Raw genomic sequence first — 72089 nt, 5'->3', positions numbered from 1 at the left:
TAAAATTTCTCAGTAATACAATGAAAAATGATAAGAGAATGAAAGTGTAAAAATTATATTGTGTTCTTTGATATCACTTCTTACATTTCATATCAATAATGAATTGATTTCAGCTTGCATGATGTTGTCTGTCAGTCTCTTTGCTAGAATCCAAGGTTACTAACTGAATCCAGATAGCCAAAAAAAACCTATTTAATACAGTAGAACTAGATGCTGAATGCAAGTACTAAGAGAAGGGTTGCTAGAAGAGATCATAAAATTATCGGATTCTGTTATATAAGAAGGGACTACTTATACCAACAAATTACCATCACATATTCCTAATACCTTCCACTCAGCCTTCAAATAGCCCAAGAAAAGCATTTCAAACAAATGAATGGTAAAGGAACCACTGCAGAGACATCCATACAATTGATTATTTTGCCACACATACACACACATGCTTGATGTCTTTGACCAGAGGCTATGAGCCACAAAGACAGAATCCAACTCACTGTGAACTATGTACTTCCTTGCAGCCCAAGCTGAAAATGGAGCTCATTGCTATGGTCCCTACCTAACCCCATGTTCTTCCTTTATGCTTGCAGTTTGTCAACCAAGCTATTTTTAGACACGGTTTAGTGCTAGTTCAGAAGAACATTTGATCTGTGAGAAACTGCTTGACTTGAAAATCACAACAATTGAGTACAAGCATCTTACCTATTACAAGCATCTACCTACACTTATTAAGTCCCACTCCACTCCATGTAAGAAAGAGTTATTAGTGGCTGATTTCCCTTCAACGGATGATCTTCAGAGAGAATCCAATGATCACTTTCATTAACTTGTCCCAAATAACAGGATAGCACCAGTTGCTGGACCTGTTACCATAGCACAGTATGGTTTGGTAAAGCAGATAGTAATTTTTATGTTTGACATTCTTTTTGCTGCCTAAAGAATTGGGGGGAGGTACTTTGATGTAGCCATTTGGTGATACCATCGAGAAGAGCAAGCAAGCAAAAAGAAATAGCAACTTCACCCTGGTTCTAATTTGCTTTAGTTCTCATCCAGAATATGGGGAGAATGAGAAACATCTAACACCTCTTCTTGTTCACTTCCTCATTTGTGGTATACCCATTATCTCATAAACCTGTTTAGAAGCAACCAACCTATAATCTTACTAAGACAATGCTCATTATATGGGCAAATGATTCTGTAGCCCAAGTAAAAATGACCATGTCAGACTCTTATAATGGCATCCACAGGAAGGATCAATATCAACAAGATGGAGTATCACATTGTAAGCTGAGACACACATTCAAAAGGTGTAGGGCTCACATCATAACTGTCCATCTCCTGCAGACATTGCTGTGTATTTCCCAGAGACTGGAGAGAAGAGTGCATGCTAACAGCAGCCTAAACTGGCCCATACGAGCTGGACAAATCTGACTCCTGATGGCAACAGCAAGGAGATTAGGAATAAAACTTGCCAGATCATATCCACAAACATGAGAACAGGAAAAAATAATTTTAAACTGCTATGGGTTGGGACTGAGACAAAGACAATGTCATTGGGACATTGCATTAAAAAAAACCCCAATTGCTGAGGCATGTAGTGATGCGCTTGATAGTCCCCTGTCACATGTCTTCAGTGAATTTGTTATCTCTGCCATGTTACTGCAAGGGTAGGGGTCTTCAACCTTGGCCCTTTTATGACTTATGGACTTCAACTCCCAGAATTCCTCAGCCAGCATGCCTGGCTGAGGAATTCTGGGAGTTGAAATCCACAAGTCATAAAAGGGCCAAGGTTGAATACCCCTGCTCAAGGGTAGTAAAGGTGAAATAAGAACATTGCCCACTTTTATATTTTCATATCTTTTTTCCTTCCCTTGATCTCTGTGCTATGATGGACAGAGCTGAGCAAGTATTTGTTAGTAGGAGTGGTTGATGCTACTTTTGCCTGTCCAATATCTCCCTCTCTGGCAAGTTCTACTCTATCTGCTCATTCAGGTAGAACTGAATCAAGGAAGATTACCTAGAGCAGGGGTAGGGAACCTTGGCTCTTTTATGACTTGTGGACTTCAGTATCCAGAATTCCTGAACCAGCCGTGCTGACTCAGGAATTCTGGGAGTTGAAGTCCATAAGTCATAAAAGAGCCAAGGTTCCCTACTCCTGACATAGAGCAAAGAAATGCAAACCATGATTGCTTTATCTCAGCATGATGAATAATGCTTCTTCCTTTCCAGTTTCTCTTTTTGGAAGGACAGATGAGAGAATTGGATTTGCAGCTACTGTCCAGGGAAACTGCTCATTGCATAAAATTGTTGTGCACCTGCTTATTCTTGCTACCAGGATAGGATTTGGGGAAAAACCCCTCTAGGGCCACTAGAGAGATCAAAGTGGCAGCTGGCACACTCTTCATTTCAAACAAGCTGCTGCTGAACTTTCTGTTCTTAGAGAGATAGAATTTCTATTCTAACTTGTCTACTAGTTTGCTTACTCCTCTCTTGCTTGAGATGGTTGGGCTACTCACCCTTTCTCTTACTTGGACTGACTTGGAAGTAACATCTCACTAAGATATATTTCAGGAATTCCCTCAATGTGGAATTGTCTGTAAGATACTACACCAGCTTTCCTCTTTGTATCAAAGAGTTACAAATCAACCATTGGCTGTTAACATACAAATAATTCTGTTGTGAGAAGGATTGATCTAGGCTCCTCTATCCAGATAAAAGATACTGTGCCCAAAAAATCTTTGATCAGGATTGTTGCACTGATTGGAGATGTTGTCCAATTTATCTGGAGGCTGTACTGCCTTCAGTCTCAAGCAGCGTTTCTCGTGACAGCTTGAAGATGAGTGGATTACAGCTCCCAGAATTCCCAAGCCAGCATATTGTTGTTCCACATATTGTTGTTCCATATATCTTCAATTTGCCAAGTTTCGGAAATACTCACTTAGAGGGTACCTGTAAAAGCCCACCCTGTCTGCAAGGTTTTTCAATAAAAGCTTTCCTTACCTCATTTCAGTGATGGGATTCAGCCAGTTCGCACCAATTCAGCAGAACCAGTAGCTACTTTTTTGTTGCCCAGGCCCAGAATGGACTTCCAGAAGTGGCATCCACACAAAGAACGGGCATCCATATTTGAATCCCATCACTGCCTCATTTCTTGGAGGATAATACTTTCTCAGCCTGCTCTCCACTGTTCCTTTCCTATATTAATCCCCACTCACCTGTTTCTCTTAGAGATGTTTATATTGTTAGTATTATTACTGATTTAATCTTCAATTCAATTCACAGTCTGGGACTGGTAAAAATTTAACAGTTCAAATCCTCACCAAGGACCTAAGAACTATTAAGGTAGCAACTGAGTATATAGGCAGTTCCAAGTAAGGTGGGGGTTTTTGCAAAATTAGGATATTCAGGACTAATAAGTTCAAAATTTCCAGGTATCCACAACAGCCCTTTGGGTATTGTTGCTAGGGCTCCTATTAGTATTGGTACAATCATTGATTTCTTCCTCCACAATCACTCAACTTCAATTTGCAAATCACAGTCTTTTGTTGTTGTTTTTTCAGTCTGTTTCTCTTTAAATCATGTATCCCCTGATATTGCAATATCAATGAACCAGATTTTTTCTTTTCCACAATAGTGATGTCAGGCGTGATGTCTGTTTGGATTCAAAAGTCCCACAGGATCTTGACTTGCTCATTTTCAAGAAGTTTGTCAATTTGGTGTTCCCAAATTGCATTCGAACCCTAATTTCTGGCAAAGCTTCCAAATATAATTTTGGCAACTTGATCATGACATTGCAGATAATCAATCTGTGAGATTTTGCTGGAGTCACTGATAAGAAGATCCACTGTTTCATCTTTCTTGTTGCATAAGCAACATTTGCTGTTGTTGCTGATATGTTGAATTTTTGCTTTCATGGAATTGGTCTGCAAGTGTTGTTCTTGGGCAGCCAAAATGAAGCCTTCAGTTTCTTTTTTTCAGACAGCTCCATGTTACCTCTGAATCTACCTTTCCTTCAATGCTCTTCAGGTATTCTTTTTCCAGTTAAAAACCCAATGCTTAATTGTTTCCATTCTATATTCTGCTTTCAAACTTATTGATTTCAAGAGGTTTCTCTTGCTCACCTGATTCAGTAGAGGCTATTTTGCTTTTTTAATGTATTCATTTAAGCCGTGTTCCTCCTCTTCCACAGTTTATTTCACCTGTAAGAGTCCTCTGCCAATCTGAAATCTTGGCAAATACAATCGATCAATTTTTGGATGCAGAGCATGGTGCATTGTCATTAGTTTTCTTGTCTTTCAATCCAAGCTATCAAGTTCTAGCTGAGTCCAATCAATTATTCCAGCTGAGTATCATATTACAGGCACTGCCCAGGTGTTAATTACCTTTATGATATTTCGTCCAGTCAGCTTTGATCTCAAGATTTTCTGGAATTGCTTTATGTATTTAGTTGAAGTAGCTTCCTTGACTTGATCGTGCAACAGGTCAGAAGCTCCTAAGTACTTGTACCCCTCTTCTGGTGTTACTGCTTTTACAGCTCTTCCTTATCAAGTCTGAATCCATCATCTTCAACAATTTTTCCTACCTTAACAGCAATTGTTGCACATTTGTCAATGATAAATTGGATTTCAGTGTCTCTGCTAAACTCCTCAGTGCTTTTCAGTAGTGAGCTCAATTCAGCTTTTGTTTTTCCAAACAGCTTTAAATCATCCATATAGAGCAAATGGGAAAATTTCAACCCTTTCTTAGCCAATTCATAGCCACAGTTTGTTTTGTTCGAAATGCTTGTTCATGGTGCCATCAAAAGTATAAACAACAGAGGTGACAGTGAGTCACCTTGGAAGATACCTCATTTGATTTCAACTTTATCAGGTTCTTCTCCATAGGCCATCAGCTTAGTTTGCCATAACTTCATGGAAGTTTTCAGGAATTTCTGGGTGTTGCTGCTAATTCCAAAAATGTCTAAGCATTCCCATTGTGCTTCTTGTTGTTTTCCCACAAGTTCTTCCAAAATTTCAGAGTATTTTTTTTCCTTAGGTTTTTCACTTGTGGTAGCACCATGTCCACTTTCAAGAAATGGTGCTGGTTCTTTCAAAATTGTGAATTTTGCTGAAACTGCATTATTTGTTTATCATATCGCTTATTTTTTCTGCAATAGCTATAATTCTTTGTTTCAGCTCTTCAACCACAGCTGCAATTTCCTTGTTTTCCAGATCATATCTTGTTGTCAGGCTAATTCTGATTTTTTTTTTATTCTTCAGATTTCCTTGTCTCAAATTCTTCAACTTACTTAAATGCAATTGAATTTTCTTTATTTTTAACTCCAGTTGGATTTTCTACTTCGGTTTTCCCTTCTTAATTGCTTTATTCTTTTCCATTTTCAAGCCCAATTCTTTAGTAGTAACATAAGCTGCTGCATACATTAGCTGGTTTGTTTGAATTAATGTTTCTGTTGGAATAGTCTGGACAGCTTCATTCACATTCTTCAATACTTTAGACAAGCTTCTCTTACTAGAATAGAATAGAGCTGAAAGGGAGATTGGAGGTCTTCTAGTACAGCCCCCTGCTTAAACAGGAGAACCTATACTGTCTCAGACAGCTGAACATCTAGTCTTTTCTTTAAAATCTCCAGTGATGGAGCACCCACAATTTCTGGAGGCAAGGTGTTCCACTGGTTGATTGTCCTCACTGTCAGGAAGTTTCTCCTTAATTCCAGGTTGCTTTTCTCTTTGATCAGTTTCCAACCATTGTTTCTCATCCTTCCCTCTAGTGCTTTGGTGAACAACCTGGCCCCCTCTGCCTTGTGGCAGCCCCTCAGGTACTGGAACACTGCTATCATGTCTCCCCTATTTCTTCTTTTCTTTAGACTAGCCAAACCCAAGTCCTGTTGTATGTTTTAGTCTCCAGGCCTTTTATCATCTTAGTTGCTCTTCTCTGAATTTTTTCCAAACACTCAACATCTTTTTTGTGATATGGTGACCAAAATTGGCTGCAGTATTTCAGGTATGGTTTTACTAGGGTTTTATAAAGCGGTACTAATACTTTGCGTGATCTTGATTCTATGCCTCTGTTTATACAACCCAGGATTGTATTAGCTTTTTTGGTTGCTGCTGCACACTTCTGGCTCATAGTCAAGTGATCGTCCACTAGGACTCCAAGGTCCCTCTCACAGTTTTTAAGCCAGGTCTCACCCAATCTGTATTTGTACCTTTGGTTTTTCCTGCCTAGATGTAACACTTTGCTTTTCTCCACACTGAAACTCATTTTGTTGCATAGGGCCCATTGTTCAAGTTTGTCAAGATCTTTTTGGGTCCTGAGTTTGTCTTCTGGGGTGTTGGCTACTCCTGTCAGTTTGGTGTCATCTGCATATTTAATGAGTTCCCCTTCAATTTCCTCATCTAAATCATTTATGAAGATATTGAAGAGTACTGGGCCTAAGATGGAACTTTGTCATACCCTTGTGGTACTAGCTTGATTCAGTTTAGGCAATCAAATTCTTTCCATTTTTCCCATCTGAGTCTTAATCTTCTACTTAATTTGGCACAGTTGTTGGTTCTTCAACATCTAATCCAGTTTTTGCTCCTCATCTGCTTCTCTGATTTCCTTCCTTTTTTCCACTATATGTTGCTCCACTTCTAAATTATCTCTATTATTAGTCACAAGCCTTGATCTTGCGCTGCTCTCCTTGGAATCTCTTGCTATTCTGCATTAGTGAATAGCTTGTGCTTCAAAATAACATGCCTCTGGCCCATAAGTCTTTGGTCTTTGATTTCTATATCCAGGTGATTCTTCAAATCTTGAACATGCATTTTTGAAATCCACGTTTTGTTAGTTCAGATCAATATAAGCTTCCATAATTGAGTAATTATCTTCCTTTGTTCAGTTTTTTTGCTTTTTTCATTCGTCTTCCAGTCTCCTGTCAACTCCATGCCCTGGTTGCCTAGCAGAAGGAGCTGAGCTCTGTAGCATATTTTTCACTGAACACCCAGTATTTACCGTGAGTCTTGTTCATCCAGGCAACACTCAATCTGGCATAGAATTCACTTGACTTGTTTTCACCATAGTTAAATGGGTTGGGAGCAAGTTTAGTCAGAGCACACAAGCCCCACCACCACGACAAGATAAAGCTCCTTAGGGTTGTTGTTGTTGATTTAATCTTCAATTCAATTCACAGTCTGAGACTGGTAAAAATTTAACAGTTCAAATCCTCACCAAGGACCTAAGAGCTATTAAGTTAGCATCTGAGTATACAGGCAGTTCCAAATAGGGTGGCTTTTTGCAAAATCAGGATATTTAGGACCAATAAGTTCAAAATTTCCATGTATCCATGCAGCCCTTTGGATATTGTTGCAAGGGCTCCTATTAGTATTGATACAACCACCTGATTTCTTCCTCCACAATTGCTCAACTTCAATTTGCAAATCACAATATTTTGTTATTTTTTTCTAGCTGTTTCTCTTCAAATCATGCATCCCCTGCTATTGCAAAATCAATGAACCAGATTATTTTTTTTACAAATTTTATTGATTTTCTAATATTACATTCACATATTTTCAATCACATAGAAAATAACTTTCTTACATATATCCATAGTTTTTAGTTTACACATATTCGAGTTGTTTTAACATACAATCTTTTAGACAATCAATGACCTAATAGATTTTTCAATTTTAATTTCCACTAACATTTAGATTTAATGTTTGATATTTATCATTCCCAAGATTTTTAGTATACTCCCAATTCATCTATCACTATTCCTCACAAAATCTAATATTCAAAATACACATCCCATTTACTTTTCTCGCCCTCTATGTCAACAAATTAAGGATACAATATATCCTTCCTTTTTGCTAATTTTTAGTTGCTTTTAAGTAGTAATCAAAATTTCTTTTTATTTCAATACTTCCTCTCTTCCTCTTTGTATCTGCTATCTCTTGCTTAAACTGATAATTTTCATTTTTAACACTCCATATAGACCTATTTATTACTTTCAACCATAGGTTTTTAGCTTGTCTACATTATTCACCTTTACATGACCATTATGCACAAATCAATATTCAAATTAGCTATTAATATTTATACTGCTAAATTTTAATGGCCAAAAATTTTTCTTTATCTCAGTTCATAACAATGTCTTGTGTTCAACATACACATCTTATCTATTTAAGTACATTATGTTTCAGATTTCAGTAAGATGGTTGAAACTCCATTCTTCTTGAGTCTTATTCTGGCTTTCTTCCTTTGCCAAATCATCTTCCATGTCCTTGTTTTTGGGTCATCGAACCAATCTCCTTGTAATATCATGGATATTAATTGATATTGGCAAAACCATCCGATCGCCATTTTTTTAGAGGACTTGTAGGTCCAGTGGGTTGTCTCTTTGTTCTTCCATATCAACATAGTTGTTCTGAATTGTTTGTCTTCTCATTCAACTGTTCTTTTTCTAGATCCTTTAGTTCCTTCTGAGTTGTATAAGAAACCTTTTCCTTTTTCCAAGTTGTCAATGTCTTTTCTGGATTTTCAAATATCAATATTTGTTTAATAGTAGATTCTTCTATCATCGTACTTGAATCTTTCATTTTTTTTCTATTGTATTTTATATAGATGATTCTCTAGTTGTGGTCAAAGTTTGGTCTTTCATATCTGGGCTGTCTTCTTGTTCCTTCACATAGCCTCTTAGTATTTCATTGGTTGTGGTAAGAATTTGGATTAGTGTTTCCAACATAGCGAGAGTTTGTTGATCTTCATCCATAAATAAATTTTGTTCCTGGTCTTCTTCCATATTGGTATTTTAAGCTAAAGGCTTTACACTTAGAAAATCCAAAAGACAGAATTTTTTTTCTAGGTAGGGAACACAAAGCCTTTCACAGCTATTGTTTCAAAGTTCCCAAGTTTATGTATCTTATCTATTTCTCTGGGCAGTCAGCCAGGCCCCTGTTAAAGTTTCCCTGAGTTCCAAAGTTGTCTTAATCTTTTCAGTTTTTCTTTTTTCTTTTAATAAGAAAGAATCCAGATTTCCAACAGAAGTAGACAATGAAAAATAGGAAATAAAAAATCTTTCAATCCATATGCTTTGAGAAATAAAGTTCCAATTGGGATTCAGTTACTTTTTCAACGTTTAAAACGCTCCTGGGTATTTAGTTGCAGCTCTTTCTGGAGGGAGGGCAAAAGTCCCCCTTCCTTCACCACAGGGGGGAAAATACTTAGCAGCTTAAGGAGATACAGAAAGTAATTAGGGTGTAAAAGAGGTAGATCTCACCCAGTCTCTTCCGCGCTGCTTTAAGAGTTGCATGGTGGAAAATGTGACTTTGGCTGTTCACAGCCTAAGGACAAGCCATAATGGCCGGTCCTTTCATCCGCTGGTTTGGAGGGATCGCCAGGTCTAACGGGAGAGTTGCAGCTCTCCCGCAATCCAGCAAGCGCCCCTCCTTGCTGGTCGCCTCTTCGGGGCAACTTTCGGCCCTTTTCAGGACCCCCAGCAATGCGAAACTGGACGGGGGAGAGAGAGCAAGTCTCCCAGCTGTCCATAGCAGCTGCGTGACAAACCGGAAGCTTGAACCAGATTTTTTTCTTTTCCACAACAGTGATGTCAGGTGTGGTGTCTGTTTGGATCCAAAAGTCCCACAGGATCTTGACTTGCTCATTTTCAAGAAGTTTGTCAATTTGGTGTTCCCAGTAATTTTTGCGGCATTCAAAATAAATAAAAACAAAAATAAAAGTAAAAATAAAAATAATACAGACAAAAATGTGAAATCACAGCTACAAGTTCTTTAGCTGGTGTTTGCCTTCACGCACACTGAGTTCTTCTCCAGAACCTGGAATGTCACAATTTTTCTTTTCAACTAGTTTTTATTATTATGGTTCATTGCAGAATCAGCCAGATGTTTAGATTTAGCATTTTTATCCACCTATTGGTCCTTTCCCAAGGACATGGGATATTGTTGTTTGGTGGTGGTGTTGGTGGTAGTAGTAGTAGTAGTAGTAGTAGTAGTAGTAGTAGTACTTGTTTAATAATTCTTAAGCCCCCGTTTCTACTGCATTGCTTTTGGACCCCTGCACGCGCAAAAGCGCCCATCTACACAAAGACTGCCATTCTCCGTCCGCATGGTAGCACCTTTTTGGTTGGAGGAAAAGGGGGGGAGATTTTAGGCAAGCTCCGGGCAAACGGTTAAGGGCACCGGCTTCTGTGCGGCGTCACCTTGTTAATGGGCATGTGCAAAGTATTCGCACATGCCCATTTAGGCAAGAGATTGAGCAGTTTTCGCTCTCCCACCAGCAAGACCGCTGAAGCCGCGTCGCACCGAGAGAGCCAGGCAGACAGAATCAGTGCGAAAAGAGGAAGGGGGGTGGGGGTGGGAAGCAGCAGACACACAGACGGAGCGAGCGAGAGAAGCAAGTGGGAGGGAAGTCAGGAAGGGGAAATCGTGGAATCGCCGAGACGTTTCTGATCCCCGGCATTTGAACCGCCGGATCCTGACTATGCGTTGACAAAGGAAGAGCAATCGCTTGAAACCAATGAAATACACAAAACTGTATCTCTGCGCTGCTCCGGTCGGGAAACAATGGGAGCCACGTTCGCCTGCGTACGGATAAGTCCATCTCTCTCAAACGGGCTTCTTCGGGGACTCCTGCAAAGGTGAGACTCGAAAACTTTGCCATGCCTTAGGAATCGGTTGAGTGTTCGCTCTCCTCTTTTCCTGGGTGATCTTCCGACACTGATGGGCAGCAGCTATTTCGCTTGGATGGGACGTGCTGGCGGCGCTGACATGGATCTCACCTGAAGAAGGATCTGGTCGTTTTTTTTAAGTAATAACAATTATAGCCATCCCAGTTGCGGGATAGGTTCCTTGAAACTGCAACGCCGAGCGAACAAGAAGCTCCGATTTAGGGATTTGGGCATTAGCCATCGGTAATTGGCAGTCAACAACCGGGACTTCCAGCTAAGTTGCTCACATTGTGGAAGGGGGTGGGGTGGGTGGGGTTGTCTTGTCTTATTTAATATTAATTCGGTGCGACCCTCTAGATCACATCTAGAGGCTGGGAAAATGGGGCGAGAAGGCTTTCCTTCGCCTAGTCGCCTGTTCTGAGCCACCTGGGCATCGACAGGTCAACAACTGTCATGAGAAAGCCGGCAAAGAAACTGCCCCTGAACTCCGGCGGCAGCCTTAGCGGCGACGAGGGCTTTAAAAAGGCGAACCTCTTACCACTTTCGGGGTTTTGACTGAGGAAGAAGCGAGTCTCTTTCCTGGCCTCAATTAGAGGCGCGGGTGGGGGAGGAAAACCATTCATTCAGTTCTGCGGGTCTGTAGTCAGCCGTAGCCCCCTTGTCTCCTCGGGAGCTTGCAAGCCAGCGACGGCCACCGAAATCGCCAGCCTCCGAAAGACCCGGGCTCCCAAAGCTTAATTCTATGGGTGGCATTTTTAAAATAACATTGGCATTTTTATCCCCTCCCCATCTCTACCCCTTAACGCTCCGTTCTGTGCGGGCTGCTTAACTGAGTTAGTCAGCAAGTGTGTCTATCGACACTCCCCCCCCCGCGCGCCTACACACACACACACTTCTGTATTCCCCCATATCTTTCCTGGGTAAACAATTCTCACCCACCCACTTGCTTTGGCAGAAAGAGCTGCCACCATAAAAAGCGGAGAAAAGAAATAGGGGTTGCCATCACTAAGATCTTGGCTTCCTCGCTGGCCAATCCTCTTTTCTTTCCCCCCCCCTCCCCCGCCCCCTGCGCGCGATTTTTTTTTTTTTTGCTCCCGCCGTCTCCCTTTCGGAATCTCTTGTTGTTGTTTAAAGTCAGACAATGAGGCGCCGGGAAACTCCCTTCGGCAGCCTGGAGGTAGGCAAAGAGCTTTAGCACCCACCGCGCAGAAAGGGGGGGGGGAGGGTGGGTTGCCTACTCGGTCAATTTCAGCCCGCAGGGGAAGCTGCTCCCGCCTGCCTGGGCTCCCCGATGGTTTTGCCTGGGCTCTGGGAGAGCTTCAGATTCCGTCGTGCGCACCTCGCCCTCCTGAGCTGCTTCTGCACTAGAATGTTGCGGCAGGTCTTGCACAGGGGGCTGAGAACGTCTTTCGCTAGACTCGGCCACTTCGTCGCCAGCCACCCGGTCTTCTTTGCCTCTGCGCCCGTGCTCATCTCCATCTTGCTGGGGGCCAGTTTCAGCAAGTACCAGATCGAGGAGAGCGTGGAGCACCTGCTGGCCCCCAAACACAGCCTGGCCAAGATCGAGAGGAACCTGGTCAATAGCCTCTTCCCGGTGAACCGGTCCAAGCACCGGCTCTATTCCGCCCTGCAGACCCCAGGGAGATACGGCAGAGTCATCATCACATCCTTTGTCAAGGCGAACATGCTGGACCAACATCACACCGATTTGATCTTAAAGGTAAGGATTAGCCATTCCTGATGAGTCACCCCCTTCTCTCCACCCCGTTGCTGAAATCCTTTCTTGCCTCCCTGCATGGATTCTTAAAAATGTGTAGAGGTATCTCGTTAGTGGAGTAGCAGTCATGTATGCCTGTTCGTGTAACCTCTGCTCTGGTCTGCAGTTCATAGTTCTGCAACAGTTGGGCTAACTATGGTTTGCAGAGGAGAATACCTGCACAGATTCCCTCTCCTTTTCAGAGGTGATAAGGGGGGCCCGATTGTGAATGAAAGAATGGCACTTTTCTCTCTCTCTCTCTCTCTCTCTCTCTCTCTCTCTCTCTCTCTCTCTCTCTCTCTCTCCCTCTCTCTCTCTCTCTCTGCCTCTCTCTCTCTGCCTCTTGTCCCTCCTGTACAAATTGAGTTAGTGACAACCACTTTTGCTAATTTGGAGTTCAACCTAAACTTCAACATTGATGGATAACACTTGTAGGTTACTCTTACCTTACTCAAGACCATCCTTTGATTACAGTGGCTATGCAAGTTAATTGAAAATTAAATACAGGGGCCGTTTTATTTCCAAAATATTTCTTTCATCAGCATTCTAGTCATTTTAAAAATTGCTGCATGCTACTTTCACATACACAAATAAAAGATTTGAAATCAGAAGAAATTGATTGTTTTTATAGTTTCTTTGTGTAGATATTTAGTGTGTAATGTAATGCAGCAAATTTTACTCAGTTGTTCCTGAACTGTATAAAAGGTCCTCCCTATTGCAATATTTTTTGTCAATATTTAGTTTGTTGTCTATTTTACAACTGTGTCATACTTTTCAGTACAGGTTTGAGATAAAAACATGAAAAAATGCGTGGATGGAATCAAGATGAATGAAGTTGATGAAAAGGAATTCTTTTGAGTGTGTTTGTGTGTGTAATATACATATATACACATATAAATACATACATACACATACACACAGAGAGAGAGATGGCTTTGAGCCTCCATATTTACTTTTTAGCATTAAATAACATTTTGATAAACTTTGGTGACATACTGCAAAGTAATCACAAACGTTTGGACCTTTAGTATCTCTTGCAATGAGAAAATACATATTCATAGAGTCCTGCCAGTTCCACTAAAAGAACTTGCAATGGAATCCATGATATCAGCTTTTACTGATCTCTCTCTTTCACACACACAGAAACACACTGATGTAGCAGTTATAGCCAATGTTTTCACATGGAAATAAATTGTCAACTAGGAAAACCCTCAGAAATATCAGTGCTTATATTTACTCTGAAAGATACTGCAAACAGATGTAGTAATGATTGATTTTTTGGGGGGTGTGCTATCTCTAGAAACCATAACTACAATTGTAGCAATAACTATCTTTTTTCAAATAAACAAAATATAATTAAAAACAAAATCGTAATAACATTAATTATTGAAAAGAAAATTGATTAGTTGAGCCTAGTATAATATTCAACTTAATCTAAAATAGCTGTTGTTACTAAAATAACAGTCAACTATGCACCATTATTATTTCAATACCATCACCTCTTATACATTGAAGCCATCAGGTACATTAAATGTTATCTCTTGTTCTGTAGTCTTAATTGTCCAAAAGATTGGTTTAATTGCTCCTTTACTGGATTAGCGCCATGTTCTGCCAAATGTATGGCCTAAGTCTTTGAAAGATGCTGTAGATTGGACTTAAGCAAGCAGAGACAGAAAAAAATACTGTTCTTGATAAGTTGTAACAGTATGATACTGAATTGTGCAGTAAAAGAACATAGCAAAGAAAGATATGAACTAAAATTATAATAACTAATGCTAATAACTGGAGAGTAAGCCATGTAGAACAAAGTAGAATTTACTTCCAAATAACACGCATAGGGTTGTGCTACACTTGTAGCGATTCACATTATTTTTTTAGCACATCAGTGAAAAAAGATTCCTTCAGAAAAGATGGTCCAAATAGAAATTTATTGACTATAATATTAAGTTTAAATATAGCTGTCCACTCTATATTTAATATATTTATATTTAGTATATATTCCAATAATCAACAGCCGTTTTCCCCTTTTTATCAATTTTCATGTCAAAAGAATTGACATTGGCACCAATGGTAGTGTAACCAAAATATTTGAATGTATCTGGAATATCTAAATTGTAAAAGGTGGAAAAAAGGTGGTAAATTTAGTTTACCAAAACCTGAAGTTACTAATGTTTCGCTCCCTCCCCCACTCTCCCCAGTATTTTAAATTTCAGAAGGAAAACTTCATCTCCCCACTTTTTAGATGTCAAGCCATTGTGTTTTCATCCGATTGACAAATTGTGCTATTGGTCCTATAGTTTTGCTTCAGGTCTGTTTCCTGTCAATGGATGTTAGTCTTGGGACATAAGAAAGAACTATTTTTGAAGTAATGAATCAGACTTGGCAGAGAAGTGAAAATGCATGAAAACAACAGCTAGACTATATCAGCCATTGAAAGCTCTCCCAGATAAAGGTAGATCTCAGATACTAAATGTTACACCTGCTGCTTATCCTCCAGTGTCAAATAAAAGGCAGTTCTGGAACTGTGGTTGTTAATTTTTGACTTCATTTTAAGTATTTCCAAGTACCAATTGCCAATTGTTTGAAGATGCAAGAGTAAAGAAATTCTTTTGCATTTATTTTGGTTTTGGGTATAAGTTAATGTAATTAATTTTTAAATGTTCATACAGCAATATAATATTGAGATACATTTTACACCTCCACTTGCAGATGTTTTGGGGCAACTTCTTGGTAGCTGATTCCATTTTTTGTCAGGCAAAATGCTAAAAAAAAGACACTGATTTTTGGGCAAATCTATCAAGTTACCATTTCTCCTGACAGAGCATTGTTCTAATACCATAGTTAAAACAATTGAGTTTGTTAATGAACGACCATATTTCTTATTACAGATAGTCCTTGACTTATGACTATTTAACCATTTTTTGAAGTTTCAGAAAAAGTGACTTACGACCTTTCCTCGAACTTATGACCATTGAACTCCCCTCACAGTCATGTGATCATAATTCAGGCATTTGGCAACCAATTCACACAGTGGTTGCGGCATCTTGCAGTCATGTGATTGCGATTTACAAACTTCTGACAAGCAAAGTCGATTGCAGAAAACAATTACTTAATGTCTGTTGATTCACTTAACAACCATGGGAAAAATGGTTGTAAAATCAATGCCGGTCATATAAGTTTCATTCACAATTGTTTACATAAGTCTGCTACCATTGTATGCATACTTACTCAGAGGTCTCATTGTGTTAAGCAGAATCTATTCCTTACTTATTAATTAGGGTGTACAATAATATATTTATTTTAAAAAATGGAATCTCAATAGAATTTATGAGCAGTAGCTTCCCAATGGAACCAAACAAGTTAGAAGGAAACTTTTTGTTGTTTTTGTTAGATGCAACTATTGTATGCTCAATAAGGGTGAGGGGGCAGTTTTGTTTGTTTCTTGTTTGAAATGCATTTTAGGGTATTAGCATAACAACAAAGCATAAAAGGAAGTATAATCACCCCAAACTATAAGAGATATAATTTGACAACAGTACTTTGAAAGTAATTACCTTGTGTACCATCTGTCTGTCTGTCTATCAGGTTTATAATGTTTATTTTGCTTTTCTATGGATCTAAAAGCAAATAAATATTTTCACCCTTAAAAAAACCTAGATGAAGTTTGTTCTACCAGGTGGTCTGCAGATATGTTGAATATCAGTTTCCATTATTAGCCTTCCAGCATTAACAAGAGTCACCTGCCATTAGGATCCCTTTGTTGGATTAGAAATCTTTATCAAAAGATGAAAGCAAACATATTGTCTATGGGAGGTGTATTAAATCTGTTCAATTGATTGTGCTGATTTTGGATCTTCTATCAAAGGTTAAAACCAAAATTAAAACAAGAACCCAATATTTACGGTAAGACTGAGCAGTTTAGTATCAATTATAGGGTGGATTCTTTACAACCCACAACAGTAAATTCACTTTTCAAAGCAGTGTTTTGTTTTCCTTTGCTTATTTACACACTTGTGTATTACTACCATGATTCATTTTAGCTGCTATTAAGAAGGGTATCGCAACCTTAATATTTTTAGACAGTCCATTAGACAATACAATATTCAAACATGACACAAAACCAAACTAATTTAATTTTTGCTTATTCAGCAATCTTTAAGTATGGTGAAATGGGTATAACTTAAGTATTTGAGTAAAATATCACCACAATTTATGATTAAGAGAATCATGGATTATCAAGTCCAAACTGAAATGCTATGGTTTGTTATTGAATGGCAAGAGAGCATATTCCTGCAATATGTTGTTATAAATAATTTGATTCAAGTGAGTAAACACGTATATAACAACTGGGTCTTTTTTTTGGGGGGGGGGAAATATTGCTAGACCAGAGTGAATAAACTGATGCTCAGTCTAGACAAGAGACAATTATTGGACTGTGCTGAAAAGAAAGTAGATTTTTTTTCCCCCATGAATGAAGACATACACTTCCTGTCTCAAAACAACACTTTTGCACTTTGAGTTATCTTCCTCATCTCCAACTTTATTATGAAACCAACAGTTCAGAATACAAAAGCCTTGGTGGAGCAGTGGGCTAATGCCTCCTTAAGTAACACCAGCTGCCTGCAATTAGTGCAGGTTCGAGTCCCACCAGTCTCAAGGTTGACTCAGCCTTCCATCCTTCCGAGGTAGGTAAAATGAGGACCCAGATTGTTGGGGGCAATAAACTAAGCTAAGCTGACTTTGTAAAAATGCTGCTTGGGGGGGGGGTGAAAGCCCTAATAAGCAGGCATATACATAGAATGAAGGCTATTGCTAAGCACATTGATTTGTGCTTCTTAGATTGTAAGCCGCCCTGAGTCTTCGGAGAAGGGCAAGATATAAATGGGATTTTTTTTTAAAAAAAAAGTTAGGGCATTACGACCTGTTTCTTAGTGTATCCCAGATAATGCACAATGAACATGCTAAATACAAAGCATCTTTTTATTACAAGGAAGAGTATAGGATCTCCACTTTAATTCAAAAGGTATTGGAGAACTGCAGCAAATGTGAATAGGCAGAGAATATTATATTCCCATGGTCTTTTCATCATAAAAGTACAGTCCAAATTTCTGGATGCTGGAATAAATGTTTAGTCGCAGTGGGCAAATTAAAATTAAATTTATAAGTTATAGCAATGATAAGCATGTTGGAGAAAGGGAAAATTACTCTGAGGAATATTGGGAAATCCCTATTTGTCACTCAGGTCAAGGTAATGTAGGAAATAAATGGAGACACCTGAGATAAAACAAAGTGAAAAAGGAGCTTCTTGGATGTTTTCTCCTATCAGTAAGCAAGCCCCATCCTGCTGCAAGATCTTTGGGAGTCAGAGGTGTTTCACTTGATCTACTCTAGCCTGTGTATAAAAAAAAATGTGGTACCTCATGACTGGCATATTCTCCTGTTGACCAAAGATGGATGGTGATGTTCAGTCTAAATTCTCAACCTATAATCCTCAGAATACCACCCTGAGATCTGCTGCAGGATGCTGTTCTGGCATTTATGAATGGTCCAAGATATTTTGCTGCCCAGGAGAGGAGAGCTGAATTCCACTCAAATCAAGATGGCAGTGAAGTTATTTTGGCACATGAACAGATAATTCCACAAGTACCTCTGGCAGTAAAAATAAATAAATCAATTAACTTGTTTTTGTCATTACAAGATGTTCATCTAAGATGGTTGATTCCATTAATCATCTTCCTCAGAGTAACCTTTTTATACCTAGAATTCATCTTTAATCCAAGCATTTCTGAACATTTTTTTCATATTCATATTTATCACATATTTACTAGAATTGGATCCCAATCTACTTGCTATAGGCCAGAAATTTTAAAGAAAACAGCTTGGCAATACTGTACTTCCTGTGTTTTTGGCAACATATATATGTTTCAGTTTCAAATATATATATATATATACAGAATTATTAACCACCTGAATTTGAAGACCCATTTTTCATGCACTCAAGTGGGTCTGGGTAACAGCCTTTGCTGGCGTATAAATATGTGATGCAAATCTTTTTTCACACTTAATTGACATGAATGAATTGCACTTCACCCATGGAGACTTCACAATATAAAACAGATTTCTTGAGATATTATGTAGCCAACGAACCTTTGCTGAGAGAAAAATGTCTAAAAGATTTCTTGGGAATTATGCGTCCTCTTTCTTTTCATTATTATTAGCATTAATATTAAAATCTCAGTCCTGCTGTTCCTGAAGCCAGATCATTTATACATCATTTATACAACTGATTAACAAAAATAATTTTATGATTGTTCACAGGAACCTTTTAAAACAGTCAATATAATACATGGAAGAGAATAAAATGGTACAATAGATAACATTAAAATACTAACTTCATCTTAGACATTTAAATCATGTAAAGGAAATGTTAAAACCTTAATCAGTTATGAAAAACCTTCTAAACTGTGTTGTGCGCACTCCACAATTGGATTCTAAAAACTAAAATTTCTGTTTAGTAGCCTTCACCTTTACTGAATTAATGGAAACACCCATAGAATAATTTCTGTGGATCTTAAGTTTTGAATAAAAATTTGTATAAATTTAGATCTTAAATGTCTACAGGAAGTGACAACCATCAGATAACCTGGTATTACGTTTTTATGAGTTAGGAGGCCATGTAAATATGATACATAAATAAATAAATAAAATCAGTTAAGAATGGAAATTGGTGACTAGCAGATGTTACTCAACTACTGTCAGCAGCTCCAATCATTAAGGACTTTGGCAATTGTAGTTTTATCAACATCTCAGTGACAGGTTCCTCATCCTACTAAGGTTTAAAACAGGTTTTGTGACCTGGAATGCACTTTTTCTTATATATTTAATAGCTGTAATAGCTATTAGGATATCAGCAAATATGACAGTATCATGCCAACATAAGGGACTTCTTTGCCTTTTCATCTTGTCTTTTGAAGCAGTGCTTATTTTATTTGTTTTCCCCATTGAAAATTGTTGAATGCAGAAGATCTAAGGTCCAATTTTCAGTATCTTTGCAAAAGGGATTGAAACTCAGTCAGTGTTAACTATACTGTGCTTTAGTGGCCAATAATATGACATAATGTAAAGCTCCAGGCAATGTGATTAATGGCCATGTTTGATGAGGATAATGGATGTTTGATTTTGTAACTAATCATATTTGGAAAGTACTAACCAATATAACAAAGCACTCTGAAATTTAGGATTATAAATGCCTAAAATCATTTTTACACTGTGCTCTAAAAGAACTACAAAAACCATCAAGCGATGCATATCCATATTTATACATATACAATATATTTAATGTATTGGAACATTTAATATATACTATACTGTAGATTGTGCCACATTTGGCAAGTGTCAGCATGAAAGTTTTGACAAACCTAAATGAATTTTGCGAATCATCACAAGTCTAGGCTATCACATTTAGGTAATACCATAGTCATTGCTTACCAATAGCTATGAATTTTCAAATATTCACAACATAGGGTTCCCCCGCACATACATGCTAGTCGTTTCCGACTCTAGGGGCCGGTGCTCATCTCCGTTTCAAAGCCGAAGAGCCAGCGCTTGTCCGAGGACGTCTCCGTGGTCATGTGGCCGGCATGACTAGACGCCAAAGGCGCACGGAACACTGTTACCTTCCCACCGCAGTGGTCCCTATTTTTCTACTTGCATTTTTACGTGCTTTCGAACTGCTAGGTTGACAGAAGCTGGGACGAGTAACAGGCGCTCACTCTACTACACGGCACTCGGGATTCGACCCGCCAAACTGCCGACCTTCAGATCGACAAGCTCAGCGTCCTAACCCACTGAGCCACCGCGTCCCTATTCACAACATAATTTATGCTTATCCAGACTTTTAAACATTTAAAGTAACTATTAGATGGTGATGCACCTAACAGGAGCAAACGTGGCCATCCAAAAATAGGACTGTAATATCTACATATTCAGAACAATACAGCTGTGTATATCCTTCTAGTTTGTAGTTTAGAAGGAGCAGATTTAAAAAAAACTGTAAGGGTCCAAGATATATGGATGTAGAGGTAAACTCTACAGATTAAAGAAAGAAAGAAAATGCACCTTTATTTCAGTTTTTCCACTTTCCAAATATACATTCACTCCATTAGAGCTGAAAATGTTCAGATTATGAACTACTAGTCATTAACCCTTCTGTTATGCTTATCATAGCAGGAAAAAACTTCAGGAAGTAGCACGGCGAAACAAGTCCTTTTCATCTTTTTTTTTACTAAGACTTTTTTTTCTACTCCACACATAAGTACATAGCTGAATAGAATTGTACTTCATTTCCAGATTGTCTGTAATTTTGCAATGGATTCTTTGATTGTAGCATTGGAGTAGATTTTTTTAATATATTGCAGGTACTAGATATCCATACAGAATCAGATTTGTGCAAAGTCACTATTACAATAATCAGTGGATTTGTTGAACTGTAACACACTCCCTGTAAAATTGAAGCAATCAATCTATAATATATTCTCGTCATCTTATCAGTCACTTTTTGCATTCAGGTGTTTGCAAACCACCAGGGCAGAATCGGAAAAATAGATTTGTTTTGAAACAACCTCTTAAATTTTGCTTCTGGGACTTGTGCCATTGACATTTGCAACATTTTCCCCCTCAAAGCCCTGAGGAGATAATTTTTCTGTTTAATGAGAGAACCTAAAGTCTTTCGGTAACAATTCTCATATAATGACATGGCTCCAGGGGGCTCCGGCTTCATGAAGAAAAATGTGTTCCATCATGAGAGTTTTTAACCCTGCCCACATAGAGCATCCTCTTTAGTTCTTCTAAGCACAGGTTGCTCTTTGTCCTTGGCCTCAAAGTCAGTCTGTAAACAACTAGAGGCAAAATTTATAGTTCCACAGGACTGTCACAAGTGTCAGGCTGTCATATCGGCAATGTTTTTCTATTCTTGTCAGATTACTCACACTGCTGGAGCTAAATAAATCCATCACCCCTAATTTTATATAGTGATCTATTTATTGCCACATGTCTAATGACACAGCATAATTTAGAGTAACAATGTACCATATTTCCCTGCAAAATGTTTTACACAAAGGACCTCAAAGCAAAAGCAAAAATGAACATACTTAAATCTCAAGTACAGATAAACTAAAAGAATGAGGACTGACAAGCTGTTTTTGAAATACAGAAAATATTTCCCATTCTACACTATTAGTGAAATTACCATAGAATAGTTCTATATTCATCATTAATAGCAGCTTTAATCATAACTGGGTCTTAATCCCAGACTTCTTAATTCTATACTTTAAATTTGGGAATTAGGATATAGCTTTAACTGTGCAATTAGTCTAGAACTATAAGATATGTGTTTCCTGTCCTCTGTTAAGTTTCCAGATTTTTGGAAACACTTCAATGGACCTTGTTTCTTCTTTTCTTCTCATCGAACCTTTAGACCTAACTCAGTCACTGTCTTGGTGTTTTCAGAGAGAAAACATAAATAGAAACTTTTTTTTGCTTTTTCACTCTTTGTTTCTTTATAGCCAGTCAGATGAACACATGGTAATAGTAAGATGAACAATACATTTGATAAGCTGATGCTTTAATGCTTGTAAAGTAGATGGCATCATGAGCTAATTTACAGCTTCCCATAACTGGCAGATTCACATGCGCTTTGCCACCTATAAAGCATTTCTGTTTTGCCTTTTATTAAAACATACACTTTAGTACTCTGAAATTCCATGGCACAGTTTTAATTAAGCTCCCAAACAATGCTTAGGGTTTTTTAAAAGTCTGACAGCCTTGGATTCCAAAATAAATCCTGGATTTAATCCAGAAGAACCATAATAATCTGCTTTGAGAACAAAGATACAGCTTGACATTACTATTGAAAAGAAACTTTCTGGATGAACAAAATCAGCATAAATAGGGGAAGTATTTATCCCCAAGGCACTGTCTTTCCTATTTTAAACAGGTATAACTACCTGCAGATCATGCATACTGTTCCCTTGCCCAACCCAGAAGAATTGGTCCTCTGTATTCAGCCTTTTCTGTTCTGTGGCTTTAACCTCCAAAGCAAGTCCTCATCTTGAAGCCTTCTGTGCAGGGCTGTTACTTCAATCTCGATCACCCTTCAGGGACATCTTTGCTTGCTGCTGTTGATGATTCTGGCTCATCAGTTTTTTTCCAACCAGGTTGTCTTTCAATTCAGCATCCTTTCAGGCACAGATCCATTCCCAGTGTTGCCAACATTAACTAATTAATAGTATGAACTGTCACACCATTTCTCATTTCAAATTTCTGGCCAGATATGTTCTTTATAGGCTTCTAACTCACAGTTCAAATATACTGGTGTTTGATCGATCCAAGTGGTACTTACTCTCTCTAGTAAATGTTTAAATCTTCTTTGCATTATCGATGCAAACAAGGTAAGGTTGTTATCTCATGTATAATACAAGAATCAGCTCTAAACTTCTATCCTGCTTATGTGTACTCATAATTCTGGATCTCAGGATTCTGGTGCAGAGGGCAGATACTTGATCATAAGAAGTGACACAGTGTTTTAAGAAGTTGCAGACAGGGTCCTTCTTTTAATTTGAAGTGCTACACAGCCCTATTATGCACAATAAATATGCATATTTTCTTTAGTGCCTGGGACTATACTGGAGGTTCTCTTCTTCAACTTGCCAGCCTTTGTGTTAAGAATACCAAATGAAACTCTTCTGTTAGCAATGTTGATTATTTGTAGGTATAGCTCTCAGATTCTTCCTCAGGCAGAGTGATGCCTGTGCCAGCCCAAGCAATTTACCACCAGTGAGACTGTCATCCATAATGGATAACAGGGTCATTGACAACAGTCTTTGCTACCTTCTCCATGCTATTGTTTGTTCTTTCTGTACTGCTCATTCTACTATGGCAAGGGTCTTCAAACTGGCTGAGGAATTCTGGGAGTTGAAGTCCATGAGTCATAAAAGGGCTGAGTTTGAAGACCCCTGTACTATGGTTTCAGGGGGTCTCAAGAAATCTCGTACAATATAATTATAGACCTAGGAAGTATTTCTATGTAATATCCTTAAGCACGTTCTGTACTATAATTTATCCTTTTTGCGGGGGGGGGGGGGGCAGGATTCAATCTGAGTCAGTCACCAGCGACCGACCCAGATTGGATCCTGCAACATTATCCTGGGACACATTAATTCACCTTTTTTTGTTGTTGTTCAGATCCTTCTCTCATTTTTTGCATGATATATTATTACAAATTGATGATGATCTTTATTTAGGCCCCTAGTATACTAAATAAACAGGTACAATGCCTTTTCATGCAGAAGAATTTCATAATAAGAATGGACATGATTTTGCATTTGAGGGCATTCGGGTAAAAAAAATATTTTGTGAGAAATGGGAAGAATTTGTGAGCAAAAGGAAACTGCTCACAAAAAGTATTTAGATCACAACTTGTTCAGGTTCATGAATGCTTTTCATTCTATCGTAAAACTCCTCACAGACAATCTGCAAGCAGCTTTCTTTTTCACCTATCTTCTCCCTGCTAAGACTTCGTTTTCCCAGCCTTCCATCCTTCCGAGGTAGGTAAAATGAGGCCCCAGAATGTTGGGGGCGATAAGCTGACTTTGTAATAATGCCGCTTGGGGGGGGCGCGAAAGCCCTAATAAGCAGGCATATACATAGAATGAAGGCTATTGCTAAGCACATTGGTTTGTGCTTAAATTGTAAGCCACCCTGAGTCTTCGGAGAAGGGCAGGATATAAATGGGATTAAAATAAAAAAATAAAAAATAAATTGATTGTAACTGATGGCTTGGCTTTATCACTGACATGTTCTTTTTCATTGGCTCTGTTCCTGAAAGAGGTCTACAATATGTCTCCCTCTTTCTTTCCAACCTTCCTAAATAGGATTTAACCCTTTTCAATATTATAAATTAGAAATGTACAGAACACTATAAATCAATCTGCTTTACAGTCTTAGATTCTTTACAGTGTATCAAGAAGCATTCTGCCCTGGTATATCCTTTCCATATTCTGTAATTTCCCCAATATAGACAGTTATTATATAAACATAATTTAAAGGGAAATTTATGTAATGGAGAATGGAAACAATACAATGTGCAGTGAAGTAAGAGTCTTTTGCTATTATTATAGTCCTACTCTTGTCGTTCATTTCTCAGGGGTCATTGTTCCATTCCCAAGACTGACATTCAGTATTGGGAGTATCATCCAAAGCTTAACCTGCCCAGGTACTTTCTAAGGACCATCATTCCAGTATCGGGCCTATCATCATCATTTCAGGTCTAGGTCTATTGATTTCTCAGCAGCCATGGGATAAGGGAATGGACTGACAAAGCCAGAAGCCCATACACTAGGAAAATGAAATAGCTAATGAAGGATTAGAAGGATAAACAGCACACTTTAAAACCAGATAAATCTCAATTATTATACCGTATCCATTAGTTACATTAGTATTACTTTACCACATCCTTAGTAATTTTATTTTAAACACAATTATTTTGTATTCGCTATTGTGCTTAATTTGCTTTTGTATTTAAGAAATCCCTTAGTACCATTTTCTTACTAACACCAAAAGGCTAAAATATTATTACAGGTGAAACTCGAAAAATTAGAATATCGTGCAAATGTTCATTTATATCAGTAATGCAACTTAAAGGGGGAAACTAATATATGAGATAGACTCATTACATGTAAAGCAAGATAGTTCAAGCCGTGATTTGTCATAATTGTGATGATTATGGCTTACAGCTCATGAAAACCCCAAATCCACAATCTCAGAAAATTAGAATATTACATGCAATCAATAAAACAAGGAGTGTACATAGAACAATATCGGACCTCTGAAAAGTACTGTATAAGCATGCATATGTACTCAGTACTTGGTTTGGGCCCCTTTTGTAGCAATTACTGCCTCAATGCGGCGTGGCATGGAAGCTATCAGCCTGTGGCACTGCTGAGGTGTTATGGAAGACCAGGATGCTTCAATAGCGGCCTTCAGCTCTTCTGCATTGTTCGGTCTCATGTCTCTCATTTTTCTCTTGGCAAAGCCCCATAGATTCTCTATGGGGTTCAGGTCAGGCGGGTTTGCTGGCCAATCAAGCACAGTAATCCCACGGTCATTGAACCAGGTTTTGGTGCTTTTGGCAGTGTGGGCAGGTGCCAGGTCCTGCTGGAAAATGAAGTCAGCATCCCCATAAAGCTCATCTGCGGAAGGAAGCGTGAAGTGCTCCAAAATCTCCTGGTAGACGGCTGCGTTGACCCTGGACTTAATGAAGCACAGTGGACAAACACCAGCAGATGACATGGCTCTCCAAATCAACACAGACTGTGGAAACTTCACACTGGACTTCAAGCATCTTGCAGTATGTGCCTCTCCATTCTTCCTCCAGACTCTGAGTCCTTGGTTTCCAAATGAGATGCAAAAGTTGCTCTCATCAGAAAAGAGGACTTTGGACCACTGAGCAACAGACCAGGTCTATTTTTCTTTAGCCCAGGTAAGACGCTTCTGACGTTGTTTGTTGTTCAGGAGCGGCTTGACAAGAGGAATACGACATTTGAAGCCCATGTCCAGGATCCGTCTGTGTATGGTGGCTCTTGATGCACTGACCTCAGCCTCAGTCCACTCCTTGTGAAAATCCCCAACACTTTTGAATGGCCTTTTCCTGACAATCCTCTCCAGGCTGCGGTCATCCCTGCTGCTTGTGCACCTTTTTCTTCCACACTTTTCACTTCCACATAACTTTCTATTAATGTGCTTTGATACAGCACTTTGGGAACATCCAACTTCTTTTGCAATTACCTTTTGAGGCTTTCCCTCCTTATGGAGGGTGTCAGTGATGGTTTTCTGCACAACTGTCAGATCAGCAGTCTTCCCCATGATTGTGATTCCTACTGAACCAGAGTGAGAGACCATTTAAAGGCTCAGGAACCCTTTGCAGGTGTTATGGCTTAATTAACTGATTAGAGTGGGACACTTTGAGCCTAGAATATTGCACCTTTACACAATATTCTAATTTTCTGAGATTGTGGATTTGGAGTTTTCATAAGCTGTAAGCCATAATCATCACAATTATGACAAATCATGGCTTGAACTATCTTGCTTTGCATGTAATGAGTCTATCTCATATATTAGTTTCCCCTTTTAAGTTGCATTACTGAAATAAATGAACTTTTGCACGATATTCTAATTTTTCGAGTTTCACCTGTATAATGTTTTCCATTGCTACAGAGAATACAGTTGAATTGGTCCAGGCCCTGTTTATCTCCCACTGGTCCATCTATTTACCTCACAATTTGCAATGGAACATTTCTTAATTAACTGATCATTCTGGAAAGGCATTGCTGGATATATCCAGGCTGACCATTTAAAAGGGAAAAGTCCTCTGCATTTGGTTCAAAGATGATAACACGTAACAAATATCTTTAAAATTTTATTTATTTGTGGGGCAAATAAACAACCGAGTTTGAACAATACACAACTCCCCAGTATGTAATTGAGATTAAAAGATAAATCAGATTAAAAGCAGCACCATATGCTATAATTATAGAAAACTGGTCACTCAGAGAAGATCGGCCATAGATACTTGATAGTCCATAGCGAAGGTAGTCTGTAGATACTGAACTTTAATTAGCTTTAAAGATGACAACCAGCACCTTGCATTTCACCCAGTAGCCAACAGGCAACCAATGCAGCTCTTGAAGTGAAAATCATGATTGTCTTAAGCTACAGTTATAACTACTTTAGCCATTGTAGACCAGCTGTGGCTTCCAAGTGCTTTTCAGTTACAACCCACAAACCGCACGTTGCAGTAATCCAAATGAGAATGATTGTACCATATACAGTACAGTTTACGTCTTTTTAACAGTGAAGTGAAAAACCAGCATTTAGATAAGAATGAAAGGAGGAGCCTCATAGAAATAACTTCATCCACATCAGGAAGTCTGAGAAATAAAGTTTGTGAACGGAGCAGATTGCATACTTACTTATGTTCTTTTCCATATAGGGGCGTCAGCACTTATTGCCAAGGCTTATATTTTTCAGGAATTCTGTCCTGGGGTTACAGATCAGGTATTTTAATCTGTCTAGCCTTCAAATTATCCATAATGTTCATGGCACAAGCTGCTATCATTCATTTAAACCAGACATGTCAAACACAAGGCCCGGGGGCCGGATGCGGCCCGCAAAGTGGTTTCATGTGGCCTGCGAAGCCATCCTGGAAACAGTGAGGGAACGGCCCCCACTGCCTTGGCCCTGGCCCAGAGACCCTCCTTCTGCCAGAGACCCTCAGATCTGTCCCACTCCTGCCCAGGCCCCCATAGGCACCCTTGATGCAAACGATGTGGAGCTGGCCACGCCCACCCAGTAGGCCATACGCACTCTAGCTATGCCCACCCAGTAGGCCACGCCCACCCTGGCCACACCCACCCGGCCCCCTGAGGGCAACCGCAATGCTGATGCGGCCCTCAATGAAATTGAGTTTGACACCCCTGATTTAAACAATGCAAAACCCAGTCAGATAAGCCTGGCAGGGCCACTGATATGTGTGGGTAGAACCACTGTTTTCCAGGACCTCTTTGAAAAACAGATGTTTGAAAAGACTGGAAAAGCATGAACTGAAGGATGGGGGGGGGAAATACCTGTGGCAATGGGAAAATGAGAAAACTGAAGCATTGACATAAGAGCTCCCTTGTGAAAGAAAATAAAGCTTTTATAGATTTCTATCAAGTTACTATTAACACAACTCAGTGATTTCATGGGAGGTATCTTTCTCTTGCAAGTCCTCCCCACTCCCTCCCTCATTACCGATACTTGGTGGCATTTCAGCCAACCCACCTCCACTCTTTTTTAGATCAGGGATAAAGAGGATTAAGAAGAAATATCTATTGTGAGCAAACTTGTACAGCATCTTGGCAGACCATATTCAGGTATCAGACTTAATTTCTTCTGCTCATAGAATAAAAAGAATGAAATAAGGAAGTATATGATACTTCAGTAATTGGACTTATAAATGCATTAACTTCCTTATAGCAAATAATCTCATCCATACAAGCTTACATAGATATGGTGTGTATGTGAAGGAGAGAATAGGCGTATTTGATTTTGATAGTAATGGAGGCATGCTTCAGCAAGTTGGCAGCATTTTTTAAAGAACAAACAAATTTTATTATTTAGTTTCATTTAGCTCACTTAGTGACTGTTCAAAGTTACAATGGCACTGAAAAAAGTAATTTATGACCTTTTTTCACATTTACAACCATTGCAGCATCCCTATGGTCATATTATCAAAATTCGAATACTTAGCATCTGACTCATATTTATGACGGTTGCACTGTCCCAGGATCATGTGATCACCTTTTGCAACTCTGACAAGCAAAGTCAGTGGGGAAGCCAAATTCATTTAAGAACCATGTTGCTAAGTTAACAACTGCAATGATTCACTTAACAACTGTGGCAAGAAAGGTCATAAAATGGGGCAAAACTCATTTAACAAATGTCTAACTCAGCAATATAAATTTTGGGCTCAAGTCAAGGACTACCTGTACTTGGCATGCTTTGACATTACCCACTCTTGCTTTCTTTTCTACCCGGCTTACCACACTCAGTAACACCCAGTAGACATATTTCCTCTCTTTATAACATTTTGTAATGCTCCCAGCCTATCCAGTTTCAGAAATACCATGAAAAAATAAAAAAGTGAACCAGGTGGAACTTGTTATGGTTGTTACAACTGCAGGCAGATAAATCTGCCAGAAGCCAATAAAAAGGAAGCCTTAGAAATCTTAAAAGGCTGGGCTCAGCCTTTGGATCAACAGTCTTAACGGCAGCCTAAAAAGAGAGTACGAAGGGAATGATGTTAAGGGAAGAAGTCCCACACTGTGATTATTAGTGCAAATGGATTGGAGTTGGCAGTGTTGGCCTTGAGAATTGCAGGAGTCCTTTATAGCCATGGGATCTCTGTGTTGAAATATTCTTTTCGATGACTGTTAAAATGAACTTGTCAACACAGTGGAGCTTGTAAAAAATGACATTTTGTTTTTGCTTACATATATAATATATTAATCTGTGTCAATCAATTATCCTAGAGTGCACCTGCAATTGTTACTACTCACTTAAGTCAAGAATGTTGTAAATGAAAGATTTTTTTATCAAAAAAATAAAACTTTGTTTTAATACAAGTTCAAATATTCGGTATCTGACCCAGGATGATATTATCTAACATTAAATTTCTGCCTACACAACTGGAATCTAGATAGTTTCTTTCATTAGCATTTGCAAAGTGAATCAGACACACAAATGCATTGACTATTTGTTACTTGCACTGGTAGTGCTGAACTTCCAATCATAATTGGTACTGGAACTTCTCTTGCTAAGTGATACAATCATTAAGTGAATTGTGTCTGATTTTGCAACCTTTATTGCTGCAGTCATTAAACAGATCTGGTTTCCCCCATTGATTTTGCTTGTCAGAAACCCCTGGGAAGATCATAAATGACAATTAGATGATCCCAGGATGCTACAGGTATCATAAATACATGCTAGTTGTTTAGTGCCCAAATTTTGATCACATGACCGTGGGAATGCTGTGACAGTTGTAAGTGTAAGAACTGATTGTAAGTCACTTTTTTCAACACCATCATAACTATGAATGCTCATCAAATAAATGGTTATAAGTTGAGGACTACCTGAAAACCAAACCAAAATCTTGAATCTACTTCAACTTGTGATTGATTGAAATCCTCTGCAGTATGAGAAGCACTATATTTTTGCATCCTGTTCTAATTACCCAGTGTCTACATGTATCATACATGTTAGTTGTTAAGTGCCCAAATTTTGATCACATGCCATACGGATGCTGTGAGAGTTGTAGGTGTAAAGCTTACTAATGGAATCTTGTTTTTCCTTCATTTTTAAGGAGTGTTTGCTTTTTAGAAAAGTTTCTTTAAAATATAGTGAAAGAATTACAATGGGTGCACTTAGTGGATGGAAAAGCTCTAAGAAACTTCTGCCACAAGAAACACACACATTTTATTTAGAGGTATAGGTGCAAGTGTAGATGGCATCCCATAATACACCATTCAACTCAGAACTGACTAGAGGTAGTTCTCATATTGGGACCAAGAACTCAGTTGTTGAACAAAGTGGTTGTCATGTGACTGCTTTGCTCAGTGACCGCAATCCCAATCCTCCCAGTTGCAGTCATTAACCTGGGTCATGAAAGAGCTGCCTGCTGAGTTCAGCTGCTCTCCATGGGTGGACATCCTCCAAAGTGCCGCAGGAACAAACCTGGGATCTTTGAATCTGAGCTCAGTTTCTCCACTAGAGGAGTTTGTCTCCCCTCCATGTGTGGAGGAGAATTTCTGTGAAGAACTGTGGAAACAGAGCTCATGTCTTTGGGATTTGTTCTTCATTTTTCCAGCCCTTTAGAGGAGTTCCTCCTACCACCCACCCACCCCCAGCAAGTAGTACCTTTGTTCAAAAAAGAGCTGCCTGCGGGAGGGGAATCTCGATTCTGTGGCAGGCAGCAACTTGTAACTTCCCTGTCAGTTTCCTTATTGACTTTCTGGGGAAGCTGCAGAGAACATTGCAAATGATCACATGATTGTGGGGTGCTTGGCAACTAGCAGTAAATGCAAACAGGATGCCAAGCACCCAGATCCTGGTGAGTGGTATCTTGCTCTTCAACAGCCAGAACTGCTTTAACCCTTTTTAAGATCATTGTAACTTTGAACAGTCATTAAACGGGTCATTAGTCAAGAACTAAGAGATCTTTTATTTTTTTCATTATTTTTTATATTATACAAATATAGAATTGTAGGCTTACATTAATAGCTATACTTTGTTCAAAAAAATAGATGTGGCTTCCGTATAGGATATACGCTACTACAATTTATTGAACTGTAAAAAAATAGTTTCCTTTAAATGACTGGAGTTAAAATCATTCATTCTGTTTCCATACATCCCCCCAAACTTAGTCTTAAAATTATGAAATTGGAATGGAACCTATTTTATTAATTCTTTAAATACTAATGTAAGTTTTTGTGACTGAATTGAGGCATTTGTCTAGATGAAATCATATTTAATATTAAGAGAAAATAATATAATGGAATTCTTGGGCTGTCTGCTGAAATAATAATTTATCTGGCTATATTTTTATCTATATTTTACAAACCACAACATACTATAAAATAAGTTATTTTTCAAATATTACTAATTAGTAATATTAGTTATGACAAGATAACTATCAAAATAATAACATAATGATTAGCAATGCAGTCACCTGGGGAGTTAAGATGCAGAGAAGTTTGAGAACAATTGGTTCTTTTTTTCCATTGCCTTATTAATTTGATGCTACTTCGCACTTGTATAGTAGTCTGAGTTTAAAATTAAAGCCTCTCTTTGCTTAGGTGATTAAAATAGAACTGCAAGCATTACATCTCTGTATCTTATTTATTCATTTTTTTCTACCTTACCTAAATGTTCCTTTGAATCAATAATAGTGTGTGAATGATAGGCCTGCAACTGTATAGATAAATGCATGTAATCTCTAGGTTTTCAGTTGCCCACTACTGGACAATGCCATGTTTACTCTTCAACAAGAGAAAAAATGTTTGTTAAAAATAGAAAAGGATTACCCTACTAGTTGTAGCAATTGCCTCATCCCAAGACAGTATTTTCAATGTAAACATACCTTCTGTTGTTTTGTCTCCTAAATAATTAACAAAAAGTTGTTCATGATTTTAAGTAGGAAAAACAATCTTGGTTTAATCTGGGAACAAGGTGGAAAGGTTCTGGACATCCTGATAACTAGTAATACGAGAGTCTTCACTGCTGCAGTGCATTTAGTGAAAATGCAGTGTTCTTGGCTCTGAAGTTATTTATACTGTGCAAGCTCTTAAATTATGAACAATGACTAAGCAGGGCAGGCTGCTTTTTTCCCCTGTACTATTACAGTTACAAATTTCTCATGCAGATTAGATTACCCACTATTTAATCTATTCTCTCCAGATTTTTTAAAAAAATAACTTTTGATTCATCCTGATTATTCAATTTAATAAAATGTATCAATCAAATTAACCTGCTTTTTCAAGTTAATCTACTTTTCTGCATCCTTTTTCAAATCTTACATTCATATTTAAGAATTCTCACTTGATTAGGCCTACCTTAAAATTGTTCTAATGAAGCATCTTTTACTGTTATTAAGTCTAAAAGTTTCCTAGGGAATTATTTTAATGTACTGTGCCCAAATGAATTAACATTTAATATACTAATTCACATTTATAATATTTTCATGTTTTATCTCAAAAAATAGATGAAAGTATTACAATGAATTCCTTGAAAAATTAATTACTGAAACCAAGATAATGAAAATTAAGTAAGTATTACAGATGTGCACAATGCCAAGAAATTAAGGGGATACAAAAATAGCTATGTGAGTTTCAAATAATTTTTGGACATTTGTAGTGATAGCAAGGTCTTTGGCCACTGCTAGCAATAAGGATTCTACATATTTCTCATGAAACAGTCTTTCATACAACTGCAAATAATATACAGAGAAATACTGTAATTTATTGGCATGGGTAGAGTTGTGACATATCTATTTTTCAATGGGATCGTTTGAGAATGTGTCCAGCTCAAATCTAGCTGCTCAAAGGAGAGAAGGATGGAAAGGAAAAGACAAATTTGGACATTATCCTGTTTCTCTGCTCAGATGTTTGGTTTCCTTTCTTTGTTCCTCAGTTGTGACATGATTCTTCTGGGAGTATACACAGAAAGAAAAGTCACCCAAGCCAGGGGTAGGGAGTGAAAGGCTTCAATAAGGTACTGATAGTGAAGAAGGTACAGCAGAAGTGAAAATGTCCAAATTTGCTTCCTTCCAGACCATCTGATTTAGTCAAAGGAAGAACAAAGATCCTGAAGGACTGATCAGATGGTATAGGAGATATTTTTGATGTTTAATACCCATAGGCTGACTTGTTCAGTATTGTTGACAGAGGAACCAGTGCAATAACAAATAGTGGTGATTAGAATAATTATTGTGGTTGGTTGCATAGTTAGCCAGATGTTTAAAATGGATTTAGCATTTTTATCCACCTATCGTCCTTCCCAAGGACTTCAGATCAGCATATGTTGGTGTTTGATGCTGTTAAAGATATTGTTGCAGGATGTGAGCTGTTACAAGTAAATCTGCCTGTTGCAACTGACTTGCGGTGATTTTGTCGATGCCAGTGGTGTTCAAGTGGTGCCCCAGTTGTTTTGAGATTGTGACCAAGGCGGCTATTACTATTGGTACTACCTTTGCTTGCTTTTGCCACAGTCGTTCGATTTCTTTTAATTATGGTTCATCACACAGCCAAATGTTCAGAATGGATCTGGCATTTTTGTCCACTTATCAAGTCCTTCCCAGGGACCTGGAATAGGTAGATGTGAATGTTTGATGATGTTGCAGATATCATAAACTGTTCCAAGTAAAGCTGCCTTTTGCAATTGACTGATAGTGAATTTGTCAATACTGATGATGTTCAAGTGGTGCCCCAGTTGTTTTGAGATTGTGCCCAAGACACCTATTACTGTTGGTACTACCCTTGCTTTCTTTTGCAGCAGTCATTTGATTTCTATTTGCAACTCTTGTGTTTTGTTATCTTTTCCAGTCCTTTCTGTTCTATTCTGTACTGCCATGTCCACTTTCCAGACTTTTTTGTTTTTCTTATCGCCAATTGTTAAGTCTGGGGTGTTATGTGGCAGGTGCCTGTCTATTTGAATTCTAAAATTCCAGAGCACTTTTAACGTCTTCATTTTCTATGACTTTCTCTATTTCCCCATCAGTTCTAACTTGCAGGCAAATAGTATTTTTTGCAGATTTTGCAATGCATCTTTCTAATTTTTCATGCTATTGCTGTGAATAGATTAAACTTCCTCTTGTTTTTTTATTGGATATTCTTAACAATATTATGATATTCTTAACATTTCGATTATATATGGTGGATATTTTATGGTTGATTGTAATGGTTAACTACTGAGAGTTAATTTTTTATTTGTTTATAATTTAGATTACAAAAGCTGCTCTACTTAGCATAGTCTTTGGGAAGCTTTATTGATGAAAGGGAGATATTGTATCTGAGATACTCTGTAACTTTTCAAATATACAAAAATAAACTTCCAACAACAAATGAATTACTATAAAATATTATGCTTTGTATATGATTTTATGGCCAAACTAAACAAAACCTTTGATCCAAGATCTAACACAACGTTCCATGATTTTGATAGGACTTACTTGGAGAACTGTATATAGAATTTGAATCCGAAAACACTGCTAGTGTTCAAAAGAAACACGTATATGCAGTACAGTAGTTACCATTAACCAGAAGGGAAGCATGCTTTATTCATATAGGTTTCATGTAATCATCATCTTTAAGCAAGAGTAATTAAATATATTTAATGTAGTAAGATCAATTGAGATATAAATATTTGTTTATTTGCAAAGCTCGTTATGCTAACTGAATGAGCTTCAACATAAGCAGAAATTTGAAAATAATATTTACCATTTCTGATTTTTGCACATTAGCTTTCCACGGCTATAATGAAAAACAAAATAGAAATCATTGCTGCTGCAGTAATTAAGTCTGGATTATCTATTTCAACAATATCCTCTGTTTATTATTTGCATAATCCAGAAATAAAAAAGTCTATAAAACATGTTAAATATATATATATACCCAGGGCTTTTTTTCTCATAGAACGCTCAAAACGGTGTTCCGGCACCTTTTTTTTTTTTTTTTTTTTGCAAAAAAAAAAAAGCTCCCTCTGAAAGCCTATTGCAGGGCTAGGCAATCTTGGCCCTTTTTTATGACTCGTGGACTTCAACTCCCAGAAATCCTGAGCCAGCCATACTGAGGGGAAAGGGAGATGTTTCCAAGCTGAGCCATGCTGGCTCAGGAATTCTGGGAGTTGAAGTCCTTGAGTCATAAAAGAGCCTGCACTAGAGGAGGACATTAAAATTATTTACAGGGTTACTTCTTTAGGAACTAAACTTTTAGAATGTAATAAAACAGCTAATTCAAAAAAGCCAACAGGAAAGAACCTCACATTTTTCATCTGCTTCTGTCTTTTGGAAGGTAAAATTAGATAACAAAATAATCTATTTCCTATGTTAACATCTCTGCAACAGTATAACAAAGTTTTGGATGATGGAATTATTTTTTATCTAAGGATAACTAATGATAACAGCTCTTAAATCTGTTATTTTGTTTTATTTTTGCACAAAACAATTGTATAATTTGTATTTGCATTCATTTACAAATAGAATATGTTGTTAAAATGTATTGGTGTTGAAATAATTGGTGCACACATATACCTAAAACCAGTTTATTGCATTTGGCAATTGTACTAAAAAAAATTCATTGTCAACCAATATAATTCATTTAATTTGAAATCAAGTGAAAAATTGATTTAAATTATTTTATTAAAACAAATTAATGGAAATTCTTTTATAAGAAGTTGCCTCAAACAAAATGAGTTTGACATGCCTGCTCTAAATAGTTGAATGCTCCAAAATAAATTCTAGACCAGGCCTGTACATGGAGCCTACCAAGCACCCTTGGACAGAACACAGACTTCTTTTAAAAAAAGTAATAAAATCACCACCACTGCCCTGAAAGTCATGTTGCCTAGTGCCTCCATGGCTTACCATGACCACGAACTCCAACACTGTAGATGCTCCTCTAGTCACCAAATCATTAATTAGCCCACCAGCAGACCACAAAGATTTTTAATTTATCAGTGTGGGCCTTTCCCTTCTACAAGTTGCACAGACCTCTTCTAGATTTTCCTCTTGCCTTTCCTAGTTAACTCCTTGGTCTGTCATTGAGCAAGAATTGACTTTGTAGGGAAGCATATTATCATTTGATGTATATTTAACATATGTTCTACCTTTATTTACCGATTATATAATATTTGTAGCAAATCCACATGGCGAGGTTTGGGGCAACTTACAATATTTTTAAAATCATAAGAATAAAACATAAAAGCAGGGCTTTTTTCTGCATCGCCTGGCCCGCACTGCCTCTGCCGCCTGCACCGCGCAGCCCTGCCATATAGAGCGGGCCCCGCTGCTCCCACAGCACCAGCCGTGCCAGCTCCGGCCCCAGGGGGCAGCCCGCCACCAACACCCCTCGCACCCATGACCGCAGCAGTGCCGCCCTCCCCCGCCCCGCCTCCTGCGCCCGCCAAGATGAGAGTTCCGGCACCTTTTTTTTAGAAAAACACTGTATATACCAGATGCAACGATCCATTTTCAAAATGCTTCTAGTTGTTTGTATTCACATTTGAAATCACATAGTCATATAACCAGTCTTATCTGGTTAGTACTGAGTTGGGAGACCATCAGAAACTGCAAAACCCTGGGTTGCTCTATATATGTCTGTCCAAATTCATTAAAGGGAAATCAGTAGAGATTTGGAGTAAGAGCGACCATTTCTAATAAAAAGTAGTCGCTAGCCAATCATCCTGCTCAAGACTCTAGGAAGCTTTAACTTAGTAGTTCATGTCTGCCTTAGAAACCCAACAGCTCTGTGAAATCTTTTATAGGTCATATAAGAACCATTTGGAATTATGACGACCTTGAAAAGGATGCTTTTTAGGGACCATAAAGCAGTTCCGGCCATTATGTCATTCTGCCCTCTCCCACAGTCACGTGACCCCATTTCAAACACTTGGCAACCACTTCACATTTTTTCAAATGGTTGCAGTGCTCCACAGTCACATGACTGCTATTTTCTACTTTTTTGCTGGTTTCCAGCAATAAATGCCTATTTGAGAGAAGGCATTCAAAATTATGACTGCATGATTTGCTTAACAACTGTGTGATTAAGAATTACAATAATATGATTCACTTAACAACATAATAGTCATAAAATCAGGTCCAATCACATAGGTTCCTCAACTTGCAACTGAAATTACTTCCCAATTGCAGTCATCAGTCAAGAACTAACTGTGTCTTAAACGTGATGATCCACCTTCAAAGAACTTAATGCCTCTTTGGGTTGCATATTGGTTAATCTACCATAGTAATGCAACCACTGGACCTAGTTAGTCCTTGGATGGGAGAGTATCAGGGCTGTAGACTAGACTGGAGAGTCACAAAACATCTTGGACAAATGAGTATATTGTTACCAAGAAAAATACATGGATGTGATCATGCATTAACCAGGAATCTATTTCAACTCAAAAGACAATTGTAGTTTAATGGTATGGGAACATTACTGCTTTGTTTTATTTTCTTTTAGATAAGAAAGCAGTTTTGATCTGATTGCAACAAAGTTCTTTCTTTCTCCTAATAGAGAGAGAACTTCTGAACTGAAACTTGTTTGCTTTCTTAAAGGTGGGAAGAATCTATTTGGTTGTATGAAAAGACAGAGCAACAACTGATACCCACGGTGTTTCTTTTGCCAGAAGAAGTTAATTAAGTTGTGTGAAATAGTGTTGGGGAATGATAACAATACTTTAACGCATTTTTTTATTTTCAAAGGTTACTTATTATTACTGCTTTGGTTATTAAATCCTGCTTGCTTGGGTAGATAAGAAAAAACATGTTCTAGTTGCCGCTGCTGTTCTGCTGCTATAATGCAAGGTTATCAGATGATAAATAAGACGTGTGATTTTTTTTTCTCTTCCTTGTAGTTGCATTCTGCTGTGACCAGGATCCAAGTACAAAGACCTGGTTTCAATTACACATTTGCTCATATCTGCATCCTAAATAATGACAAGTCCTGCATAGTGGATGACATTGTACATGTCCTGAAGGAACTGAAGGCTGCTCGCTTGTCTAATCAAACTAATTTTGCTATCACATATCCAATCACACACTTAAAGGATGGCAGGGAAGTATACAATGGGCACCAGCTTGGTGGAGTCACTGTGCACAGCAAAGATCGGGTAAAGTCAGCCGAAGCCATTCAGCTTACCTATTACTTGCAGGCAATCAACTCCTTAAATGACATTGTAGCAGAAAAATGGGAATCCAACTTCTGTGACACAATAGAACTGTTCCAGAAATCCAACCAGAATGTCACAATGTATCCTTTCACTTCATCATCCCTTCAAAAAGACTTCCAGAAGACAAGTAGGGTATCGGAACATTACCTAACCACAAGCCTAGTCCTTGTGGTGATCTTGGCAATGCTCTGTTGTTCCATGCAAGACTGTGTCCGCAGCAAACCTTGGCTTGGCCTCCTTGGCTTGTTAACTGTGACTCTGGCCACTCTCACTGCAGCTGGAATCATTAATCTGACTGGTGGGAAATATAATTCTACCTTCCTGGGAATTCCTTTCATCATGTTAGGTAACTATATCTCATTCTGTTATTACTGTGGATTTGTCTGCAATATTTATTTGATATACTCTATTATGGCAAAGTAACAAAGACAAAAGAGGATATTGTGAAGTGCTCTAGCAAGTGCGCTAGCCCTCTCATTTTGTTTAATCATTAACAATCATTCAGATTAGGGATACCTTATTTATGCTTATTTTGCAGTCAATAAATCTTCAGAAATTGCTGTTTATCAGTATCTTTGATTACTTTGCTATGGCATATTCAATATTAGTCCCTTCAAAATACAAGAAGTTTAAGGGGGGAGGGTGGATATACAAAGGCCATCCAGTCTAGCTAAGTTCAAGCAGAAGGTTTGTCTAATCCATGCCATTCTAAAAGTTCTCCAGTTCACTTTAAAACTCAAATCTGAATTAAGTTTGAAAAAGCAGAGTTCCATTCATTGAAAGTATAGTATGAAAAGAACACAAATGCTATAGTTTTATTTTTTATAAGCAAGCTGAATGGGATGAAGCATCCCACTTTCGTGACAGATGTGGGGAGTCGTGGTTCATTTCTTTAAACATTTTTTTCTAAGTACCTCCAATTATATTGTTTTAAGGAAGACTGTAAAGTACTTTGGGTTGAGAGTTTTTCCTATGTTGCCAAAACACTTGCAATAGATTTTCTGAAGGAAAGTATATTCAAAAGGGCTTCCTAAATGCTGTAAAGTTTATTGCTGAAACATTTATTAAAAGTATAAAGGAGTAATTGTCTGCCTTTTCCATAAAATAAATCAACCATTCAACTAGGTCAGCTGTTATATATTCCTCAGAAAATACAATCTCACAAACCCTCAACTGTAGAACAGAGTATCGCAAAGGTTATCTCTCAATACCAAAGATATGCCCACCCACAGAACTCTCTGAGAAAAAAGGAATTGGTGGATTGGGGCTGTATTATGGTAGAAGCAAACATTGGAACTAGACATGTTCTTTGGAGTCCTTGGTGCTATCTAAGCTTGGTTGTTTACTGAGATATTCATGAACCAACTTGGTGACATCATCATCACACCATGGTGTTACTAATTGGGTAATAAAATGTCTACAAATAAATATCCAAACTCAGAAAGCATCAAATATGCCACAGTTCAACCCCAAGCTACCACAGTTCAACCCCAAGCTATGTATATTCTCTTCCAGTAATTCTGATCATTGGAAACTGAAAGGTGGTCAGGTTGTTGTTGCTATATTGTTCTGAAGACTCAATAATATTCTAGATTAGTTGTGGATTAGCTGTGGATTTATTTCAGACCTGTTTGGAACATAATGTAAAAAAAATTGAAATGATGGTAGTGTCTGTGACATACTGTATGTAATAAATGAAGAAATATAAGTAATGGACTTGTGCTAATTCTACTTCAGAACTTATAGTTACATTAGTTGTGGATTTGGATATAGGTTTATTGTGACAATTTGGCAGATTATTTGTGATAGAGGTTGGAAGCTAGCATTGCATAGAGAAATTTATCAGTTATGAAGCAGGTGGGCACTCTGTAGACTGCAAGGAGACACTCAAGTGTGGAGTATATGCTGTTGCAAGTATTAGAACTTGTATTTCCCTTCTGCAGCTAAACATGTATTTCTCCTTGTTTGTTTGACCATCTATCACCTGGCCAGTAGCAGCTGCATATACTTTAAAACCACCTACCAAATCAAGAATTGGAAAGACTGTCTCAGCTGGTTATCCAACACCAACATTTTGCCTATCCTGGTGGCAATGTGAATAGAAATTGCCACCAAGTGAACTTATAATTTCCCTATCCAGTGTTCAGTTTATTCAAGAGTGGGAGAAGAAAAAGATGAGAAGAAAGGGCTATTGTCTCTCCTCTCCCATAATGTTATCTCTTCTGGACTTGTTGCCTCTATTGTTAGTAGCAGCACCTGTTTTTTCAGGCCCAGCAAATTGCTAGTATTATACTAATCTGCCTTCTCCCCTGATATATCACTACTTTGAAATGATTTAAAATCTTACTTCTGTTGCCTAGTCTCTTGGCAGCTGATCCAAGAATGAGTCTGGATTTAACATGATCTGACATACTGACACTGAAGACAATAGCATTATAACTTGGGTGCTGGTACTCCTCTGCTGGTACTGTCAAGTTTCCGATGTATGGGCTTTTCAAGTGACTCTGAGGCATTGTTTACCTTAAAAGTCCTTTATTAGCCTAATACACCAGCAAATGCTTGCTCGAAGGAATCTGAAATCTCTGCCCCCTTGCACAATATATTAAAGCACAATTCTCCACCTTTCTAATTTTGTCAATATTCTCCTATTAATTTAAAGAATCAGTTTCCCTTCCATTAGAAAACCCACCAAGCTCTTATCTTCTTTTATTTCAGATGGCCTTGAAATCCTCCTCTTCCCCCTCCCAATCTCTTAAAGCAATACAGAAGTTTAACATATGAAATGGCTACTTCTTCATCTCTTGTCAAGCAATAACATTTGATGTTAGCAGCGTTGACATCCAGCCCCGTTACAAAAAGGACAGATCCTGTAATGTAAACAAAACACAAGTTAAGAATTGGCTTTTGGTTTGTTGGGGTGTTTCTCGTAAAACCTTTCGATAAGTCTGTCAGCTTTCACATCAGTAGATTTCACCCAAATGGCTTCAGACAATAGGTATCCCTTCCGTTGTACTAGGTACTGCAATTTTCCCTTAAAGATTCTAGAGTCAAGAATATGTTTCACTTCATAATGGGTCTGGCCTGCTACTATGAGGGGTCCAGGTGCTTTTTTAGGGGGAGGTCTTAAAGTGGAGGTTCAAAAAGGTTTCAGCAAGCTACAATAGAACACCGGGTGAATTTTTCCCAAAACTCTGGGTAGTTTCAATTTTACTGTGACCGGGTTGATGATTTTCATAATGGGGAAAGGTCCCAAGAATTTCAGTCCCAATTTCTTATTGGGTAGTTTAAGACATAAGTATTTGGTCGACAAATAGATCTTTTCCCCAACTTGGAATGTTCTTTGGGGAGCTCTCTTTTTGTCAGCTTGCTTTTTGTAGGTCTCAAAAGTCTTTTTTAAGGCCACCTTTGCATTTTTCCAAACTTCTTCCCAACCCTTCACCCAATGATCAAGAGTCTGGGAAGTGGAGGGTAACTGAGGGTATTCCGGTATGGGGTTGAATTCTTTCCCTGTGGCTACACGAAAAGGAGTGTAGCTTGTGCTGCTATGTACTGAATTATTGTAAGCCAGCTCTGCAAAATGGAGGAGGTCGGTCCAGTTGGTTTGTTGGTAAGAGATGTAGCATCTAAGGTATTGTTCCACCATTTTGTTGGCGGATTCTGCAGCTCCATTAGTAGCCGGGTGAAAAGCAGTTGATAGGCCTTGAGATGATCCAATTAATTTAAGAAAGTTTTTCCAAAATTTTGCTGTGAACTGCACCCCTCTGTCTGAAATTATTCACTTAGGGGCGCCATGTAGTCGATAGATATGTTTTAGGAACAACTTAGTCAGGCGTTGAGCCGATGGAAGTCCTTTGAAGGTGATAAAGTGAGCCTGTTTTGAAAATAGGTCTATCATAGTCCAAATGACAGTATTTCCTCTACTGTCGGGTAGGTCTACTATAAAGTCCATAGCTATTTCTTCCCATGGTTGAGAAGGTTCGGCCACCGGTTGCAGTAACCCAGGGGTCTTTCCTGGGATTCTTTTCATGGTGGCACATACAGTACAGCTCTTGACATAGTTTTCTATGTCTCGTTTTAATCCCAGCCACCAAAATTGCTGGCAAGTGAGATGTAGAGTTTTTAGATATCCAAAATGTCCAGCCTGTTTGACATCATGGCTGTGTTTGAGGGCATTAAGACAAAGAGCTTCAGGCAAGTACAAATTTTCCCCCTTGTACGCCAGACCATCCCTGCATGTTAGGGATGTCTGATTGTCTTTAAACCATTGATCAGTGAGGAGTTCTCTCTTTATTTTCTTTACCCCGGGGTTATCAGGATTAGGGGTCCTGTGAGGTGTGAATTGGGCCACAGTTTGTGGTCTGAGGATAATTGCCTCGTGAACTTCTTCATGTTCACTTTTGTACTGTGGCAATCGGGAGAGCGCATCAGCTAGGAAGTTTTTTCTTCCTGGTATGTACTTTAGAGTAAAGTTAAAATGGTTGAAGTACTGTGCCCATCGTACTTGTTTTGGGGACAATTTGCAGGGAGTTTTCAGTGCCTCTAAATTTTTGTGATCTGTCCATACTTCAAAAGGCACCTTGCTCCCTTCTAAGTAGTGCCGCCAGCTTAATAGCCCCCACCTAATAGTGAAGGCCTCCTTCTCCCAGACTGTCCATCTCCTCTCGCTTTCAGTAAATTTCTTAGAGGTGTAAGCACAAGGTTGCAGGACCCCACTTTTATTCTTTTGCAATAACACCACTCCGACTGCCACGTCGCTGGCATCTGCCTGAATTACAAAGGGCTCCCCTCGGCAGGGGTGCTTTAGGACCGATTCAGCCGCAAATAGTCTTTTTAAATTCTTTAAAGGGTTTTCAGGGGGGTGGTAGCCATCTAGATCCTGGTTTTGGTGCAGCTTCAGGTGGGGGAGGCTTTTTATAGCAGGCAAGCTGGACATCTAATTTCACCGCTGCCTGGTACCATTCATGCAGCTGGTCGGGTACAGCTTGGTAGATACATGCCTGAGAAAGGTGGTTGTCTAACCCTTCTCTAAAAAGATGAATTATTGATTGCTCAGGCCATCTCTCTATCCGACCTGCCATCTTTCGGAACTCCCGCACGTACTCTAGGGCAGGCCAGCCAGCTTGCTTTATATTATGGATTTGTTCTTCTGCTTTGAGGGCAATGGATGGGTCCTCAAATCTTTCCCTCAGCCCCAGGAGGAAAAAGTGGGGGTCCTCCCATTCAGGGGCCTGCTCATTATATAAATTGTTCAACCATTCAGATGCTTCTCCCTCTAGGTTGGATGCAGTCACATCGACCATCGCACCCGGGTCTGGGTAAATGTGACCCCAGCGATTCAAGTGAGAGTGTACTTGGTTGAGGGAAAAAATCAGTTTCTCTGGGTCCCCATCGAAGGTTACTCTGAGGGGTGGGCTCATCATTGCTTGCTGGGGCCCCCCATTGCTGCTGTTCCCCCCCCCTTGGTTGTTGGATCAACGGTTGCTGAGGCCCACACTGCTGTTGTGCCCCCAGTTGCTACTGGCCCCCTCCTGGTTGATGATTCACCGGCTGCCAGGGCCCCCACTGTTGTTGTGTCTCCAGTTGCTGCTGGGCCCACTCTGGTTGCTGATTTAATGGCTGCCAGGGCCCACCCTGCTGCTGGGCCCACTGGTCCTGCTGTACACTCAGGGGTTGCACGTTTGGGTCCTGTTGCTGCCACCCTTGCTGTTGTCCTCCCACCAGCTCCTGATCTCCAGGCTTCTGCACCACCCCCAGCTGTTGCAAGGCTTCTATTAGCTGGAGCAAGCTGAGAGGTTGTTGGCCTTTCACTTGTGGGGGCTTCCCAACCTCCCATTGCAGGAGAGGCCCCAGGCTGGGGTCCTCTGTCTCTATGGTTCTGGAGGGCTTGGCAGGGGACTCCTGGGTCTGGCAGGCAGTCTGATCTGCAGACAGGATTTTCCACTTACCCAAGTATTCAATCTCAGCTGGCCTGGCTGGTCTGAGGTGGCTGGAGTCTCCACTGGGCTTAATCCCAGCTTAATCCCAATTCTCCTGGTTGTTTGGGTCTAGCTCCCAGCTGGGAGGATTGCTGAAATTCTTTCCCTGCTGACTTCTTCACTGGCCCTTCCCCCACTGGAGTGGCTGATGGTGCCGGGGAGCTGGCTTCAGGCAATTTTTCTCCCTCCATTATGGGATCTTCCCCAATTCTTTGCCAGACTGCCTCCCAAACCTGAAGACAGCGATGGGAGGTCGGGACTCCCTAATTAGTTTAAAAAGTAGTGTGGATTCCAGCTTGATGTCAAGTTTCTGACATATGGGCTTTTCAAGTGACTCTGAGGCATTGTTTACCTTAAAAGTCCTTTATTAGCCTAATACACCGGCAAATGCTTGCTCGAAGGAAGCTGGAATCTGAAATCTCCGCCCCTTGCACAATATATTAAAACACAATTCTCCACCTTTCTAATTTTGTCATTAGTCATATTCTCCTATTAATTTAAAGAATAAATTTCCCTTCCATTAGAAAACCCGCCAAGCTCTTATCTTCTTTTATTTCAGATGGCCTTGAGGAACAATCCTCCTCTTCCCCGCTCCCAATCTCTTAAAGCAATACACAAGTTTAACATGTGAAATGGCTACTTCTTCATCTCTTGTCAAGCAATAACATTCGATGTTAGCAGCGTTGACAGGTACTACGGCTAACTCCCTTGTGGGAACCATTCCACTTTCAAAAAGATTCTTCTTTTCTATCATTTCCTCAATAGTAGACACCACCTACTCTGATAATGGTGTAGATATGAGATTTTCTTCCTCTTCATCTTGCAGCGTTAGAACACTCTCATCACTGCCGGTGTAGTCTTGGGTTTCTAGCCCTGTTATTCAATTAAGTCTTTTAAAAGAAACAACTGCTTTAACATTTTTTGTGCTTTATACCTCTTATTCTTAAATATTCTAAACCACTGTTGTGAAAAATTGCCCACTTCTGATTTATATAAATAACAGGAAACTGGATTTTGCCCTTTGTTCCATTTTAGGACTGCTCCTCCATGGCAACTTGTATTGTTTAAATGTCACTCTGGCCACAGATTGTGATTGGGGTTTTGCCCAGAATTAACAATGGCAATTGTATTCAGCCCCTCGTCTTTTGCCAAGAAAATTGAAATTCATTCCAAATTGCCACATTTTGTCTCAGGATAGATAGTTGATCTGAACTCAGTGTACACTCCATTATCATTTGTAAAATACTGTTTCTGCTGAGGAGGAAAGTTGACTTCCAATTGTATGATTCTATATAGTCACCATAAAACTTCGTCTTTAGTAAGTTATAAGGAAAAGAAACTAAGCTGATCCATAGTATAATTTTTCCCCACAACTATGAACAATGTAAGCAATATCTGAGAAAGATATGATGGAGAAAACCATATTTCACTACAAAAATTGTGGTTGGCTGACATGCAAAATTTTGCACAGATTTTCTTACTGGAAGACTTTTGTTTCTATAAAAGTAGTGCAGTAATCACCATACTTTAGCAAAATTGCTATTGGCTTTTATTTTAAACAGAGCTTTTTTAGGGAACAATAATAAATAATCATAGTTTGATATTTTTGTTGCAACCATGAATTTGTTATGAATAACATGCAGAAAAATATTCTGCCAATTTGCAGTTGTTTACTTTCAAAAAAGAAAATGTGAAAGCTTCATATTTGCAACCTAATTTAACTCTGAAAGCAGATTCTAGGACTGTTTTCTATAATCTTAGGGGAGGGGAGGGAAAAGTCCATTTTCCCTAGTTTATTAAAAGGTAAAGGTTCCCTCGCACATGCGTGCTAGTCATTTCCGACTCTAGGGGCCGGTGCTCATCTCCGTTTCAAAGCCGAAGAGCCAGCGCTTGTCCGAGGACATCTCCGTGGTCATGTGGCCAGCATGACTAGACACCAAAGGTGCACAGAACGCAGTTACCTTCCCACCGTAGTGGTCCCTATTTTTCTACTTGCATTTTTACGTGCTTTCGAACTGCTAGATTGGCAGAAGCTGGGACGAGTAACAGGCGCTCACTCTGCTACGCGGCATTTGGGATTCGACCCACCAAACTGCCGATCTTCTGATCGACAAGCTCAGCGTCCTAACCCACTGAGCCACCGCGTCCCTCTAAGTTTACTACAGAATACCATAATTTTAGATTGAAACTACTAAATGTATTAGAATTCAGTTGGACATGATTCAGAGTTCTGTCTATCTAACTATTTGTGGCAAATGCAAGCATATGCAATAGAAAAGGTTGATGAATTGTCTAAGCCAAATGTTTTCTCTGATAATGCCTGCTATATGCCTCTCAAAAGATACTTGACACAGCAGAAGAGTGCATTTCATAATGACTGAAATATTTCCAGCATTAGAAAAATTTCTCTAGACTTCTATAAATGAGTAATTGAAGATGCCATCTGGAGCAGGGGTCCCCAACCCCCGGTCCATAGACCGGTACTGGGCCACAGCATGCCAGCAACCTGGCCACACTAACAACCAATCACCATCCGTGGGATGCAGACAGCACACAAAACCACACCTCCGGTCCATGGAAAAACCTCTCTCTCCCTGGTGCCCAAAAGGTTGAGGACCTCTGATCTGGAGAAATTAGAATCATCATGTTAAATATGCTATATATGCTGACAAATATATATAGATTAGACACAAAGTCACAAGAGATAAGAAATTTCTTTTGATACAAGGGGTTAAAACAAGCAGAGAGTTCCAGGATTAAATAACATTTTAAGGTTACTCAGGCTATATTTTGTAAATCCCATACCTTAATTTTGCTGCTTCTCATAAATATTAGAAACAAAAACCTCCAAGAATCCGATGCATCTTTTGTCAAGAGCATTATTCATTTGCAGCAGATTCAGTGCACTGATTTTATAGAGGCTTCAGAACTGAGATTTAATTTACAGTGAATCTTTATGCTTTAGAATAAGGTAGCACATATTTCTTTGTCACATCTTGTACTGTGTTATACAGCTCTCAGGTGGGTTTTATGACTTTTTAAAAATACATTCAAATTAATATATGCTAGCCATACTTACCTCTTGCTTTTAACTGAAAAGCAGTTCTAGATTCATCCTTTACAGTAAGTATCTGTGGACCTTAGATGTGCTTTGCTTAAAATAAGGAAAGCAACCCTGGAGGTAAACATTGTTTTATACCAATTCCATATTATATCCAAACTATAAGAGAAATATCACATGGTCTAAAGGAAACATACTACAAAGTTTTGTTGTTAGAAGTCTGATGCTTACATGACTTCCATACGTTTGTCTGAATATAACGTGACCATGCTTTGATCAAAACTAAATCAGCTATATAAATCATATTATTTTTCCCAATCTGGATAAGGAAAATATCTACAGATATAAATTACACTTTATTAATTTTTGGACTTTATTAAGTACAGATGTTTTAATTGCAGGGTAAACAGAACAGAATTTTGGTTATGGCAGTTAAGTGATTAATTGAGCGATCAATTGGTTGTGGGAGTAAAGGAAGGGTGCCCAAAGTGAACAACAGATGGGTCACCAGTATCACTTTTTCAGACTCCACTAAAATAAAGGTAAAAAAGGAGTTCCTGCGGATTTTACTCTGCTAGTTGTTGTCGACCATAGGGGGCAGTGCTCATCTCCATTTCGAGACCATTGAGCCAGCGCTGTTCAAAGATATTTCTGCAGGAATTATTATTTTATTTATTTATTATTTTATTAAATTTTTATACCGCCCTTCTCCCGAAGGACTCAGGGCGGTGAACAGGGCATATAATAAAAATACAAAAATACAAAAGTTAAAATAGAATTAAATTAATGCCCAAGATAAAACAATAAAATATACAAATATTTAAAACCCTAAATTAACTCCCCATCAGGCCAGGCCAGCTTGTTCGAATAGGTGGGTCTTTAACCCGCGCCGGAAGGAGCGGAGATCCGGTGCCATCCGGAGCTCAACCGGCAGTTGATTCCACAGAGCCGGGGCGCCCACAGAGAAGGCCCTCCCCCTGGGGGCCACCAGCCGGCATTCTCTGACCGGAGGCACCCTGAGGAGGCCCTCTCTGTGGGAACGCACAGGGCGGAGGGGAGTTGACGCCGGCAGCAGGTGGTCCCCGAGGTATTCCGGACCCATGTGGCCAGCATGATGTCATGGAGCTCTGTTAGCTTCCCACCAAAGTGGTATCTATTTATTTACTCGCATTTGCATGCTTTTGAACTGCTAAGTTGGCAGGAGCTGGGGTGAGGACGAGAGCTCGCCTCATCACATGGCACTCAGGTCTTGAAGCTGGGCTGCTGGCTTTCCAACTGACAAGCCGAGCATCTTAACCACTGGGCCACTGCACCACCCACCCCTCTAAAATAAAGGTAGCCTGAAACACCAGCTTTTGCCTAAGTTCCTTTGAGGAAGGCAGGGAACAGTTGATTTCTTGTTTGCACTTTTGGAACATAAAAATATTAAAGCACAAAATAGATGTCATAAAGCTCCTCAGTACTTAAGGATTTCACTCCTTAAACTCTCCTACCCTTTGAAACAGTGAGCCTGGGCCCCACTCATCTTTTGCACATCATGGGGGTTAATGGATCAAAATATGTCTCCTAAGAACATCTTTTCAAATATTTAATTGACTGACAATGAATGCACTTCAGTGTTTACTTTTTAATGGACTAGTGTTAACTTTGTCAAGGCTTTAGTTTTAAGCTTTCCATTTGTTCACCAATAGAATCAAGCACATTGTTGTTCCCTCCAGGAATTAGTTTCAACTAAGCTGTTCAGTGCTCAATAGGTCAGAATAAAATTGTCCAGTTTATTCAAATCCTCCCAATAGTTTGCATAGCTTAATAAAAAAAATGATAGAAGCTAGATTGTAAACTAGCACATAACAAATAGAATCTTTTATAAAAATTAGTTCAGCTTGACAGATAACTTTATCTTTCTAACATACAATAACGCTTCTAGTAACAAGGAATTACATATTTACTAGTGACAAAATATTGGCTTTCTCTCTTAAACCAATATGAAATATCTCGTCCTCTCTTGACTTCCCACATCTTTATTCAAATACCTTCAGCTGTCGTAAATTCCTATGTTTCTCCTCATCGCTCATGTGTCTTTCTACTCTTACAGCTTTCCAGTCCTTTTCCCATGGCCTATTAATCCCCAATTGTCCTGAACATATGTCACATTTTCCTTAGGTAAGATTTTCTCCTTGACAAAGAGGCTTTTATTCACTGCCTGTAAAGTAAGCCTGTTATTTTTCTCAACATGTTCCACTAAAATAGTGCCTTTGACGGCAGTGACACCTTCCACAAATTGAATCAATGCATGAACAATTCAGCAAAGGAGGGAAATAATTATGAAAAAAGCTAACAATAATTGGGCTTTCAGGCAATTTCATTACTTCTGAAATGAACATTAGAGTCTAGCATGACTGTTAGGCCAGTTCTGTGGTAGGTGCCATACTGCTGGAGGAATCTCATAAAGTAAAACCTCTTCTGGATTCAGTTCAACTCCTGGTGGACTCTGTTCTCTTTTCCACAAAATACAGTATAAGTAATTTGCCATTGCCATCTTTTACGATAATATTTCCAGGAAGTGTCCAGTCTAAATATTAACCAGTCCAGGCCATGCTTAGCTTGCAAGACCACACAAGGTCAGCAAAATGCTGCCATCTACTGAGAGGAACTGCCTATATTGTCCTTCACTTTAAAATATTATACTTTGCATTTGATTATAATACCACAGTGCTTTATTTGCATTGACACAAAATCAGTTGTAAAAAAAAAGAAACTCAAGAGAATGAACGGGATGTTGACAGTAGCAAGAGAGCAGGGGATATGTAGTAGCTGAATACTTGATGTACTAAGAGGAAAGAGACTGCTTATTGTGACTTGTTAGAATCCCATGTCTGTCATCTTTGTTTGTCATCTACATTAGAAAATTTATGAGAAAATTATGCTTCAGTGCTTGTAAACAAAGAACTCATTTCATCAGCATTCATGCATGAACACCTACAGTTAGTTAGACTCCTTAAGGAAAACAATCCCAAACTTTCAAAAAAAAAAGTTTGAAATTCCACTTATTTTATTTTCACAAGAAATTATTCTTGTTCTCATACAATGTACGTACTTTACTACAGTGAAGTTTTATCAATGAATTTGTTTGACATGATGATTGTTCATTATGTCTCAGTATTAATCTCTGACCTTGTCAATGAAGAGGAATCCAAACAACCAGAGTAGGAAGGGGTTTTTTTATTGTCTCAAATCTTGCTGGCTTTGGCTACTTGGACTCAATAGGACTGGACTGATCGACCAACATACCGTATTTTTCCATTTATAAGACACACCCTTATATAAGACCCCCCCCAATTACTGGTACTTATCAGTACCATCATACAAGGGAGGCAACTTCCTCTAATCAGATGGCGCTCTGTGCACTTAGTCCCACCCACCCCTCGGCCATCAATCACTACTGAGGCGGCTTCCTGGGGCCTCTTGCAGCTTTAGTCCGAGCTGCGCCAGTGAAAAACGGGTCATAGAAGGCAGCTTCAGTGGGACCTGCAACATCCTTGGGGCAGCATGATCCTCTGGCACCTGGCGGCATCTCGGTCCAGCGGTATCCTCCTGCACCAGGTGGCATGGCAGCGGCATGTAAAGAACTCACACAGGCATGCCCTGAGCTGCAGAGGTTACCATTATTTTTTCATGTATAAGACACTGCACTTGTATAAGACACACCTGATTTTTGAACAGGGTGTTTGAAGGAAAAAATAGCGTCTTATACACAGAAAAATATGGTAATGAAATCTGAGCCAATTCACTGTATTCCAATTGCAAATGGAATGGAAGGAACTGAAAAAAAATCATCCGCACGCAGAAATAGAACAGTGCTTATAAATATTTCCCTTCATTCTTGCAACATAACCTGCAAAAACAAAGGGGGGAAAAAACCAACATTAGGTTTGGGTAAAAAGAATGGATAAATGAATAGGCAAACAAAAAAGGGAAATGTCTATGGTCATAGTTGTCTCAAAAGTGCTTTTACAAAAGGGAACTGGATTGTTTTCCCTTGAGGAAGAAGAAGAATCCTCCCACCATCCAGTCACAATGGAGGGAGCTTCTTGCATGGGAGGCAAAATTTCTTCTTCCTCAAGGAAACAAACTTAAATGGAAGTGAGGTAAAGAGAAGATTTAACTGGTGAAGAAAGAAAAGTCTTCTTACCAGAAGGGTTAAAATTCATTGGGCAAATAAACTTCAAGCATCGGTTACCTTTAAGCTAAACTAGGCGTTCATGCTTTTCAGCAGCAAAGCACTGACACCTTCATCACTATCCCCTTTGGCCTGTTTCTTTTTTCTGAAGAGTCTTATCACAAGCCCAACATTTTACTGAGGGAGAGAACCTCATCCTCCTATATAAATATGGTATTGTGCATTTCATTTCTTTTTCTGTTTGTTTTTCTGCCATTTTTAACTCATACATGTTTCTGTTATTGTCTTAGGGTCCTCCTGGTCCTCCTTTTTTTGTGAGCGTCTTCTCCCAGTTTTTCTTTCGGTTTCATTGATCTTTGTTCTTAGTTTCTGCTGGAATCTTTCTAGCCTTCTCGCCCCCGCCCAACCCTGCCCCAAACTCTCATTATCTTCAACCAGGATTCTGGGTTTTCTTTTCTTCTGTACTTCATGTTTTCTATGCCTTATCATATTTTCTCATATAATTCTCTTGTTCTTAGCCTTCCTTATCATGTCCCCCAATCTTTGGTAAGGCTGATACCATTCTCGCTTTCCCTTACCCCATTTTCTGAGCAGTAATCTATTTGTCTGCAAGTTATAACAATCTTCTTTTTTTCCCATCCTGAACTCTGTTCCTTCTTTCTGATACTTTCTTGACATTTCTTCGTACACAATCAATATTTTTCTCCTATCTGTTTGCTTGTTGATATCACCGGTCACCCTTAGGGAGATTAAGCCTGCTTACCTTTCAGCTAGGGGCACAGAGGGCATTCTTGGTGAGATTTAAAACATTGCTGGGCTATTTTCTTCATTGCAAGATGCTACATCTACAGCCCTCCAAATCATTTTTGAAGTGCAGAAATAAATATTATGCATATATTAAGGATATAAATACTATTCCTATTAGCTGTGCCATCTAAATCAAAATGCAAGACTAGAGTCTTTCTTATTGCCCTTCTTCACAATATTATAGTCTCTGTGCCTTCACACTTTCCTCAAGTCTTTTAACTCTCATGGTTTTCCTTTGCAGTAGCCTTCCTCCCTGATATTAAGACATACTTTCTGACAGTAGAATCCAAGTTTACTTCAACATGTAAAAATAAAATTTCAAGATATGCAGGTAAAACAGAGCTCCGTGCTTTTTCTTGTCCACACATTTTAATTAAACCAGTGAAGCTTTACAAATATTAAAAATCCCATTGTAATGGTTTCAAAAATAAATTAACGATTCATCTCCTTTTTGATTTTCTTTCCTTTCAAGCATGGTATTTTATTTTCCTTTAGTTATCTATACTCAAGACATGCCCCCAATATTCACAGTACTATATGTCACAAGGAAAAGATCATAAAATGTAAAGGTTGAAAGGAAGCTTGTAAATCATTACTTCCAATTTACAGTGATGAAATCCAAATACTGTCTTTCATCCTCCGTTCTGATTTACTTTATCTTACTGCTCTGGTTTGCTCTATCCAACAATGGATAATTTCCTTGTGAGGCATTATATACTTCAGTCTTCTGAACAGATATGATCTGCATATTTTTGCCATTTTTCCATGTTTTACTGATTAACTGAAAGTTTGAAAATTTTGGAATAATTGAAGATGCCAACAAATAGTATTTTTTAAAAAGCTGAACTATTGTAATGGGAATGGGAAATAAATGAGGATTGAAGTAAATGTTTGCACTATTATAATTCAGCCATACTTCATCTCACACTTAATTCTGAATAGTCTGCTTCTAAGCCATTTAGCTAAGACCAAGTATTTCTGTACGAATAGAAATAATTGACTTGATTGTACGAAAAACATTATTTTTTCAGGTTTACCACAGTGGGATCTAAAAATGCCAGGAATCTTACTTATGGTAACTTACTTAGGTAGTTCCCTTAACTAGTTCTGCCTCTGATTTATTGAAAGTTTAAAGAAACAGTAATATCAGAATCAAATTTTACAATGTTATGAAAAGAATTAGAATTAGACACATCTTTCAGAACTAGATAATAATTCTCAGATACTAGGAAGTTATACTCCAAGGATTAGATATACTAGCAAGTGTCCACAACAAACTGCAATTAATACCAAAATGATGTTTCATATGTAGTGATATCATCAAGCTAATGCTACCATTCCATACTTATTTCCTGACATAATTATGTCACATTTGCAAGTTGACATTGTCTGCTTGTCCTTCCCACAAATGCCCACAGCTATAACTCTAGGAAAGACATGCAGAGAAACTTCAGGCAAATAAATAAATTAAAGATCTTTGGTACAGGTTGCATTTGGAGAAGAGTCTGGCTAAGCCCTCAGTCAATTAAAATCTTATTTCTGTTGTAAATTAATTCAATACAAGTAAGACTATCGGGAATCATGCAGGATAAGTATGTTAGCTAACTAAAATGTATTTACATTTCTAATCTTCCTTCTTCCCAAACCTCAGGGAACAAAGTAGCTATCTAAAAATATTCAAAAATATAGCATACAACAAAAGACAAAGATCCTAAAATGAGCTGCTGCTGCAGAACACCCTTGTATTACATTGGCAAGTTAGCTACACAAACAGCTCTAATGAAGTTCCATGACTGTTTGCCTACCTATAGACATCTGGACCTTCCAGCACTTGAGCTAGCACAGACTTCATGCCAGAGTGACCTTTGTGTACAGCAGTTTATTCAAGAACATTATCAGAAGCCAGAAATAGTAGTAAAAATATGTTGAACACTGGTTTGTGATTAGGTTAGAAGTAAAATGTAGGACAGCTACAAAATATATTTGAATTTGAATATATTTGAAGCACCTGAATTGCTTCCATCACTGCAGTATAATTTATTGTTATATTTGTATATCATATTTACTAGGAGTTGTACATTCTTCAAAATATTTTGAAGCATCAGCTTAAAAATGTTGATGCCACAATGAATCAAATCATTAAATCAATCTAATTTTAATACAACTTTTAAAAGCAGTAATAGCTTTTTTTCAATGTTGTATGGAAGCCTGAAAAAATACCTGAGATACAGTGCTCATAGAAATAATACAATATCCAATGGCATCCCACTTGATACTTCATTGTAATTTTGTAAGTGATTGATGAGCATTTGGAGAATACCATTTTCAAGCCAACTATATATCCACTTGATTTTTATTCATCAACCACATATTTGTTGATCAGAATATGAAGTATGTTATTAAATGATTTGGTTAAATCAAAATATATTACATTTATAGTATTGCCACAATCTATTAAGAACCAAATAAAACAAAGAAGCAAATTTAAACTGGCAAGACTTGTTCTTGACAGATCTGTGCTGTCTTTTTCTGGTAACTATCACACTGTTTCGAAGTGCTTACAATTCAGTTACTTAGGAACTGGTCTAAAGTATTTCCTATCAGGATATAAAAATGACTATAGTTCCCAGGATTCTTTCATTCCAAAATATGGCGGGGGGAATACTGTGTGGTGTTCATCTGATACTTTGAAAGTTCTCCAGTATTTATCAAAATAATATATTAAAAGGATCCTCAGTTTTTTCAGGATTCTATGATTTAAAGGGAATGTGTGGATGGCCTTGGGAATAACTTTCAAGAAGCTTTTAATAAAACTCCTTGACAAACACTCGTCAGTGGCATTAGCTATCACATAATAAAAATGCAAAATATTTAGCAGATGTATGAGTACTAAATGCAAAACTCATAATTTTCGTAATGAACCGAAAAACACTATTGTTTCCCCAAAGCTTTATTGGGGCCAATGCTATGTAATCATATTTCTAGATGAGCAAGGGCTATATTTGCAGCTATCCAGAATCAATAAAATAATATTTCTTTCCAGGAAAAAAGATGAAATTTAGATGTTGTAGTTTACTTTTAAAAAAAGTTTTGATGGGCAAAGACAATAAAACAGACGTTAGCAACATTTTCAGATAACAGGAATAATTACACAATGTGAACAGAAAAATATACTCCTAATCATAAAATTATCCCGTTATATAGCCAAACTAGGACAGTTCTTAACAGAATAAGTTATATCTGTGAAAGCAAAATTGAGCGGAAGTAAATAAGGTCAAAAGGCATACCGTAGTCTACCATTCCACTCCCTAGAGATTTTATGGAGATAAATCATCAATACAAAAAAAGTCACAATAAATAGGATGGCAGTTTCTATGCATATGTAAACTACCTAAGTTGAATAAGTGATATGTTTATAAAGAAAATATGTAAACATGAACCTCACATTAGCTTCCTGAAATTCTCAGTTGGGAGACAGTGATGAAAGTAGGAAAAATTGAACAATTACATTGCTCAAGTTACTAACATCTTAAAACAAGTAAGTTTGAGTAGAATAAAAGTGGTAACAGATGTGGTGCATGTTCTTTTTTATATATTTATTGTTTTATAATAGAGAATAAAATACAAAACAATAAAACAAGCAAAATGAAACAAAACAAAAGCATACATTCAACCCAAACAACAACAAAAAAATAGTGTACAAAAAAAGTAATCAATTAAATTTAACATTTAACAATGTATGGGAGTGCAAATACTACAATAGTTTGTGACTCATTAAAGCATCTCCACCTATTTCCATTATCATACAGTTTTCATGCTCCTATGCATTACAAAGCATGTCTTCTATCGTATTAACACATTTGCAACCCTGATAGAGAACCAATTCTACCATATTTTAGTCCAGGTCACGCTTTCTGATAGATACAGATACGTTGCAACTGAATATTAATCTATCTATAAATGAGGATACAGTTCAGCAAGAGGAAATTCATCCTCAGTTATTGAATCTTATTAGAGTCATCTACATATTCAAAACAGACAATTTAAACAATATCAAACTCTTTGGGGTTGCAATTGTCAATTAGTTTCTAACACAATCGTAGGAAAATATATTTTGATTTTGATTCATGGAAAAATAATGTTCTGCAGAATTTACATTTGTCTGGGAAGAACTGTCACTCTAGAAATATGTACATCTCACCATTGAAAACAAACCTACACTGAGAGTTTGGTACCTTTAGGATTACTTCTGAAACAATTATCTGGCTTTGTGAACGTTTTTTAGCTTCTTTAACTCCAGTTCCAACTCTTATAAACAAATATTGTTTGCATATAAAAGCTTTTAGAAGACAATATTTAAGAATGTCCACTATAAATTAATTGCTTTACAACACAGCCTCCACATTCATGAATAAGTTCAGGAAAATAGCTGTGTTTGATGTAGTCAGCTATATGGAGCTGGGCATCCTATAGTAGACTGCATGTTTATTAAAAATGTAAAATTGGACTGGTCTCTGAAACCCTTCGGTTATGTTTTACTGCAGCCTTAGGGCTAAATCATGTTCTTATTCAAAAAGATTTCAAATCTTTAGATACTTTTCCTCCCCCCTCCCCATACCTGTATGAAAGACATTCCTTAAAAAAATCCCTAAATGTCTCAGTAATGCTATTTGTTCTCTTTTGTATTGGTTAGGCCTAAATTATTGATGGCTGAGAAAGAAAGATGTCATTGAAGACAAGACCCACAAGGAAACCAAATGTGTCAGATTTCCAAGATTTTTATCCAAAGCTGCTGATTCCTCTTCTCTTATTTTTTTGATTAGTACATGCTCATCACAAAATGTCCATCCCATCCCATTAATATCATATTTCTACTTCTCTAGTGCTATCTTTTTCAGACAGGTCATTTTATATATTCTTATAAGAACTGAGGCACTGCAGAAGGGTTTTATGAAGGAAATATTTACAACATACTGAATCAGTAGTTTCCAGTGATATTTGAAAAAATGCTATATGAGGTACACCAGCTAGATATGAATAATGTAGCACACACAAAAGCATATAATATTGTGTCTGAGCCCAACTGTATCCCACAGTCTTAGCTAAAGAAGGAATCATAGAACTCTGCTTTAGTCCAGGGAATCAAAGGTAGCATTAATTCCATTTCTCTGATCCCAAATCCATTCTCTCCCATTAGCTACTACAGAAGCAAAGATAGATCAGCCTCTTTTTGAGGTGCTGAGAAAAACAAGTTTAATTTTTTTCATGTTCAATGTGAAAAATCTCTTCTAAGCTTGATTCCAACATGATTTCTTGCAGGTGAGGAAATGAAAAGCTGTGACATATGTTTCTCAGGATTATGGGCCAGTTCAACATATCGCTGTATTATTCCCCAAGAGAGGTGATATAACCTGATTGTCAAAGACAGAGACATAGTAAAAGGAAGGTTCTTTTTTATAAAGAAAAATGAGTAAAATGAAAATCCAATAGTTTATACTGGTAAAACCCAGTATAAAACAACAACAACAACAATTGGTGGGCACTGAATGCTACTGTACTGCCCCTACGTTCTGTCAAATTAGTAAAAGAATCCTAAATACTTCAGAATTAGTTCTTATTGCTGGGCTGTCATTGCATAAAATAGCTAGGATTTGATTTTAGAACAGTTGGCTGAATAAAAAATTGCATCTTTGAGTATGATACCAAAGTTTAAGACAACTTTGTCTACAGTATTTAGAGGAACTATAAAATGTGTAGGTTTCTACACTGGCAAGCAATCTGTTTTATTTTTATTTTTGCCTCCTTTTCTTTTTTTAAAAAGGTCATTTTGTCTTTATGGAGGCAGTGAAAGTGAGCTTAATTATTTTCCCTGTTGAGAATAGACCATAACTATTTAAAACACAATTAACAATAGGATGTCAGTCAGTGGCTGTACTTTTTTGATAGTTTTTATGCCTGGGGAGTTTAACTGTTCCCAATTAGTTTTAATGGGGGCACTGTGCTAGTTATCAAATTGACAGTCATGACCTACCCAGCGGAAGCAACCGTAAAACAATTTGGAGAACAAAGATGAACAGCAGACATCTGACCACAAATAGATGCCAAATATTCTGTACACATCTATTCTAGTTTTGTATGATAGGATTGCAAATGATGTCCCATTGCATCCAAAATGCTCAGAAATACAGTTAGAGATCTTATTCTGCACTTAGCGGGTGATTATAAGGAAGGATGATGGAAGGACCTTTGCCTTCTTCCTGTTTCTTTGCTCTTCCAGATGACCTTTGAGGAGGTGAAATTGCTGTAACTATAAGATAACCTCCTGAAAGGGAGATGGTTTGCCATCTTTTTTTTTTGAGATCCATTTCCTTCTGTTTTAAAATTGGCTGTCTCCCATGCATGTACGTGTATGTGTAAATATATTCTTGCATGAGTGATAAGAGAAATGGAAGTTCTTTAATAAATAAATTATTTTAGTTCCCTTGTCAGAATCCATTTATATCATATTCATAAATGTATGTTTAAAACATTATTCCATGGATCCTGCCATCTCCCAAGGAGGAGGGAACGGATGTGTATTGAGCCTGTATTAGGCATTTCAAAGGAAAAGAGAAGCCTTTTGAACTGGGGAAACAAAAGGGGGGGTTAGGGTAGAAACATCTGGCTTGTGTTACGGAAGAGAGCAATAAACATAAAAGGTCCTAAGTTCCTTTTTCCCACGAGAGGGATGATATGAGGTAAATGATGGGGGACTGACCAAATGGGGTTAAGGGGGAGGGGGTTGAACCGGGAACTCTTTATAAGGGTTTAGTTTGTGGAACAATATTAAGTCCTGTCTTGTATTCCTACAACCAAGCATGTGACCATGGTGATGCTGCAGCAATTATGAATGTGAAAAATGGTCATAAGTCACTTTTTTCAGTGCCATTAAAATACCTGCTACAGGTAAACCATTATAAAAGTTTTTAGATACAATATTTGGGAATTAAATTGACATTTGGGGTGTTCTTTACATAAATGGCTTTTTAATTTATTTTTAAAGTGGCACATGTGGGAAGATAAAATTAAAGTATCCTACCTTTTAATATGGAATTGGTATTCTGTTTAGAAATATTTTTACCTAAAGGCTTATAATATTGGCAGACTCAGTACTTGCATCTCATTAGCTCAATCAAGCCCTCTAGAAATAAACTGAACGTATCAGTCAGAAGCCAACTAATTTATCAATGTGTGCCCTAGATGGCATCCCAGGAAGAATGGGCATTCAGCATGAACCCAGAAAGATATTTGTAACCTTTTGCCATCATTCCAGATTAATTCTATGAAAACAGACCTATCTGAGAAAGCCCACTTTCTTCAGGCATTGATCTTGAATTCATTACAGTAGCACACAAACCCCAACATTAATGGCAACAGTGTTCAATCTTATTTTCAGTAGCCCATTCCAAGAATGCATGAATACTGTAGTAATGTCCTGTTATCTGCAATAAATGTCATCAAAGCAGAACCTCTGTACTGATTCTTGTTTACCACAGGAATGGCTTTAAGTACCCAAGCATCTAAAACAGGCTATCTGTACCAGAGTGCCATTAATTAGGAGGCTGTGATTAATCAGTTCAGCTCTAAAAACCTGGCAAAAATAGTAAGTATAACAATGTTAGGACAAGAGAAATGGCTTGCAGGAAGTATTGATTAGAATCCCTGCAACAATCTCTCTCGATCATTTTTAGAGGAAAATTTTAGCCCGTCATGATTGCAGAGATAACATTCTGAAGCTTTTAGCAAAGCAAATGCAGAAATGTGTGTTTAAATGGGCAACAACCCAAAAGAAATGTTCTGATTTTCTGAATAAGTTTAGCTTTCAAAGATTGGTTTTGGTGGTATAATATAACAGTAATTTAAATAAACACTTATAGGATTGCACTGCATGAAAACAAAGTATATTGATTAAACCTTTGAAGTAGAGTGTTCTGTCTGTTCCAGGTAGGTTTTATTTTGCAATGAATATATAAGCATTTGATCCAATTTGTAACATTTTGATTCATTTACTCAAACCTCTGTACTGGCTATATCAAGAAAAAAATACTGCAAAGTTCAGTGCTAAATGCAAATATCAAAACAGAAAGCAGTGCAATTACATAAAATTATATAAATGAAAAACATTCAGCGTAATCTTCTATAAATATTCCCTCAAACTAAACAAACACAGTCCAAGACTCAATCAGAAAATAGTGGGTGAAGAGATGCTGAGTATTTTTTTATTTTTTTTATTTTATTTTAATCCCATTTATATCCCGCCCTTTTCCGAAGACTCAGGGCGGCTTACAATTTAAGCACAAACCAATGTGCTTAGCAATAGCCTTCATTCTATGTATATGCCTGCTTATTAGGGCTTTCGGGGGGGCCCCAAGCAGCATTATTACAAAGTCAGCTTATTGCCCCCAACAATCTGGGTCCTCATTTTACCTACCTCGGAAGGACCTTGTGTGACAGTCTGTAGGTTACACTATAATCAACAGAGTTCCCCTGATGCACGGACCTGTATCAGTGAAGGTAAGCTACAAGTACAGGTAGTCCTCAACTTACAACCACAACTGAGCCCAAAATTTCCATTGCTAAGTAAGAAAGTTTTTAAGTGAATTTTGTCCTATTTTATGACATTTCTTGCCATAGTTGTTAAATGAATCACTTGTTAAGTTGATGTTGTTAAGTTAGTAACATGGTTGTTAAGTGAATTGGCTTCCCCATTGACCTTGCTTGTCCCAGATTTGAAATTTGTTGGCATTAACACTCGGATTTCTCAGCAATAGTCAAGTGATTAAAGTCTGTCCAGCTGTTTCTGAGGGAAAAATCATTTTTAATTTAATTAATTTTAATTTTTTTAATTTTTATTACATTTATATCCCGCCCTTCTCCGAAGACTCAGGGCGGCTTACAAGCTTAGCAGTAGCCTTCATTCTATGTATATGCCTGCTTATTAGGGCTTTCACACACACCCCAAGTGGCATTATTACAAAGTCAGCTTATTGCCCCCAACAATCTGGGTCCTCATTTTACCTACCTCGGAAGGATGGAAGGCTGAGTCAACCTTGAGCCTGGTGGGATGCGAACCTGCACTAATTGCAGGCAGCTGGTGTTACTTAAGGAGGCATCAGCCCACTGCTCCACCAAGGCTCTTTTGATGTCTGAGAACAAGCGAGGGCTTATCCCGATCCTCTATCCTATTCAAAGCGTAGTATAATTACAGTAGCTAGGTAAATAGAATAGTGGTAGTTTTGGAGGACTCTGGAAAACTGAAAACTGATTTACAAAGATGACATAATATTCTGCAGAAGTAGTGCTTCATAAAAAGGGCATGTGTAGGAAATGACCAGGCTCATACCCGACTATAGGGGTTGGCGCTTAGCTCCATTTCAAAGCCAGAGCTGCACATATGGTACATAGGTGTATGTCTTCCATTGTTAAAATAACTGTATATTGGGTATCCTTAAGAGCCAAAATTTTATAGGGAAATAAAACTCTAATTTTTGCTATGATGCTAAATCAGTTATTTAGACTGGATCCCCATCACCACCTGTCAACCGTCCCCTTGATAAATGCAGCAAAAGAAACTCCCGGGACATTATTTTAATAAGAGTATAACTTTACTGATAATTCCACATAGGCACAGAAGTAGCAAAGCCAGTTTTAAAGTTTTCTTGTGAAAACCACCCTAGGTAAAATCCCCTTTTTCCCCTGGGTCTCCCCATGGTTCACTGTCCACCAATCAATTGTATTCATTTTGTTTTGGGAGCATTTGGAACAGCTCAGAGTTTTTCCAGCGTTTGACCTTGGTGTGTTAAGACCATCCGGGGCTGCATTGGCTCACTTGAATTCCTCAGTTCTGTCTCAAGCCTTGCATTCCAATCCTTTCCCTCCTGCCTCCCTGTTTCTGTTGTCTGATTGTGAGCCAGACTGAGTGGAGAATCAGCCATGACACCACTAATCCCACTGAATTCAGCCACAAAAACAAATTGGATTTAGTACTGATTAGTTACTTATAGAATCAAAACTGATATACGTGTAACTAGTCTAGTGAAACAGATACCTAAAATTTTCTATACCTTAAAAGTTTAAATATAGTGGTCAATATACAGTATATTTGTACCATAGCTTTATTCATGACAAAATTATAATAATATTTCAGTTCATTCATGTCTATCATCTAGATTATTGTCTGGGCTAGGCAACCGCTTGATTCCATGCATATAGAATTTTGCACAGAATTATGAATTCAATGCATAATCAATCTAACCTACTTTTGTGACTTTTAGAAACAGTTCTAGCCTTTGTGTTTCACAGTGTTGTGACTGAATCAAGCACCTTAATCTATTTTTGAAAATAAATATCAGGATATCATAGTTACCTAAATCATATGATGCCATATCCATTTTCAAACGTTAAGGCAAAAGGATGCTCTTGCTTTAAAAATAAGCATTTCCATTGTGTGAAAAGACCCATCTGTACATTTTCACAGTATCCACAAAGGCTTTTTCTGAGCATGTTTTATCAAAAAAAAAAAATACTTGTGCCATGGTTCAAATTAATCTTAATTGCATCCCACATAACATAGACTTCATGTTTAAGTTTTTTGTTTAACTGCAGTATTGATAAAATATTACTGAAGTTTCTTTAACTTTGGTTACTTTTCACAAAGTAAAACCATGGCATGAAAAATGCATAATTTAGCTTTAACTGGATAACTGAACTTGTTCGCATAATTCTTCTTGGCTACAAGTTTTCTGACACAGATTAGTTACCAGCAGCAATTACTGTAATTCCATCTTTTAAAATAACTTGTCAACGTATATGAACATTTGCCTACACCAGGACAATTTCTTCCTAAATTACCCAGGTCATGCAATGCACAATTAGCTATATCCTCATTTGTACGAGCCACCTGACTTTCTCATTGTATAACAGCATTACAATTGCTCTTTTCTTCATTCTAGGGCACGGATTATATGGAACTTTTGAAATGTTGTCTTCCTGGAGGAAAACTAGAGAAGACCAACATGTAAAAGAGAGAACTGCAGCTGTGTTCGCAGACTCCATGCTCTCCTTTTCTCTCACCACTGCCATGTATCTGGTGACTTTTGGGATTGGTGCCAGCCCTTTCACCAACATTGAAGCAGCCCGGATCTTCTGCTGCAATTCTTGTATTGCAATTTTCTTCAACTACCTCTATGTACTCTCCTTTTATGGTTCCAGCCTCGTGTTTACTGGCTACATAGAAAACAACTACCAGCATAGTATCTTCTGCCGAAAGGTACCAAAACCAGAGGTATTGCAAGAGAAGCCTGCTTGGTATAGGTTTCTTCTGACAGCCAAATTTAGCGAGGATACAGCAGAGTCAGAGGAAACAAACAGTTATGAAAGCCACCTTTTGGTGTGTTTCCTCAAACGTTATTACTCTGACTGGATAACAAACACTTATGTCAAGCCTTTTGTAGTTCTCTTTTACCTTATTTATATTTCCTTTGCCTTAATGGGCTACTTGCAGGTCAGCGAAGAGTCAGACCTCAGTAACATTGTAGCAAGTGCAACACGAACCATGGAGTACACTACTGCTCAGCAGAAGTACTTCAGCAATTATAGTCCTGTCATTGGGTTTTATATTTATGAATCAATAGAATATTGGAATGTGACCGTTCAAGATGACATGCTAGAGTATACCAAGGGGTTTGTAAGGATATCTTGGTTTGAGAGCTATTTGAATTATCTGAGAAAGCTCAATGTATCAACTGGATTATCTAAGAAGAATTTTACCGATATGCTGAGGAACTCCTTTCTGAAAGCTCCCCAGTTTGCCCATTTTTCAGAGGATATCATTTTTTCCAAAAAGTACAATAACGAAGTTGAAGTGGTGGCCTCTCGAATGTTCTTGGTAGCTAAGACCATGAATACCAAACGAGAAGAACTCTATCACCTCCTGGAAACCTTACGAAAGCTCTCTCTCAAATCTAAGGTGAAATTTATTGTTTTCAACCCATCCTTTGTCTACATGGATCGTTACGCCTCCTATGTGGGGGCCCCCTTGCAGAACTCCTGTATCAGTGCTTTATTCCTGCTCTTCTTCTCTGCATTCCTGGTGGCAGATTCTCTCATCAATGTATGGCTCACAATCACCGTTGCCTCAGTCGAATTTGGAGTTATAGGTTTTATGACCCTGTGGAAAGTTGAGCTGGACTGTATTTCTGTGTTGTGCTTAATTTATGGAATTAATTATACAGTTGACAACTGTGCACCTCTCTTGTCAACATTTGTCCTGGGCAAAGATTTCACAAGAACTAAATGGGTAAAGAATGCCCTGGAAGTGCACGGGGTAGCGATTTTACAGAGCTACCTCTGCTACATTGTTGGTCTGATTCCTCTCGCAGCTGTGCCTTCAAATCTGACCCGTACACTGTTCAGGTGCTTGTTTTTGATAGCATTAGTCACATTCTTTCATTGCTTTGCCATTTTACCTGTGATACTAACTTTTGTGCCACCATCAAAGAAAAAAAGGAAAGAGAAGAAAACTCCTGAGAATCGGGAGGAAATAGAATGTGTTGAAATGGTAGATATGGATAGTACCCGGGTGGTTGACCAAATTACAACAGTCTGACTAATTGGTTTGTTTTGCCCTTTTTTAAAAAAAAAAAAAAGAAGAACCACCACCCCTAAATATTGCCAAGACAAGAAAATCATATTGATTATAACAATGGGATTTGGATGGCTGTTTTCAAATTAAAACCAGGAGCATCCAGAGCAGCATGTGAAGGGGGAAATGTGAAAGTTTGTGGATTGGCCTTCACATAAAAAGTACAGTGACATTTACATTCACCCAATACAATGAGTGTCAGCTTGGGTTGCTATCTGAGATAAAGACAGTAGGGATGGGTTACTAAATAGCATACTGCCGTGTCTGCCCTGCCAATGCTGCTGCCCCTGGGGCAGTGTGCCCACACATTGAAAGGTCAACTGTCAAGGCTGAAGAAGCAGTAAGTGTACATTTGGACACAGAGGCTATATAAAACTTTCAGTACAGCAATAACTCAGTTCCATGAGTCAGCTATTGTGGATCTTAGCCATTACATCTAACTTTTATTTCTCTTGCTTCTTTTTTTCTTTCTTCTTTTTCTTTTTCTGAATAGAACCATATATGCAAGCTGTTAAACAAAAGCAAACCAACAATGGCCAAGAAATTCAAATTTACGCAAGGCTAAATAGAGCTATCACTGTTAATTTACGGTCATTTCGCAGTTGCCTTCTTTTCTGAATTAATAAATATTTTAAAGTGGAATTAATCCCCTATATATTTTAATATAACATAATTTTCTAGCGTTTTTAAAGAAAAAAACAAAATTACTAATACATATAAACACATTCAATTATCTGTTATCAGTTTTTCAGATGTTGTTGTTGTTATTATTATTATTATTATTATTATTATTATTATTATTATTATTATTATTATTATTATCCCTGCTTTCCTATGCTAGATTTGATAGCATTCTCTTATATGTTAGGAGATCTAATGGCAGGTTGGGAAAGGAATATATTTAGCAAATCCTATCAAATCCATGAAACAAGCCTCAGATGCCTAAATTTTGTCTCACAAATGTGAATGTTGTATAATGTCTTAAGCTACCAGACGTTGTTACAGGCTGTACACTATTAGTATACAAAAAGAGGCTCAATGTGCTGCTATACATAATATGTAACATAAGTCACAATCTTCAACTCTGGAGTCTCTACTATAAACTATAAATCAAGGAAATCAGTTGAACTCTTCAGAAAAGTGGTTTTGAATTCTTAATGCTGCACTCTTTCATGAGGTAATGTTTAAAGGAACTGTTCTAATATCATAAAACCTAGTAAACAATTATCCCTTCCCTCTTGAAAGGTATCAGATGTGGTGCCAGAAAAGATGGAATCAAACAATTTACAATTTTGCAGTGAATTAGGCCAGAAGGATCCATAAAATGTGTTCCCATCATCTTTGGTGTATCTACCTGTTATATCCCTGATATATGCTAAACAAAAATATTGCCCTGTGATATGGAAAAATACCAAATTTGCTTATAATACTGACAACTCATAAATTCTAGAAAATTTCAGTTGATATTAGCTACTTGTCACTTTAGTGCTGGGCATACTATTAGACTCATGTAGGTAAAACCTGTACTGAGCAGATGGAACAGAGCAAATTATTTCCATTTCTCAAAGTTCTTTCTTAAGTAGGGATGACCTCAGTGAGACTGGTCAGTCAGATCTTGTACCTTTGGCCTTCCAGAGTTCTCCTTTCTCTTATTGTTTGCCCTGAAGAAACTGGCAAAGTTGAATTAGAATTGTGCAGCGGTAATAATCAAATTACAATATTTTTATCTTTATATTGGCACAGTCCTGTTATGCTAAATCCTCCATACCATTGCAGATAATAAGATTGGCATGTTAATGTAGCAGATGAGGAACTAAACTGGTTAGCCTCTAGAGATTATTTTCCAATAGTACTTTCACTGCTGCTGCATGGCAGGATCAGTTCCCATCATTCACTTCAGCTCGTTGACGGGGATGTGAAAGGAGCCCCCAAGGGCATCCCTCGGGCAACTGTGATGTCACTGGCTAATCCTTTCAACCTGGAAGCACCTTCAAAGGTGCCTCTGCCATGAATGAGATGGGGGGAGTAGAAGACAAAAACTGGAGCGAACTTCTGTGTGACTACTATATGTAGTCCATTCAAATAATATATGAAAGGTATATCAAGAACCTGACAAGCTTGTAATTCAAACATATTTGAACTTTTCTATATCACGGGCTTTTCCAGCATCTAGTGATTGGACAAACAGTAAGGATAACCACATTGAATCATTTGCCAGAAAAAAATACTGCACTATTAATTTGTTTTGCTCATTTTCAGATAGATATCCTAACATTTTTTTATTCCATTCTTATAATAAAAGAGCTTCTTTCAATTGTTGTTAACCTGTAAAAAATATCTGCTATAGTAAAAGTTAAAATGTTTTGTTTCATTATCAAATAATTTTCTTCAAAAGAGGACAACTTTATTCCTGCCAAACCTTATTTCTTCCCAATATGAACACCATCACAGCATTTTTCCTCTCCCAACATCGATTGGCAAGCTGCTACATGCATTAAATATCTATAAAATATGCAGTAGTTACTGCCATATAAATTGTTTTTAGAAATTTCTGGAAATTCACAATTACCAAAACTAAATGTGCTTTTGAGAGAATAAACTAGTTGAGGGAATTTAATTCTTTGCTCCCAACTGATAAATTCAGATCCAATGATATCTATGACTGTCTTATTTTAGAACAAATTTAAATTAATGCATAACAGCTTCATGTATAATGTGATATTTTTTAATCTTACCACATATCAGGCTCTGGTGAAATCTTACTGTATGCCCACAAATTTGTAAACTTATATAAATTATTTTTCTAAAAAAATGTTCAGTTATATTTTTCAGATATGTTCTTATATATTATTTCTAAACTGGATGATAAAAGTACTTTAAATTTGGCTCTCATATTTAGAGATGCGCATTGAATGAGATTCTTACAGCACTGCGGTAGTGTGTCCACAGAGTTTAGATTATGGAGGTTATATGACTTACAACTATCCATTTAGTGACCATTCCAAGTTACAACAGAATTGAAAAAAATGACTTATGACTAGTTTTCACATAAGCGTTGCAGCATCCCCATGGTAACGTGATCAGAATTTGAGCACTTGCCAATTGGCATGTACTCATGACTGTTGGACTGTCCTAGGGTCATGTGATCACTTGTAACCTTCCCAGCCAGTTTCTGACAAGCAAAGACAATGGGGAAAGCTAGATTCTCTTAAGGAACATATAATTCACTTAAAAATTGCAGTGATTTGTTTAACAACCATAGCAATAAAGGTCATAAAATGAGGCATAACTCAAATAAAAACTGCCTTGCTTAGCAATGAAAATTTTGGCCTCAGTTGTGTTCGTAAGTCAGGGACTATATGTATGTGGAAATTTATTACATTTTTCATTACACCCACTGAAGTCGAAGTCCTAAAGGCATTTATAGTACTTTTATGTTTACTGAAATATAATTCATTTAGCCAAATAACTCACTGATCAGAGCAATATTTTTTTTTACTCTGGAAAGGAAAAATAAACCTACTTTTCTCTGTTCAGCAAGTTAATTCATACAAGTCTGTCTTGGATATTCCTTAGAATGAAACCAATGAAAAACAACTGAAGTACCTAGAACAAATTCACTATAAATGAGCCATATCTAAAATACATGCCCAGCATTTTATTCTAAGCAGTAGAAATCAGAAAAACACAAAGCTGTGAAACTAGAAGAAAAGATCTCTGGCAAAAACAAATAGACGTCTTTCTTCCAAATCCCAACAATCTTACTAAATGAAACAAGACCTGTAAAAGCTTAAATATATTGCAAAGCGGCTAATGTTACAGTGATATGTGCCAAATTCTATTTGTATCCTGGAAAGCTCCACAAGGCAGGACTATTCCTAGTGCCACTGGGTTGATTATACTTCTGCACGGTCTATATTTATTCACTTGCTAAGGGTGACTCCCTGCCCCAGTCAATCAAGTAATGGTACCCTCAGAAAACATTAGCAAAACTATATTACTTTATCTGGAACATTTGGAAATGTTACCATTTGCTGTGAAAACACATCTCCCTACAACAAAAGAGAAAACCAAGAGCTATTTTGTAGGCTGTATCTTAAAAGTCATAATATATTCATTTTCACTTTATAAAAAAACAGCTTTCTGTAGCCCATATAGGTCTTTACCATGAGCATCTGTTACTATGGAAATGCTCTATTAATGAGTGTTTGAATGTCATGCAGATTGTTGCTGTGATATGGAAAAGTGACTGCCAAAAATACCATATGAGAATGTTAGGGTATAGCTGCATTACTTAGGTTTCGGTTGCATCAATCTGATGCAGCTTACAATCTGGCTAGGCTGACTTTTTATCCAATATTTAACACTCGTGATTTTTCCGCACAATCAAAGAAATAAAAACACAAATATTATGTGATGTCAGGATACCTTTTTGGCCTCCGACATAGATATCAATAACTGATTTCCTAAGCACTTTTTTTAAAAAAATCCAAATATCTTTCTAAATAAAAAGGATAGGTCAGAACCAGTCCTATCATTGATCAAAGTAAGGAAGCAGCTTCATGCAACAAACCTAGAAAGATGGAGATGGAAGAAAGAACCAAGCATGCTTCACAAAGTGCCCTAATCCTTCTAACTAGAAAGAGAAGATGTATGCCTGTTCCCAGTAGCAGAGTAGGATGAAACCAAGAGTCTAATGATCTATTGCTGTAAAGTAGAAATGCTGAAGTTTTGCTGTCTGGAGTTGGGTTTAGGATAACTCTCCACAGCCAACTTTCTATGGCCAACTCGCCACAGGACAATTTGCCATAGCTAACTCACTACAAAAGAACTCACCACAGGACAAAATTTTAAAGAATATCAAAAAAATTGAGGAATAGAATCATTAAATCATGCAGAAGGAAGAGCAAAATGAAATGTGAATAATGACAAAAATTTAAATATTTGTTAAATTATTTTAAATAATTAAATTGAATTATTGAATTGTCCTGTGGTGAGTTATCCTGCAGTGAGTTGGCCATGGCGAGTTGTCCTGTGGTAAGTTGGCCGTGGTGAGTTTGCAGTGGCACGGTGGCCATGGCAAGGTAGCTACGGCAAAGTGTCCCATTTCTCTGGAGTCAGGTCCAAACTCCAGAGCAAGAGAATCATTTCCAAATCTGCATGGCACATCATCCTCACAGTTACTGGACTCACTCCTCCTCCCATCGGTTTAGTTATTTAGGAACAAAAGAATTGAGGCAAAGATCTTATATTTTTCAATAATCTGCCCTACCATTATACTCATTCCAGAAATAATAATAATAATAATAATAATAATAATAATAATAATAATAATAATAATAATAATAGTTTAATTTCTATACCGCCCTTCTCCCGAAGGACTCAGGGCGGTGTACAGGGCAATAAATACAATAAAAAATACAGTGTACAAAAGTTAAGATAGAATTAAATATTAAGCCTAATTACAATAAAATTAATTAAAATTAGTATTAAAATTCCCAAACCCCTCAGACCAGGCCAGCTGATTCAAATAAATAAGTTTTTAGATCACGGCGGAAGGAGTGAAGGTCAGGAGCCGTCCGGAGCTCAACCGGTAAACGGTTCCAAAGGTCTGGCGCGCCCACAGAGAATGCCCTCCCCCTGGGGGTCGTCAGTCAACACTCTCTGACCGACGGCACCCTGAGGAGGCCCTCTCTGGGAGCGCACAGGACGAAGGGAAGTTGATGCCGGCAGCAGGTGCTCCCGTAAGTAAACCGGACCCATGCCATTTAGGGCTTTATAGGTCATCACTAGCACCTTGAATCTCACCCGGAGGGCAACCAGAAGCCAATGCAGCTCGCAAAGTAGAGGTGTTACATGGGAGTATCGGGAGACCCCCAACACCACTCGCGCGGCTGCATTCTGCACCAGCTGAAGCCTCCGCGTGGTCCTCAAGGGCAGCCTCATGTAGAGAGCATTGCAGTAGTCTAAACAAGAGGTCACGAGCGCGTGAGTGACTGTACGCAAGGCATCCCAGTCCAGATAGGGCTGCAACTGGCGCACCAGGTGAACCTGGGCAAAGGCCCCCCTAGTCACAGCTCCTATATGATCTTCCAAGGAGAGCTGTGAATCTAGGAGGACACCCAAGTTGCGAGCCCTATCTATGGGGGGTAATAGCTCACCCCCCCATAGTTAGAGGTGGAATAATCTGAATTTCCCGAGATGCCGACACACACAACCACTCAGTCTTGTCGGGATTGAGCCGAAGCCTGTTCCTCCCCATCCAGACCCTAACCGCCTCCAGGCAATGGGACATCACATCGAGGGCATCACTGGGGTGGTTTGGGGTGGAGATGAAGAGCTGGGTATCATCAGCATACTGATGATACCCAACCCCAAAACCACGAATGATCTCACCCAGTGGCTTCATATAGATGTTGAACAGGAGAGGCGAGAGGACCGACCCCTGAGGGACTCCACAAACTAGAGGCCTCGAGTCCAACCTCTGCCCTCCTGCCAACACTGATTGCGAACATCCCAGGAGGTAGGAGAACCACTGCAAGACAGTGCCTCGCACTCCCAACCCCCTGAGGCGCTGCAGTAAGATGCCATGGTCGATGGTATCAAAAGCTGCTGAGAGGTCTAACAGGACTAGGACAGAGGAACAACCCCTGTCCCAAGCCCGCCAGAGATCATTCACCAGCGCGACCAATGCTGTCTCCGTGCTGTACCCGGGCCTGAAGCCCGATTGGTACGGGTCCAGATAATCAGCTTCCTCCAGGAACAAAGGGAGCTGATGCGCCACCACGCTCTCAACAATCTTCGCAAGAAAGCGAAGGTTGGAGACTGGACGATAGTTGTTTAAAACAGCTGGGTCCAGGGCAGGCTTCTTGAGGAGGGGTCTCACCACCACCTCCTTCAAGGCGGTGGGAAAAATACCCTCACTCAAAGA

General features: G+C 38.3%; 1 protein-coding gene across 1 annotated transcript; it reads left to right on the top strand.

Moving 5' to 3' along the window:
* Window positions 1-12014: 12014 nt before the first annotated feature.
* Window positions 12015-65277, top strand: PTCHD1 (patched domain containing 1). Its single transcript, XM_081328066.1, has 3 exons — window positions 12015-12380; window positions 38139-38799; window positions 63468-65277. The coding sequence occupies exons 1-3, from the start codon at window positions 12030-12032 to the stop codon at window positions 65120-65122; spliced, it is 2667 nt and encodes an 888-aa protein (XP_081184192.1). The 5' UTR covers window positions 12015-12029; the 3' UTR covers window positions 65123-65277.
* Window positions 65278-72089: the final 6812 nt, after the last annotated feature.

This window comes from Vipera berus (genome assembly GCF_964194415.1).
Source record: "Vipera berus genome assembly, chromosome: 4".
NCBI lineage: Eukaryota > Metazoa > Chordata > Lepidosauria > Squamata > Viperidae > Vipera > Vipera berus.
This window is presented reverse-complemented; position numbering and strand designations above follow the sequence as displayed.

Coding starts and splice junctions, on each gene's coding strand:
- PTCHD1 (XM_081328066.1), top strand. CDS start 12,030: ATGTTGCGGCAGGTCTTGCACAGGGGGCTGAGAACGTCTTTCGCTAGA. Junction 12,381..38,138: donor ACACCGATTTGATCTTAAAG/GTAAGGATTAGC, acceptor TCTTCCTTGTAG/TTGCATTCTGCTGTGACCAG. Junction 38,800..63,467: donor AATTCCTTTCATCATGTTAG/GTAACTATATCT, acceptor TCTTCATTCTAG/GGCACGGATTATATGGAACT.